This window comes from Globicephala melas, chromosome 9 (genome assembly GCF_963455315.2).
Source record: "Globicephala melas chromosome 9, mGloMel1.2, whole genome shotgun sequence".
In the NCBI taxonomy this organism is placed as follows: domain Eukaryota; kingdom Metazoa; phylum Chordata; class Mammalia; order Artiodactyla; family Delphinidae; genus Globicephala; species Globicephala melas.
The window spans coordinates 53,209,998-53,282,086 of NC_083322.1; the positions used below are offsets into that span (position 1 = coordinate 53,209,998).

General features: G+C 39.1%; 1 long non-coding RNA gene across 1 annotated transcript in view; it reads right to left on the reverse strand.

Annotated features, from left to right (window-relative positions):
• Positions 1–71,547: 71,547 nt before the first annotated feature.
• LOC115853930 (uncharacterized) overlaps positions 71,548–72,089 on the reverse strand; it is a 293,304-nt gene continuing 292,762 nt past the window's right edge. Inside the window, exon 4 of the long non-coding RNA XR_009565066.1 lies at positions 71,548–72,089. This exon is cut by the window's right edge and continues 29 nt beyond it. This is a non-coding gene — a long non-coding RNA (uncharacterized lncRNA).

Sequence of the window (72,089 nt, forward strand, 5' to 3'; positions counted from 1 at the left end):
AATCTTAAAACAAGTTTGAGCAAAATGGTGGTGGGGATGGCGTTACATTTTGTTCAATCTCCCCAATCCTGTTTAAAAAGCTGACAGAAATGGGGTGCTACTGCTAATTGGTTCAGGATTTATTTGGGGGGTGACAAATGTTCTGAAATTGATTGCACAAAAGTCACATAACTCTGTTCATATACTAAAAGTCATTAAATTGTACACTTTAAATGGATGAATTGTATGATATGTGGATTGTATCAATAAAACTCTTACTCTTAAAAAACTGAGTAGCATATTATGGTGAGTTAAAAGAGGCCACAGTTCTTAGACATTTCTGCCATCAAAAGGCAGGATCTATTTCTCTTGCCCTTGAATCTGGGCTGGCCTGTGACAGCTTTGAATAATAGAGTAGGTGAAAGTGATTCTACACCACTTCCAGGCCTAGCCTTTAACAGAACTGGATGCTTCCATCTCCGTCTCTGGGAGATTTCAGCTGCTTTGTAAGAACTTCAAATACCTTGGAGTCACTCTAGTCCGAGGAAGCCTATGTTAGCCAGGTGGAGAGAGAAAGAAAAAAGATGTTTGGCAAGCCCCCAGATGTTCCAACTCTCAACCACTCAAGTTATCTCACCTGAGGTTGCAGCACTGTGAAACAGAGACAAGACACCCATACTGTGTCATGCCTGAATCCATGACCCCAAGATATCATGAAATATAATAAATTGTTGTTCAAAGGCAATAAGCTCTGGCCACATTTGTTATGCGGCAATAAACAGAATAGACTGCAAAACAAGGTGAGAAATTATTCTATGAATCCTAGTATAAGAGCAAGGGTACTTACATCACTGACAGCAGCAAGATCCTAGAACAGCAGCAGCTATGCAGGAATAAGCAAAGGGAATACAAAGGGAATTCCAGCGGGCTCTATAAGCCAAGAAACTCGGGAATTCATTTCAAAAAGAGGTCTCCATTCAGAGTGGAGACTCAAATGGCCAAACTTAGGATAGTCATAATGACTGGGAGACTTCTGGGGGTGTTGGGGCAACCTAGCCCCCTGGGATGTCAAAAACAGTCAAAACCCTACAATGAAGAGAAACTGGTCAGAACAAAACACCACTTGTTGAGGGTAACAACTCTTGGGTGTAAAAGAGAGAAAAGATATAGATTCTAATGAAAGAAGAGCAGAAGAGGTAAGTCTCAAAATATTAGCAATCCAAGTATGCAGATAAATCTGTAACACATCACAGTGAAACAAAACAAGAAACCTAGTTATGAAGCCAGAAAAGCAATCTTGACTTTCACTTCTGCTAAACAGGCACTTCCTCCTAAAAATACAGGAAAGAGGGGCAGAGTCAAGATGGCGGTACGGGGAGACACCGAGTTAGTGTCTCCCAACAACTAGGGCACCTGCTGGCTGCTGTTGGGGGACCCTGATGCCCAAGAAGACAGGAGGAACCCCCAAGTGAACGGGTAGGACATGTTGGGACTGAGGGGGGAGTAGAAGTGGAGGCCAGATAGGATCATTGCCCCTGGGGCCAGGGAGATGAAGAGAGACAGGCAGGAGGGACCCTCTGGGAAAAGCGGGAGGAGTGGTGAGTGATCGCCTGGCCCACTAGGGCTGGGAAGCCTGCTGAGCTCCAAGGCCAGTACCCCCCTCCAAAGCCCGTACTGGTCCTTGGGTCATAGGAAAGAGGCTGAGGGGAGAACAGGAGAGGCAGGTGAGACGGGCCCTCCGAGAGGAGCAGGAGAAGACTGGAGGGTGTTTGGCCCACCCACTTGAGCCCAGGAAGCCTGCTGGGCTCCCAAGTGAGGTCCCCTGCCCTCTGAGACCAGGGGTGCGGGGCACACCTGGACAGCTTCTGTTCCTTGAGCCTAAGCCCCACCCCCCCACAGCCCCCAGGGCCTTTTCCAGCCTGTGTGTCCTAAGCATAGCACCCTCCCCCTGCCCACCGCCGCCCAAACCTCACCCTGGCTTAGGCCCCACCCTCCACACCCAAGGTCTTTCCCCTCCCTTTTTTTTTCTTTTCCCTTCTCTTTTTTTTTTTTACTATTGTGGTACTGATGTAACTTCCAGTTGTTGACTCATTTTTATTTTTATATTCTTCCTAATATATCTGTTAGTTTCCTAGTCTAATTTTATTTCTTATTTTGTTATTGTTCTTTTTTTTTTGCCACCCCAGGCAGCTTGTGGGATCTTGGTTCACAAGCTTGCGGGTGGGCCGAAGCTCTTGCAGTGGGAGCTCCGAGTCGGAACCACTGGACTAACAGAGAACCTCAGACTCCAAGGAATATTCACCAGAGTAAGGTCTCACAGAGCACCTCATCTCAGCACCAAGACCCAGCTCTGCCCAACACCCTACAAACTCCAGCGTTGGAAGCCTCAGGCCAAACAACCAGTAAAACAAGAACACAATGCCACTCAAGAAAAAAAAAATGAGATAGCAAAACAAATATGTCACAGATGAAGGAGCAAGGTAAAAATCTATAAGACCAAATAAAATAAGAGGAAATAGGCAATCTACCTGGAAAAGAATTCAGAGTGATAGTAAAGACGATCCCGAAATTCGGAAATAGAACGGAGGCATGGACTAAGAAAATACAACCAATGTTTAACAAAGATCTAGAAGAACTAAAGAAAAAACAGAGATGAACAATACAATAACTGAAATGAAAAATACACTAAAAGGAATCAGTAACAGAATAACTGAGGCAGAAGAACGAATAAGTGAGTTGGAAGACAAAATGGTAGAAATAACTGCCATGGAGCAGAATAAAGAAAAATGAAAAGAATTTAACACAATCCCAGAGACCTCTGGGAAAACACTAAACAGACCAACATTCAAATTATAGGAGTCCCAGAAAAAGAAGAGAAAAAGAAACGGTCTGAGAAAATATTTGAAGAGATTATAGTCGAAAACTTCCCTAACATGGGAAAGGAAATAGTCACCCAAGTCCAGGAAGCACAGAGAGTCCCATACAGGATAAACCCTAGGAAAAACACACCAAGACACATATTAATCAAACAAAAATTAAATTCAAAGAAAAAGTATTAAAAGCAGCAAGAGAAAAACAACAAATAACATACAAAGGAATCCCATAAGGTTATCAACTGATTTTTCAGTAGAAACTCTGCAAGCCAGAAGGGAGTGGCAGGATATCCTTAAAGGGATGAAAGAGAAAAACCTACAACCAAGATTATTCTGCCCAGCAAGGATCTCATTCAGATTCAATGGAGAAGTCAAAAGCTTTTCAGACAAGCAAAAGCTAAGAGAATTCAGCACCACCAAACCAGCTTCACAACATATGCTAAAGGAACTTCTCTAGGCAAGAAATACAAGAGAAGGAAAAGATTTACAATAAGAAACCCAAAACAATTAAGAAAATGGTAATAGGAACATACATATTGATGATAACGTTGAATGTAAATGGATTAAGTGCCCCAACCAAAAGACACAGGCTCACTGAACGTATACAAAAACAAGACCCATATATATCCTGTCTACAAGAGACCCCTTCAGACCTAGGGAAACATACAGACTGAAAGTGAAGGGATGGAAAAAGATATTCCCTGCAAATGGAAATCAAAAGAAAGGTGGAGAAGCAATAATCGTATCTGACAAAATAGACTTTAAAACAAAGACCGTTACAAGAGATAAGGAAGGACACTACATAATGATCAAAGGATCAATCCAATAAGAAGATACAACAATTATAAATGGTCATGCACCCAACATAGGAGCATCTCAATACAAATGCTAACAACCATGAAAGGAGAAATCGACAGTAACACAATAATAGTAGGGTACCCCACTTACACCAATGGACAGATCATCATAACAGAAAATAAAAAAACACAAGCTTTAAATGACACAAATGACCAGACGGATTTAACTGATATTTATAGAATATTCCACCCAAAAGTGGCAGAATACACTTTCTTCTCAAGTGCACATGGAACATTCTCCAGGATAGATCACATCTTGGGTCCCAAATCAAGCCTCAGAAAATTTAAGAAAATTGAAATCATATCAAGCATCTTTTCTGACCACAACGATATGAGATTGGAAATCAGTTAGAGGAAAAAAACTGTAAAACACACAAATACATGGAGGCTAAACAGTGTGCTACTAAATAACCAAGAGACCACTGAAGAAATCAAAGAAGAAATTAAAAAATACATAGAAACAAATAACAATGAAAACCTGATGACCCAAAACCTATGGGATGCAGCAAAAGCAGTTCTAAGTGGGAAGTTTATAGCAATTCAATCTCACCTCAAGAAATAAGAAAAATCTCAAAAAAACAATCTAACCCTACACTTAAAACAACTAGAGAAAGAAGAACAAAGAAAATCCAAAGTCAGTAGAAGGAAAGAAATCATAAAGATCAGAGTAAAATAAATGAAATAAAAACAAAGAAAACAATAGCAAAGATCAATAAAACTAAAAGCTGGTTCTTTGAGAAGATAAACAAAATTGATAAACCATTAGCCAGACTCATCAAGAAACAAAGGGAGAGGACGCAAATCAATTAAATTAGAAATGAAAAAGGAGAAATCACAACTGACACGGCAGAAATACAAAGGTTTATAAGAGATTACTACAAACAGCTATATGCCAATAAAAGGGACAACCACGAAGAAATGGACAAATTCTTGGACAGGTACAAATTTCCAAGACTGAACCAGGAAGAATTAGAAAATATAAACAGATCTATCACAAGTAATGAAATTAAAACTGTAATTAAAAATCTTCCAACAAACAAAAATCCAGGACCAGATGGCTTTACAGGCAAATTCTATCAAACATTAAGAGAAGAGCTAATACCTATCCTTCTCAAACTCTTCCAAAAAACTGCAGAGGGAGAAACACTCCCAAATTCATTCTATGAAGTCACCATCACCCTGATACCAAAACCAGAAAAAGATATCACAAAAAAAAGAAAATTATAGACCACTATCACTGATGAACACAGATGCAAAAATCCTGAACAAAATACCAGCAAACAGCACATTAAAAGGATCACACACCATGATCAAGTGGGATTTATCCCAGGGATGCAAGGATTCTTCAATATATGCAAATCAATTAATGTGATACACATTAACAAATTAAGGAATAAAAACCATATGATCATCGCAATAGATGCAGTAAATCTTTGACAAAATTCAACACCCATTTATGATAAAAACTCTCCAGAAAATGGGCATAGAGAGAACCTACCTCAACATAATACAGGCCATATATGACAAACCCACAGCAAGCATCATACTCAGTGGTGAAAAACTGAAACCATTTCCAGGAAGATCAGGAACAAGACAAGGATGTCCACTCTCGCCACTCTTACTCAATATAGTTCTGCAAGTCTTAGCCATGGCAGTCAGAGAAAAAATAAAATAAAAGGAATACAAACTGGAAAAGAAGTAAAACTGTCACTGTGTGCAAATGACATGATACTATACATAGAAAACATAAATACGCCACCAGAAAACTCCTAGAACTAATCAATTAATTTGGTAAGGTTGCAGGAAACAAAATTAATGCAGAGAAATCTCTGGCATTCCTATACACCAACAACAAAGAATCAGAAAGGGAAATTACGGAAACACTCCCATTTACCATTGCAACAAAAAGAATAAAATACCTAGGAATAAACCTGCCTAAGGAGGCGGAAGGCTGTACTCAGAAAACCATAAAACACTGATGAAAGAAATCAAAGATAACATAAAACAGGTGGAGAAATATACCATGTTCTTGGATTGGAAGAATCAACATTGTGAAAATGACTATACTACCCAAAGCAATCTACAGATTCAGTGTAATCCCTATCAAACTACCAATGGCATTTTTCACAGAATTAGAACAAAAAAATTTGCAATTCATATGGAAACACAAAAGACACCTAATAGCCAAAGCAACCTTGAGAAAGAAAAATGGAGTTGGAGGGATCAGGCTCCCCGACTTCAAACTATACCATAAAGCTACACTAATCAAGACAGTACTGTACTGGCAGAAAAACAGAAATACAGATCAATGGTACAGGACTGAATGCCCAGAGATAAACCCATGCACATATGGATACCTTATTTATGACAAAGGAGGCAAGAATATACAATGGAGAAAAGACAGCCTCTTCAATAAGTGGTGCTGGGAAAACTGGACAGCTACATGTAAAAGAAGGAAATTAGAACACTGCCTAATACCATACACAAAAATAAACTCCAAATGGATTAAAGACTTAAATGTAAGACCAGACAGTATAAAAAAAAACTCTTTGATGAAAAAGTAGGAAAAACACCCTTTGACATAAACCACAGCAAGATCTTTTTTGACCCACCTCCTAGAGTAACAGAAATAAAAACAAAAATAAACAAATGGGTCTTAATTAAACTTAAGAGCTTTTGCACAGCAAAGGAAACCATAAACAAGACAAAAAGACAACCCTCAGAATGGGAGTGAATATTTGCAAATGAAACAACAAAGGATTCATCTCCAAATTATACAAACTGCTCATGGAGCTCAATATCAAGAAAACCAAACAATCCAGTTAAAAAATGGGCAGAAGACCTATACAGACATTTCGTTAAGGAAGACAAACCTATGGTCAAGAGGCCCATGAAAAGATGCTCAACATCACTAATTATTAGAGAAATGCAAATCAAAACTACAATGAGGTATCACCTCACACTGGTCAGCATGGTCATTATCAAAAAATCTAGAGACAATAAATGCTGGAAAGTGTGTGGTGAAAAGGGAACCCTCCTGCGCTGTTGGTGGGAATGTAAATTTATACACCACTACGGAAAACAGTATGGAGGTTCCTTAAAAAACTAAAAATAGAACTACCATATGACCCAGCAATCCCACTACTGGGCATATACCCTGAGAACACCATAATACATAAAGAGACACGTACCACAATGTTCACTGCAGCACTATTTACAATAGCCAGGACATGGAAGCAACCTAAGTGTCCTTCGACAGATGAATGGATAAAGAAGATGTGGCACATATATACAATGGAATATTACTCAGCCATAAAAAGAAATGAAACTGAGTTATATGTAGTGAGGTGGATGGACCTAGAGTCTGTCATACAGAGTGAAGTCAGAAAGATAAAAACAAATACCGTACGCTAACGCATATATATGGAATCTTCAAAAAAAATGGTACTCATGAACCTAGTTGCAGGGCAGGAATAAAGATGCAGACGTAGAGAATGTACTGGAGGACATGGGGTTGGAGGGGGAAGCTGGGGTGAAATGAGAGTAGCATCGACATATACATACTACTGAATGTCAAATAGTTATCTAGTGGGAAGCAGCAGCATAGCACAGGGAGATCAGATCTGTTCTTTGTGACCACCTAGAGGGCTGGGATAGGGAGGATGGAAGGGAGGCTCATGAGGGAGGGGATATGGAGACTTATGTATGCATATGGCTGATTCACTTTGGTGTACGATAGAAACTAACACAGTATTGTGAAGCAAGTATACTCCAATAAAGATCTATTAAAAAAATTAAAAATAAAAAGACAGGAAAGTGCTTCTCACTTAAAATGAACAATTAAAAGAATTGCTGTTAAACACAATTTAAGATATTATAAGATAAACAGGATAAAAAGCTAAGTTATATTCTTGTAAAATGAAGTCACAATGGGAAAACGTGGCTACGGAACAAAAGGCAGAACCTAAAATTATCCAAAAAATCTAAGGAAAATTTTAGAAGCTGCCAAATGAAACAAATCTGAACTTTAAAACATCATAAATGTTGAGTCATTTATGGACAGTTAGCAACAGATGTAGATAAAAGGATAGAAAAAAGATTAAGCCAGATTGAATTAAAAAAAGACACCACAGAACAAACTATTGTAGAAATAGAGAGGAAAAATGAGTAAAATATAAACAGAAAATTTTTTAATTGAAGAAAGTAATAAATATAGATGACAGGCAAAAATAAACCAACACAGACGTATAAACAGCTCTGAAAAGAAAACAAAATCAGTGGAATAGAATACCAAAAACTATAATACAAGGAAACCTTCCTGAAATACAAGAAGGAATTTCCATATTTAAACAGGATGTAATTTGAATCAAAAATAAATTTTAGAACTTAAAGGTACAATAGCCAAAACTAAAAAACTTGATGGCTGGGTTCAACAGCCAAACGAAGGGGACAGAGGAAGAATCAGTGGACCGTAAGATAAAGCAAGAGAAATTATCCAATCTGAACAGAGAGAAAAAAGAAAAAAGACTTTTTAAAAGTGCTGTTTCAGTCTTTAACCCATTCCAAGTTAATTTGTTAGTGGCATAAAATAGGAGTCCAATTTCATTATTCTGCATGTAATTATCCAGCTTTCCCAACACCACTTATTGAAGAGACTATCCTTCCTCCATTGGGTATTGCTGGACCCCCAGTCAAATACTGGTTGACCATGTGTGAGGGTTTATTGCTGGGCTCTCAGTTTTCTGCCACTACTCAAAGTGTCTATTTTTATGCTAGTATCATACTGATTTGATTACTACACCTCTGTAGTATGGTGTGAAATCAAGAAGTGTGGTCCCCTTACCTTTGTTGTTCTTTTTCTGGATGGCTATTCAGGGTCTTTTGTGGTTCCACATAAATTAAGTTTTTTTTTTTCTATTTCTGTGAAAAATGCCTTTAAAATTTTGCAAAGGATTGCATTAAATCTATAGACGGCTTTGAGTAATATGGACATTTTTATAATAATTTTCCAGTCTATGAACATGATATATCTTTCCATTACTTATATCTTCAATTTCTTTCATAAAGGTCTTAATAGTTTTCCACTACAGGTCGTTCCCTTCCTTGGTTACATTTATTCCTAAATATTTTATTGTTTTGATGCTATTTGAGTGGGATTTTCTTTGTTTCTTTTTCAGATATTTCTTATTTAGTACAAAGAAACACAACTTACAATGGCTATCATCAAAAAGAAAAAGATAACAAGTGTTGGCAAGGATATGGAAAAATCACCTGTGCACTGTTCGTGGGAATCTAAGTTGGTGCAGTCTCTATGGAAATGGTGTGGAAGTTCCTCAAAAATTAAAAGTAAAACTACCATATGATCCAGCAATCCCACTTCTAGGTACATATCCAAAGGAAATCAGGACCTCAAGGAGATACCTGTACTCCCAAGTCTGTTACAGCATTATTCACAATAGCCAAGATATGGAAACAACCTAAATGCCCATCTACAGAAGACTGGACAAAAAAAAGATGTGATACAATATGGTACAATGAAGTATTAGTCAGCCATGAGAAAAAAAGGAATTCTGCCATTTACAGCAACATAAATGGAACTCAAGGGCATTATGCTAAACAAAATAAATCAGATAGAGAAAGACAAATACCATGTGACATCACTTATATATGGAATCTAAAAAAGCAAACTCACAGAAACAGGAAGTAGAATGGTGGTTGCCAGGGGAGAGAGCAGGGTGGGAGAAATCAAGGAGATGTTGATCAAAGAGTACAAATTTCTAGTTATAAGTAAGTTCTGATGATGTAGTATACAGCATAGTAACTATAGTTAATGATACTGTATTATATACTTGAAAGTTGCTAAGAGAATAGATCTTAAGTGTTCTCACCACAGAAAAGAAATGGTAATTATGTGAGGTTATGAAGGTGTTAACTGACCATAAGGTGGTAATCATTTTGCAACATTTAAGCCTATCAAATCAACACGTTGTACACCTTAAACTTACACAATGTTATATGTCAATTATATCTCAATAAATCTGAAAAAAACCCAAAGCTTACATTTCTCACACTCCCTTGCTGCATGGGGGCAGATATATGTCTGGGTCTATTAATCAAAGGCACTAGTATGAGACTGACTCAGAAGTAAGCTATGTGGGAACACATGTTGGACATGGGGCATCCATTTTGCTGGTACAGAAGCATCAAAGGCTGTGTGGTTTCTCAGGTCAGAGATAACAACTTCATGAACGGGACAAAACTGCAGTGTGCATCTGGAAGCTTAAATTTAGAGCTCATATCTCTAGTCCTCACAATAATTCTGTGAAAACATTTCTCTCAGAAACTGGGAAAGACTCTGCTGTCTGCAACTACTGACTTTGAACAATAAAGAAATAAAGGAAGGGAAAACAAGATATTCAGGGACTTGTGGGACTATAACAAAACAGTCTCAGAAGCAGAGGTAAAAGGGACTAAGGCTACAAATGTACTCAAAGAAATAATGGCCTAAAACTCCCCCAAACTGGCAAAAAACATAAACCTACATATTCAAGAAGTCAAGTTTAGGTCTAAAATTAAGATGGACTCAAAAGAAATCCACACCAAGAAACATCATAGTGAAACTTCTGAAATAAAACCAAATTAGAAATCTTGAAAGCTTGAGAGAAATGACACCTTACTTTTAGGAGAAAAGCATTTCAATGACAGTGTCTTTCTTATCAGAAAACATGGAGCCCAGAAAGAAATGTCACAGCATTTTTCAAATGCTGAAAGAAAGGAACTGTCAATACAGAATCCTATATACAATGAAAATAGCTTTCAGCAATTAAGGGGAAATCGAAACATTCTCAAATGAAGGAAAACTGAAAGAACTTGTTACCAGTATACCTAACCTAAAAGAATGCTAAAGGAAGTTAAGTTTGTAATTTAAAAGCTTCTAAAAGGGGGAGAGGAGGAGTGGCCAAGACAGCAGTGTAAGAAGACTCTGAGCTCACCTCCTCCCACGGGCACACGAAAATTACAACTATTTACAGAGCAACTATTGATGAGAAAAACTGGAAGACTAACAAAAAAGACTTTCTACAACTAACGATATAAAGAAGAAACCACGAGAAGGGCAAGAGGGGTGTAGTATGGTCAAGATCAATACCCCTGGATGGGTGACCCTCAAACCGGCGAATAATTACTAATGCAGAGGCTCTCCCCAAGGAGCTAGGGGTCTGAGCTCCAAATCAGGCTCCCCAGCTCAGGGGTCTGCACTAGGAAGACAAGCCCCCAGAATGTTTAGCTTTGAAAACCAGTGGGGCTTAAGCTCAGGAGACCCAGAGAGCTGTGGGCAACAGAGACTTCACTCGTGACGGGTGCACACAAAATCTCACACACTCCAGGACCCAGGGCAGAAGCAGTCATTTCAAAGGAGCCTGTGGTAGACCCACCTGCTGATCTTGAAGCAACTCTAGGAGGCATCTGGGAGCTTGTTTTACCACGTGGACACTGGTGCCAGCAGGCACCATTCAGGACTCCTCCTTCTAGTTTATTAGCTCCAAGACCCCGTACTCCCCACCAGCCTGTAGGTACCAGGACGGGGATGGCTCAGGCCAAGCAACTAGCTGGGCAGACAAACAGCAACACCCACCAGCAGACCTGTTGCCTTAAGACCCCCTGAGCCACTGCCACTCCAGGACTCGGCCCTGTCAACCAGAGGGCCCAGAACATGGCCCCCCCCACACCAGTATGCTGGCACTAACCCCGTGACCCTTAGGGCCCTGCAGCCAGAGACCTGGGAACTCAGTTCCATCCACCAGTGGACCAGCACCGGCCTCACACAGCAGCAAACACCAGCCCCAGCACTAACACAGCCCCGCAACCTGCCATACCAGGAGCCAACCCACCCACCAGCCGGCTGGCAACAACTCCGGGAGACTTTGGGTCCCTCAGTCAGCCACCCTGGGATCCAGATCCACCCGCCAACAGGCCAACACCAGCATCAGGACACCCCAAACCCTACAGCCAACCATGTTGACAGGCCCTGTCTACAAGTACTGAAATTGAAACTGTGATTAAAAGTCTTCCAACAAACAAAAGTCCAGGACCAGATGGTTCACAGGCGAATTGTATCAAACTTTGGAGAAGAGCTACCACCTTTCCTTCTCAAACTCTTCCAAAATATAGCAGAGGGAGGAACACTCCCAAACTCATTCTTCGAGTCCACCATCACCCTGATATCAAAAGCAGACAAAGATTTCACAAAGAAAGAAATATCACTAATGAACACAGATGCAAAATCCACAAAAAAAAAAATACTAGCAAACAGAATCCAACAGCACATTAAAAGGATCATACACCATGATCAAGTGGGGTTTACCCCAGCAATGCAAGGATTCTTCAATATATGCAAATGAATCAATGGGATACACCATATTAACAAACTGAAGGAGAAAAACCATCTGATCATCTCAATAGATGCAGAAAAAGCTTGACAAAATTCAAAACACATTTAATATAAAAACCCTCCAAAAAGTAAGCACAGAGAGAACTTACCTCGACATAAAAAAGGCCACATATGACAAACCCACAGCCAACATCATTCTCAACGGTGAAAAACTGAAACCATTTCCTCTAAGATCAGGAACAAGACAAGGTTGTCTACTCTCACCACTATTACTCAACATAGTTTTGGAAGTTTTAGCCACAGCATTCAGAGAAGAAAAGGAAATAAAAGGAATCCAAATCAGAAAAGAAGTAGTAAAACTGTCACTGTTTGCAGATGACATGATGCTACATGTAGAGAATCCTAAAGATGCTACCAGAAAACTACCAGAGCTAATCAATGAATTTGGTAAAGTAGCAGGATACAAAATTAATGCACAGAAATCCCTTGCATTCCTATACACTAATGAAAAATCTGAAACAGAAATTCAGGAAACACTACCATTTACCATTGCAGCAAAAAGAATAAAATACCTAGGAATAAACCTACCTAAGGAGACAAAAGACCTGTATGCAGAAAACTATAAGACCTTGACGAAAGAAATTAAAGATGATACAAACAGATGGAAAGATATACCATGTTCTTGGATTGGAAGAATCAACATGTGAAAATGACTCTACTACCCAAAGCAATGTACAGATTCAACGCAATCCCTATCAATCTACCAATGGCATTCTTCACAGAACTAGAACAAAAAATTTCACAATTTGTATGGAAACACAGAAGACCCCGAATAGCCAAAGCAATCTTGAGAAACAAAAATGGAGCTGGAGGAATCAGGCTCCCAGACTTCAAGACCGTACTGAAAACCTACAGTAATCAAGACAGTATGCTAATGGCACAAATACAGAAATACAGATCAATGCAACAGCACAGAAAGCCCAGAGATAAACCCACACACATATGGTCACCTTATTTTTGATAAAGGAGGCAAGAATACACAATGGAGAAAAGACAGCCTCTTCAATAAGTGGTGCTGGGAAAACTGCACAGCTACATGTAAAAGAATGAAATTAGAACACTCCATAACACCATACACAAAAATAAACTCAAAATCAATTATAGACCTAAAGGTAAGGCCAGACACTATAAAACTCTTAAGAGGAAAACACAGGCAGAACACTCTGACATAAATCACAGCAAGACCCTTTTTGACCCACCTCCTAGAGAAAGGGAAATAAAAACAAAAATAAACAAATGGGACCTAATGAAACTTAAAAGCTTTTGTGCACAGCAAAGGAAACCATAAACAAGATGAAAAGACAACCCTCAGAATGGGAGAGAATATTTGCAAATGAAGCAACTAAGGATTCATCTCCAAAATTTACAAGCAGCTCATATAGCTCAATCAAGAAAACAAACCGCCCAATCCAAAAGTGGGCAGAAGACCTAAATAGACATTTCTCCAAAGAAGATATACAGATTGCCAACAAACACATGAAAGGATGCTCAACATCACTAATCATTACAGAAATGCAAATCAAAACTACAATGAGGTATCACCTCACACCAGTTACAATGGCCATCATCAAAAAATCTACAAACAATAAATGCTGGAGAGGGTGTGGAGAAAAGGGAACCCTCTTGCACTGTTGGTGGGAAAGTAAATTGATACAGCCACTATGGAGAACAGTATGGAGGTTCCTTTAAAAACTAAAAATAGAACTACCATATGACCCAGTAATCCCACTACTGAGCATATACCCTGAGAAAACCATAATTCAAAGAGTCATGTACCACAATGTTCACTGCAGCTCTGTTTACAATAGCCAGGTCATGGAAGCAACCTAAGTGTCCCTCGACAGATGAATGGATAAAGAAGATGTGGCACATACATACAATGGAATATTAGTCATAAAAAGAAACAAAAGTGAGTTACTTGTAATGAGGTGGATGGACCTAGAGTCTGTCACACAGAGTGAAGTAAGTCAGAAAGAGAAAAACAAATACCATATGCTAACACATATATATGGAGTCAAAAAAAAAAATAGTTCTGAAGAACCTAGGGCCATGACAGGAATAAAGATGCAGATGTAGAGAATGGACTTGAGTACACGGGGAAGGGGAAGGGGAAGGGTAAGCTTGGACGAAGTGAGAGAGTGGCATGGACATATATACACTACCAAATGTAAAACCAATAGCTAGTGGGAAGCAGCCTCATAGCACAGGGAGATCAGTTCGGTGCTTTGTGACCACCTTAGAGGGGTGGGATAGGGAGGGTGGGAGGGAGAAGCAAGAGGGAGGAGATATGGGGATATATGTATAGCTGATTCACTTTGTTATACAGCAGAAACTAACACCATTGTAAAGCAATTATACTCTAATAAAGGTGTTAAAAAAGGATACATAGTACTAGAAATTCTAGCCAGTGCAAGTAAATCAAATATAAAAAACATATAGATCAGAAAGAAAAAAATACTGTCCTGATTTGCAAGTGCCATGATTGTCTATGTAGAAAATCCCAAGAGATCAACACACAGAAACCTTCTAGAGCTAGTAAGTGAATTCAACATGGTCAAAGGATACAAGATAATCATACAAAAATCAATTGTATTTCTATAAACAGTGAACATGTGAACATGGAAATAAATACTATTTATAATCGCTCCTCCAAAAAATGAAAAAGATTTAAATATAACAAAACATATGTGGGACTTGTATGCTGAAAACTACAACACAGTGAGGAAAGAAATCAAAGAGTCAAATAAATGGAGAAGCATATGTGTTCATGGATTACAAGACTCAAATAGCATAGATGTGAATTCTCCTTTAAATTTATATACGGGTTTAATGCAATTTGCATCAAAATCTCTGCAAGATTTTGTAAATATAGACAAGATTAGTTTAAATGTTATGTAGAAAGGTGACAGAACTAGAATGGCTAAAACAGTTTTGAAAAGAAATAAAGTGACAGGAGTCTGTCTACCCGATTTCAAGACTTACTATATAGCCACAGGAACCAAGGTGATGTGGCATTGACCAAAGAATAAACACACAGACCAGTGGGACAGAATAAAGAACCCAGAAATAGATGCATGCAAATATGCACAACTGGTGTTTGACAGAAATGTAAAAGTTGTTCAGTAGGGGAAAGACAGCCTTTCAACAAATGGCTCTGGAGCAACTGGACATCTATAGCAAAAAACAAGCATAAAATGAAAACCAAAAAACTCTTTGCTTATGTCTCACACTTCATACAAAAAAATTAACCCAAAATGGATCACTTAAATCTAAAATTTAAAGCTATAAAAATATGTAGAAAAATATAGGATAAAATTTAGGTATCTAGAGCTAGACAAGGTGTTCTTAAGTGTGATACCAAACGTACAACCCATAAAAGAAAAAACTGATAAATTTGACTTCATCAAAATTAACTTTTACTCAGCAAAATACCCTTAAGAAGATGAAAAGAGAAGCTACAGAGTAGGATAAAATATTTACAAAATACGTATCTCATACAGGACTAATATCTATAATATACAGAGAACACTCAAAATTTAACAGTAATAACAAAGAAAGCTGACCCTAGAACAATGTGGGCACTTGCTATGGCAAGTAGAGCTCAATCAATCATTTTAGGTCTGTGGCAAGAAATGAACAAGATGTTACCTTGCTGTACCTGAAAGCAAGGATGCTAGGTAAGACTTCTGAAGACATGTCAAAAGCACTTAGGAATACCTTCAACAGTTCCCATAGACCAAAGCTGGAAAAATTTATTACCATACGTAATACTGATTGCTATTGAAAGAACCACATCAAATATAAAAAATTCCTTGAGATCAAAATCATGGTCCAAAACTGTACTGATCACCTTTAGACACTGCGTCATTGGCATCATCAGAGCACCATGCCATCATTATGAAAATTTACAAAAGGAAAGTTGATGCCTTTATTCTTCCTCTCCTTTAAGAACTGTATTCTAAGGTAATGGAAAATAATAATAAGGGAAAGGTAATCTTTATATAAGAATCGCAGCTAATAAGTGCAAAAGACATGTTGGAATTAGACAATCACCATTTTGCAACTCCTAATAAAATAATGGCTCAAGGCAATGGTCATTCATGGACTACTAGAACATTGAGCTAAAGGATGAGGAGGGTCTTTTAAAAGGGATGAATGAGGTTGACACCACTTAAGCTCCACTGATAAATTTTAACATCACTAAAATTGAACAATCAGATATTATGCTACTACTGATACGATGTGATAGAAAATGCACATTAGAATCTATGAAGTACTCTTCATATTTAAAAACTTGAACCTGAATTTAAATCAATCCTCTAGATATAACTTTACAAGATATAGAAACAGAGCAACATGTTAAATGACAGCATAAAAATATAATCAGCCAAACCTAAAATGTGGTAAATGCTAAAGAACAAATGATCTAGTTTCTTTCAAAATTTAATGGTATAAGAGGAGATGCTCTTTAAACTCAAGAGTTTAGAGACACATTAACTAAATGCAGTATATATACTTTGGTGGGCAGAATCTTAATGCAACCCAACAAATACTTCAAAGACATTTTGGAAACAATGGAGGAAATTAAATATGGAATGGGTATTAGATGATATCAAGGAATTAATGAGAATTTGTTCATCATGGTTAAATTTAAACTAATTCCTTATCTATTAATGATACCTACTGATTTATTTATGAATAAAAAATATATTTGGAATTTGCTTTAAAATACCCTACCAATAAAGAAGAGAGAATAGACAAAACAAAAATGGCAGTATGTTGATGGCTGAAACTAGGCTTGGGATATACGATGGCTCATTATATGAGCATCTCTACTTTTGAGTGTGTTTGAAATTTTTCATGGTAAAATATTTTTAAACAGTCATGTAACTATTCATTTGACAAGTTGAACACATACCCTTTGCAGAACAAAGTAAGTAAAATACAACCTTTCCTCCCAAGAAGCTCACAATCTAGTAGTGGGAGAAATAGAAAAAAAAAATTGCAATGAAGTATGATACTTGCTCAAATAAGCACATTACAGTTACAGTGGGGGCACAGTGTAAGGGAAAAGACATACCCCAGGAGACATGAATCAGGACTTCAGAGGAGGTGATACTAGATCTGTCGTTAAGAATTTACAGGAGTTCATTCAGGTGACATGAGGAAAAGGCATTCAGAGTGACAGTAGTAAGTCCTATTTATATGTATCACTTCCTGTTTCAAGCACTGTTCTAGGCACTTCAGGTTTTTAAATCATTATATCCTCCAAACAAACCTGTGAGATGTGTTATTCTTAGCACATATCCTTATTTTACAGATAAAGCAACTGAGGCCTAGAAAGGTTAAATAATCTGACCAAGATTGCATAATTTTAAATGACAGTGATAGGCAACAAAACCAAATAGTTTGCTCTCAAACACTACTAGACTTCTTCAGTACATGGAGTAATGTGTAACAGAGGCAAAGAGGCGTAACCCGTAACAGTACACTAGAAAACCATAACTGTTGCTATAATATATGGTGTGAGGTGGAAAATCAGAAGGGTTATGTCAGGAAATGAGAGAAGATGGATGGTTAGTCAAAAGGCAGACCATGAGGGTTCACGTATCAAGGAACGGAGTTTATACCATTTTCAAGTAAGACGGTGCAAACCAACAAAGGCTTTTCAACAATGGAGTGACATGTATTGATTTATGCAGTACAAAAATAACTTAGGCAGCGGTGAGCACAGTGGACGGGAGGGGAATCAATAAAAGGAGGCAGAGAATTCAGTTAAGAAGTGTTTTGGTCCAAGAGACAGACTGTAGGGGCCAGAGCTACGGCACTGCTGATAGACACGGATGAAAGAGAACAGATTCAAAAGAGATTTAAGAGGAAGAAGACATAGAATTTGGCAAAAAATTCCATATCGGAAGCACAGGGATGGGAAAGGGGGAGTTAAGGAAGTCTCTTAGGTTGCTGACTTGGGGGGTGGGAGGGAGGAGGTATGCCAACAATGAGTGGGAACATCAGAGGAGAAAGTTTTATAATGAAGAAAGTGTGTTCACATTTGACCAGGTGAGCCTGTGGACACTGTCATATAATAATGACCCTGGATCTCAGAAGACAGACGTGTATCTGAGAGACTTCAACATACTGGCAGTATTTAAAGCCATGGAGACTAATGGGATTCACTCAAGAATCCTTCGCAGAGAAACAAAACAAAAAATCAGTGTTTTTCAAACTTCAGTTATTCAAGGACTTCAGGACTTTTGCCATGTTACTGTACCACCTGTCCCATTGTTTATTGAATAGTTTTTGAACTGGCATGTTTTTTACTTTATTTTCAAACAAAACATTTATCACTACTGTAAAAAACAAAACTATATTACTCAGCATAATAAATGGAAAATGACCATAAAGTTAAACTGTAATGCTGTGTCAACACAGGTTCATCATTTATCAACAAATGCACCACTCATGTGGATGGCGGGGGATGTGGATGGCGGGGGAGGCTGTGCCTGCAGTGGAGGGACTGGGGGTGAGGGTAGGAGGTACGTGGAAAGTCTCTGTACATTCCTCTCAATTTTGCTGTGAACCCACAACTACTCTAAAAAATAAAGCCTTTAGGTAAGTAAATTCAATTTTAAACATTTGTATTTAATCCAATTAAATATTTCACTATTATCTGTGAAACTTCAGCACGTGCTTCAGCTCCTGAGAGCTGTTCTTTCTTTGTGAAAATATTTTTTTTTCAGCAAGATTGTAATAAAAACTTGCCTCAATCTAGAATAATACAAATTAAAAATAATTTAAAAGGAGATACGGTTGAATTTTCACCATGTGATGGGATATTACCTAATGTTCTGTGAGTCATCTCCTGTGCTCCCTTTGGAACATGGCCCACAATCAAGAAAAATTCTGCTTTACAGGAAAGACAAAGGAATCGGGTCCAGACCTATGTTTCTAGGTCAGCTGAGTAAAGGAGAACTGAATCAGTGGACACAGAATAGACAGTGTCCAATTATACAGAATATCATCCAATAGCACAGAAAGGTTGGTCTGGGTTTTCTAGAGGCATGTTCAGGATGGTCTAGATGACAACCAAAGGAAGAAGTAGAGTCACTTGTTCCTAAGCTGTGGCTAAAGGAACTGAGGGAAGCTAAAAGATCTTTTAGTTGCTGCTGCCTATCAGGTGACTAATTTGAACCTGGACCTAGCATTCTCTCTCCTCCAACATTTTGCTCTCTCTACCCTGCCCCCGACCCCAAACCCACCATCCTCTTGCTGTGCTCTAGTAAAGGAACGTGAAACGAGTGTGGTGTCAAGACCCCTTACCTGCGGGAATTGTTCGCAACTGACCACACTCTCCCGATCCGCAGGCTAAAGGGCTACGTGCCCTGACCAGCTCCCAGATGTAAAAAGCCAGAAGCAAGGCAGGCAGCGTAAAATGTGACAGCATGATGAAAAATCATGGGGGAGATAATACAAAAAAACAGAAGCCTAAACTTACTATGAATCCACACCGCTCTATGACTTCACAGTGCTCTCTGCTTACTTTGAAATAAAAACTGAGTGCCCTGGGCTTCCCTGGTGGCACAGTGGTTGAGAGTCTGCCTGCCAATGCAGGGGACACAGGTTCGTGCCCCAGTCCAGGAAGATCCCACATGCCACGGAGCAGCTGGGCCCGTGAGCCATGGCCGCTGAGCTTGCACATCCGTTGCCTGTGCTCCGCAACGGGAGAGGCCACACAGTGAGAGGCCCACGTACCGCAAAAAAAAAAAACAAAAACTGAGTGCCTTAGACCATTATGAAGACTCTGCTATGAGTATGCACTTGCATAAAAAATGTTCTCTTCCTTTACTATTCCAAAAGGTGATTGATCATCTTCTACCCCATCAGTTCTGCACATCTTACCCCTTTTAATGTGGAGTCAAAAATGAAATCAAAGATGATTTTTGTAATGTGTGGTCAACAAATTACACTGGCCAAAAAAAAGAAGAAAGTTTAGCAAATCTAAAGGACTTCATTTGCATTTTTCTTTGTTTCTCACTAATCTCTGACAAAATTATATTTCCTGCTTTTCTTTATTGCCAAATTCCTTAGACCCTATGTGTCACCTACATTAAATATCCTAAATATACACAATTTGCTTTCAAATGTACTCATGTAACTAGTTTAGGAATAGAACTGCAGTAGAATTTGAGGGGAGTTATAACTTCCTCAATTCAAAAGTTTTCATCCTACATGGGCTTTAGTATTTTTTAAGTCTCACTCCCACTGAAAACATCCTGAAGTTAATGATACAAAATAGATGATAAACAGATGTGAATAGAGCAAGTAGAACTCTGCAGAACGTTTCTCCCAAATGTCCAAACTTCAATTTAAAACTTAAACACAAATTTAGACAAGTGTTTTCATAAAGGCTTGAGCATTGTGCATAATCAACAAGGAATAAGAATTTTTGTTCTACCCAACTGTAATAAAGGACCAGAGTAGAGGGAACATTTACATTGAAATGAGATGCTATGCTCATTCCAGTATAGAGCAGAAACTCTAAAAAAAAACTGTAGAACACATAATGGCATTTTTGTAATCTAGAGTAAGTTAAGACCTGCCAGCACAAAATTAGTTTATTTCCAAGTAATAAAAGCAGAATTATAAGAATGTGGGAAGCACCACTATCCCGAACAGCTCAGAGAGCACACTGGGGATGGTGGGAGGGATGGGGGAGGCATGGGGGGAGGCATGGGGGGAGGCATGGGGGGAGGCTATGATTATGTCATTTGGCTCTGTGTATTCCTCCACTGTCTTCCCCTCCCCACCACTGCCTCTTGTCACAGTCCATTACAGGTCTGGCGGGAACAGTTTTTACTGTCTTCTCCCTGAACTGTGAGCTCCTCAGGAGCAGAGACCCTGTCATCTTTATGTCCAGCCCAATACCTAGCATGAATAAGATGCTCAATTAATGTTTGCTGCATGGTTATCATAACCTTTCACTTGGTGGGGAAAAATCATCACCTCCAGAATTAAAAGAAAAATACCATCATGTTGTGATAAATCATTCCTAGGCTGAACGGAGAAATGTCCCTGAAATGAACAGAGGACACAGCATTTACCGCTGTTTTTCTCTAAACGGCTGCCTTAGTTTGGGTTCCAGAAGCGGTTTCTGAGACGGAGATGTCTGCGCAGGAAGTCAGTTGGCGAGCGTCCTAAGAGTAAAACTGCTCTGGAGTAAGGCCAGCAGGATCGGACACAGGGAGAAGCCAAACTGCTGGACAGTTGCCACAGAGGCCTCAGCTGGGGGTGAGACTCTGGAGCGGGGGGGGGGGGGGGTCCTTTAGAGCTACCAGGATTAAGGCAAAGGACCTACACACTCTGCCTAGAGATGGGTGCCTCGCAGAGACGAGGCGGGTGAAGCGATCTTGGGAGAGGCAGCCCCCTTCTGCTGAGGGAGCTGAGGGCGACCCCCTTCTGGAGAGGACCAGCTGCAAGCCATGGGCCACCAACAACCCTGCAGATGAGCAGGCTGACTGTGAAGAGGACTCTGGGTGATGTCCCACAGTGCCCACAACCATGTAGCTTACTCCCTCACTCAGAAGCTCAAACCTCAGACAGTATGGGAGTAACATACAGACCTGAGACCCTCGCAGTGATCTTTCTGATACGGGCGAGACGTATATAAAGGCACCCAGAGTGCCTCGGTGTACGTTATCAGGTCTTCAGACGGCAGCTGTCGATCTGTCACAATCTGTCACTTCGGCCACTTAAAATAAAATTACTGAGGACAGGGAAAACTGCCCTCCCATTGAACTATGGGAAATCACAATTAGTAGCAGTCCTTTCATCCAAATCATGAGGTATCTTGTAATGTGCACCAGCCTAAAGCAGATTGGTCTGCTTAGAATGAGGAAGCCTACCAGGAATGATTAAAAAGCATCCATTCAGAAAGCATTCCCGGACTCATCACCATCTGGTCAGATCTGATTATTACACAGACAGGGAAAGTCCTGCTGGAGACACCATGGGGAGAGTTCTCCTGAGGCTGCCATTAAGCATTTGTAACAGTGGTGGGGAATGAGTGTGATGGACGACAGGCACCTTGTACCAGGTACCCTTGCATCTGATCCACTCTAGTGACTCCCCTTCCATCAAGTCCAGAGAGGCAGGAAGACGCATGATGCTATTTTAAAGCCCCTCAGTGACAGAAGCAGCAGAAGATACATAATTTTTCTTCAAAAGGAAGAGAATGAAAAAAATAATAATAATGCCTGAAGTCAGAGCGGCATGCACACTTTATCCCACACTGGTCAACAACCTCCTCTCTCCAGCTAGGAACACCAAGGCCATTTTTCAAACATTCCAGATGCTTCACTGCATGCAAGACTTCCTCACCAATTTTTCAAATTAAGCACAGCCCTGAAATTTGGCTGCTCTCTCAATCCGCTTTGAAAGAGTGTCAGCAGTTTTGATATCTGCCACATTTTATTCGCAGTAGGTTCAGGGTCCCCCACAGAACAAAGCTACAAATAAAAGCTAGAAGAGAATTAGGAAGGAGAAAGCATGCTTTGCTGGGGTGCTAGCTCCACTGAACTCACAATGTGGGGAGAGAAAACCTGCTGTGATAAGACTCTTACGTGAGAGGAAAAGAAGCATCAACAAATCTCACCAAGAAATCCCAACTGCAACTCAGAAAAGCTTTCAAAAGCCCAGCATTCAATACTGGTAACAAGTAGAAGATGTCAATTACAGAATTTATGTTAATGAGACTAAGCATTAGGAGAGCTGGGTAAATCAAAAAGCCTTCCTGAGCTCTTCCAACCTTCAAAGATTTCAGCTAAGACATTTAGTAAACTACAAACAAGATGACACATGAAATAGGCTAATTTGACATCTCTTAGGCATTCATTTAGCTAAAGTCCAGGAGATGAGAAAGGATTGGCCATTTGTTGTTGTGCTCTTCTAGCAAAACTTGCTGGTGATCAAAAGACTTCTCAAATAGAACTACTGCACCCTGGCTGCCATACAGCTGTCCTCAGCAAAGCTGGCAGTATTCAGAGCTTTTAAATCAAATGCTCTTTACCTGCTATGTCATTTGTTTAGCCCATTTCCTTCATTATATGAACATGTTAAGAGCTTACACTGCAGACCAAGGATCTCTTGAGTGTGACAGCCACGATTTAAACCCGAGGTTCTCAACCAGGCATGATTTTGTCCCCATGGGACATGTGACAATGTCTAGAGATGATACTGGCTGTTACAACTTGGGGGAGGGGGTGTGTTAAAGGCATCTACTGGGTAGGGGCACGGCTGCTGCTAAGCATAGGACAGTCCCCACACACAGCAAAATATCAATAGTGCCAAGGTGGAGAAACTGATTTAGACCTTGCTCTGGTTGAGAATATAGAAGTACTGTGGAAGAAAATGCTGCAGAACAGCTCAGCTTTCTGCAAAATACACATATGAAGGCCAACAGAGCTTTGCTTCACTTGAAATCTACTGAACAGACCTATGTTAGGATTTCACTCTGTACATCAGAGTTTGCATTATCCTAGTGCAGAAACATAAGGAATTAAAGAGCCTCTGATCCCTGCCCAGGATCCTTTGCTCTTCAAGAACAGGAACACCATTTCACTGTTTCATAAGAACCCTGAACTTTTATCCCCAGTTTAGTGACTGGTTCACGTTTGCTGCTTTGCCTTGTTTCATAGATATGCTATAAACAGAAGGGCAAAGATGACTTTTCGCCATTCAAAAATGTGCCTATTTGTCTAGGGAATAGGGATATTAACTATTCTCTAATCCAAGACCGGTAAGATTAATAATGCATGGTAGCCCCCAACCCTTCCTTTCTTGGGGAGCTCCTTCCTTATGATTTCAGCATCTTTAATCTTAACCCATGTTACTCATCTGTTCTTAGTTATTTCCCCCTAGGTATCTTTCTACCTCCACAAATTCAAAATGCCCCAAATTTAACTTATCTGTTTGCTGAGAACTCATCTGTTTGCTGTCTTACTCCACATCCTTTCCTCTACCACTACTGTGTGTCAATCAGATCAAGCATTTACACCTTTCCCTCACTTCCTCTATTTAGTCAGCTATCAGGTTCTATATACTTTCACTTTAAACCATCTCTTCCATGCCATTTAGAACTTCATACTCTATCTCGAGGACTCCCAGAGCCCCTTTACTGGTGCCGCCGCTGACTTGAGGCATTCCCTTTCCTTCCTACCTCACCCCAACTGCATCTTTATATAATACTCATCTTCATTAAAACTCACTCATTTTCATCTATTTGTGCTCTATTTACTTAAGACTTAAAGAGGTGGGTCAATATAATAGATTGTTTCCCCATAAATTCACGTCCATCCCAAACCTCAGAACGTGACCTATTTGGAAATAGGGTTTTTGTAGATTCCTTAGTTAAGATGAGGTCATACTGGACCAGGGTGGGCCCTAAATCCAATAACTTCTGTCCTTATTAAGAAGATGAGGACACACAGAGACATGAAAACAGGGAGAGAAACAGTATGAAGATGGGGCCAAACATTAGAATCATACACCTACAAGCCAAGGAATGCAAAGGCTTGCCAGCAACAACCAGAAGCTGGGAGAGAGGCATGGAAGGGTTTCCCCCTCAGAGCCTCAAGAGGGAACCAACCTTTACCAACACCTTTTTTTTTATTTTTTTTATTTTTTTGTGGTACACGGGCCTCTCACTGTTGTGGCCTCTCACGTTGCGGAGCACAGGCTCCAGACGCGCAGGCTCAGCGGCCATGGCTCACAGGCGCAGCCGCTCCGCGGCATGTGGGATCTTCCCGGACCGGGGCACGAACCCGTGTCCCCTGCATCGGCAAGCGGACTCTCAACCACTGTGCCACCAGGGAAGCCCCCCTCCCAACATCTTGATCTTGGATTTCTAACCTCCAGAACGGTGAGAGAATAAATTTCTGTTGTTTTAAGCCTGTTTGTGGTCATTTGTTACAGCAGCCCTAGGAAACTAATACAGGTGCCCATGAGAATGTGCCTCACAGTTCTCCAACTATAGGTGACATCACTGTCCAAAGACCCCAGCTATGATGTTCTGATGTCCACAGCAGCATATACCCCAAGGCCACACTTCCCACAGGCTACTTCAAGCCAGTGACTGAGTGCAGCAGACATACAAAGCAGATCAATTCTTGAGAGACACAGACTCTTGACAGGCAATTTTTTTTTTTTTTTTTTTTTGCTGTACGCGGGCCTCTCACCATTCTGGCCTCTCCCGTTGCGGAGCACAGGCTCCGGACATGCAGGCTCAGCAGCCATGGCTCACGGGCCCAGCCGCTCCGCGGCATGTGGGATCCTCCTGGACCAGGGCACGAACCCATGTCCCCTGCATCGGCAGGCGGACTCTCAACCACTGCGCCACCAGGGAAGCCCTTGACAGGCAATTTTGACTCAAAGACACTTCCACAGCCTTGACACATTAGACTGACTACAGTCTTTAGATGCTAACACCCAACCTTCTTTCCTTCTCTCCTTCTCTTGGAATCAGACTGTATCATAGTCTGATGACTCTTTAAGCCTCCCCAAACTCCATTCCCATTTTTTCTCTTACAAATTTCCCTAATAAAATCCACACACATTTAGTTTTACCTTAGTGCCTACCCTTTGGAGAACCGAGAGTAACCCAGCAAGGGATTACAAAATTTGATTTCTATTTTAAATAGATTTCTTTGCCTAGGTCTGTGGAGAATGGATTCCAATTTGGCAAGATTAGAGGTGGAAAGACCAAATAAGAAGCTAATGTAGTGGCTAAAAGGAACATGCTTCTAGCTTTCAGTACCCTAGTGGTGGCAGTAGTCAGTCAGGTTCCAGATATACTTTGGCAGAAAACCTATGGAATTTGGTCATGGATCTATATGTGAGTGTGGGGGAAACGGGCATTGAGGTTGATTTCTTCATTTCTAACTAGAGAAAATGAAAAGATATTAGTGGAATTTGCTGAGATACAGAAAACTGAAATAAGTAAATCCAAAACTAAAAAATTAACAGTTCAGTTTCAGTTATATTAAGATCAAAGTTATTTGGAGTCACCTAAACAGAGAGGGAGTCACACAGGGAGTTAGGTAAAAAATGTGAAGCTCAGAAGACTTCTATATGAATTTGGGAGGTATGAGAATATAGAGTTGAAAGCTGAGGAAGTAATTAGAATCACCTAGGGAAAAAATGTAGAGTGAGCAACAAAAGGATAGTCATGAAACCTTCCAAAACGTAAAGGTCGAGAACAGAAGGAGCAAGTGACGACGAATACTAAGGAAGAAAAGTGTGATTATGGTGTTTAACGCTAAGAGAAGAGAGCATGTTGAGGATGAGTGGAAGGTCAACTGGTCAGATGCTGCCGGGAGTACAAGGAAGATGACTTAAAATTGTCTGTTGGCTTTGGAGACAGGAGACTTTGGTCATCTGCCATTTTGGTGGAGTAGTGAGAAGGGAAGCAAAACAGGGTGGTCTGAGGAGAGAATGAGACTTCAGGTTAACTTGACTCTGAGTTGGGAAATGATTTTTTCCCCAAACACATAGCACCAACAACAAAGACAGTATTTTATTTAAAAAAAAAAAAAAAAAGATATAGTCAAGAGATTTCCATTGAGCTTGGCATTTTTGAATTTATACTTTAAGCACTTACCCAGCTCTGCCTTAATAGTTTTAAATAATTATAACCATGGCCAAAAAAAAAGATAAACTTTTGTGTAGACCAGGGGCCAACAGAAATAATAATGGAGGCTAAAGCAATGCATTTATTGGCTCAGGAACCAAAAGAGACAAAAGTAGAGCAGAGGCCCAGCATCCTGTATTCTGTTGTACCCCAAGTTCTGAGCTCTCAGCATTGAGAGATACTTACAACAAGAAGGCTGTGCAACTATTTAGCTGGAATTCATTGGAATGATCATATCTACTTTTGAAATACTGATACTTCCATACTACTTAGTAAATAGCCTCTATCTCAAGCCCCCCACAAGGGATTGTGTTAAGCATCGAATTATATATTAAAATAACGTTAAAAGTAAAAACTCTTAAATCATCATATCCTCTGTTTGAACTTTTCTCATTTTACTACATTCTTTAGTTGTTACTGGTAAAATCCAGCTCTCCATTTTCCTTCCAAAACCACTGGCACAGCCTCTACAACTTCATTAGAAACAACATTATTCATCATGTTTAGGTTACTGGGAATTCTTGCCCATGATCTCAACCTTGACCACCACTTTATTTGGAAACTCATGGCCCCTTTTTAAGAGAAAAGATATCATTAGAGATGCTTAGACATCAGAAATAGACTACCTTTTTATTTTAGCCTAAAGCAGTAATAGGTATAATGTCAATGAAAGCTTTAAAAACTGAATATGATACTCAAATTGCAAACACTCAATATAATAGTTACTTACTCTTTAGAGATAAGGTACTAAAATAAAAATCTCAAGTTTATCTGGGATATTACTTTGCATTTTTTTACTGAGTAATAAAAAATTCTCTCTTAAAAATATTGTGTTAAGTTTAAACTGTGATCTATAAGCACATGCCTCCAAGTCATAATTAATATGGAAGTCCATGCGGTCAGAGACTAAGACTAAAGTATATGTTAAATAATTCTGAGGGTTTTCCCCAAATGAAACCTGAGCTAAGAAGCAAACCAACATCACTGTGAACTCTACTTCAACTCCCTAATTAACCAACTATCCTTAGGCGATTTGGGGAACCAAACAAAGTCACTGGTTACGCTGACCCACAGAAAGGACACTGGATATTTTTGTTTGCAGTAATGAAGTATTTGTAGACACACAGCACATTGCAGAAATACTACAGCTACCGAAGAAAGGGCATGCATACCAAAAAGGGGAAAAATAAAACAGAATGCATTTCAACGTAAATAATTCTGCCTTAATAGCAATACCAAGAGCCATGCAGCTTTCTGGCCAGGGTTTAAGATATCAACGGGGGAGGGGGGGGGGCGGGGGGGGGCTTCCCTGGTGGCGCAGTGGTTGAGAGTCCGCCTGCCGATGCAGGGGACACGGGTTCGTGCCCGGGTCCAGGAAGATCCCACATGCCGCGGAGCTGCTGGGCCCGTGAGCCATGGCCGCTGAGCCTGCGCGTCCGGAGCCTGTGCTCCGCAGCGGGAGAGGCCACAGCAGTGAAAGGCTCGCGTACCACAAAAAAATTAATTAATTAAAATAAAAAAAGATATCAATGGAGGCCATTTATACCTGGCAGAAAAATAAATCTTCCAAATACTCAAAAGGTACTTGTCCTGTTTTAAGCATATGTAATGGGGGAGAAGGATGTTTTCCCCTCTACCTCCAGGTGCAGTTGAGCTGCCAGCAATTGAGAGTAATGAGTGGCCCAACCTCACACAGGCTCTGATCTCTGCACACCAGGCAGGCATTTGTCAAGGTGTAAATTATTTACAGCTGTCTCCAAAGGCTCTGGAAAGTGCATTTCCTTAAAATTAAACGAAAACGAAATCCTGGAACAAGTACTACATGAAATAGGGGCAAAGTAAAGGTATATTCTAAGTATTAAAGGTTGCTTTGATTGGAAAAACACACATGCAAACATTCTTGCTAACACCAGGTGAAACACCAGGTTCTCATTATTCAGCTATTTCTTCCTTGTCACTTTAGACTCTAAGAATATGAATAGCAATGCTTAAATGTAAGCATGGAAACTAAACAATGACTTAGGGGCTCATCCTTTGAGCAAATCTTCACTGAGTGATAACAGACACCCAAGAAACGCATAATTAGATAATTACTTCGTACTGACTCCATCTTCTAAAGGCTCAAGAATATTCAAAACTTCAAAGGAGCAAAGATGCAGCAACTCTAACTTTTCAGTTAAACTCAATTGTAAGCAGAACAGTGAGGCTGACATTCTGTTTAAGAGAAGGAGGGAAGGAGAGAAGGAAACCAATCATCTGTATTAAACAATGAATCAGCGGTCAGAATGCTTTCCACCGCAAGTAACCAAATACTTGATCATATGAAGCTTAAGTGATAAAGTTATCCCACTTTCTCATGTAACAACAAGCTTGCAGTAGCAAGCCTAGGATTGGTTCATTAACGCAAAGACGCCAAACCACTGGGTCCAAGAGACTGATTTGCTTACCCTTCTCCTTACAGCCTCAAGGTGCTGGCTGACTCCTCCAAGCAGCATATCCCACTGAGAGATGAGGTGTGAGTACATGGTCTCCCTAACGGAGCACAGGAGCAGGAAACGCATCTCAGGCACTGGCACCCAAAGCAAGAAGAAAGGGGGGAAGAAAAACATCACCCCCCTCACCCTGCGCTCTCTCTTATCAAGGAGAAAACATGCATTTTTTTTCCCCTAAACACCGCCCCCCCAGCAGAGTCCCTATTTCTCATTGGTTAGAAGTAAGTCACATGCTCACACTTCAACCAATCAGTGGTGAAGCCCGTGGGATTGCCACGTTGGGTCGGACAAACCAGCTTCACCTGGGGCTGGTTAATTAAGGCCTGAATAGAATCAAGGGATTGTTAATAAAGAAGAAGAGAGAATGTTGTTAGACGACAAAAAGTGCCACAACTAATGCTTTTTATACCGGAGGTCAAAACATTTGGCTCAAATGGACGTTTCAAGGAAAGTAATTTCTCTTTTTTCCCAGAGTAATGCATAGTTTCAACTTTACAATTAAAAGCAGCAGCTCCCTGGATGACCTCCCTGCACTAGGAAATAGGTGCTCCCGTGCTTTCCAAGGTGGTTAGAACACCCAAACTCCACAGATTCAAGTGAGCACTCTGAACTTCCCCAGAAGGGCATAAGCAATCACTGCAGAGTCTAGAACAGAGTTACAGGGGAAAATACAGATAAAGAGAAAAAATGCATATTAGTAGCTTCTACTTCTGAGTTTTCCAGCTTAAGTGCAACCATTGCTATAATCTGATCAAGAGGTATCAAAGGTGAGGCTAACTATGGCAAAGAATTTCTGTGCTGGCAAGTTAAACACTGATTGTTCCCCAAAATGGAATGGCCAGCTTAGATTGTATCAAAGGACTAATAAATATCATCCCTTAGAACTTCAAACTGAACCAGAAATAACTCAGCTTGAGATTTAAACAATTTACTCTACCCTTTGTTACTGTGATTCTTTCTTATTTCAACTTGATCTTAATGTTCTGCTAGAGACCCCATTATGAGAACACAGTGGGGTGACAGCCAGTAGTTCCTGCAGTTGTTAACCTGAAATTCTAAGTGCAGCTCTGATCTTTCTGGACTGTGAGCTAATTCATTCACAGACGTTGAACTAGGGCCAACCACTTCAGGTGCCTACAATAAGAGATAAATGAAAGAGTTCTTCACAGCCTATTAGGGACACAGATGTAAACAATTACAAGGTGGTGTGCAGGAAGAAACAATCTGGAAAAGGGGGAGCATAACATGCAGTGCTGTGTACTCAGGATGGGCTTTGGCGGTAGAAGGGGTTCCGGCATCACCCAAATTGGAGTCCTATGTACCTCCAGCCACACTCCTCTACTAAGGAGTTAAAAGTGCCTCTTTCCCCACTTTCTCAAGTCCCACTCTCTTGAGTGAAGAGCATGCAATCTGGCATTCATTCTCAACACTGGGTTGAAATTATTCTCAGGTTGTTTGGATTGTTTTTAATAAACCACATTTTCCTATAATTTACATAAAATACAATGCACCCATGTGAAGTGCATGGAACAATGAGATTTTAATACACATATATATTTATTTACTATATCCATCAAACATGGAACATTTACATCACCCCAAAAAACTCCCTCATGCCACTAGCCAACCATTGATATGATCACCCCGGGCAACCACTGATGTGATTTCTATCCCTATAGATTATTCTTTTCTCTTCTAGACTATCATATAAATGAAATCACACGGTAGGCATTGTATGTCTGACTTCTTTAATTTAGCCCAATGTTTCTGTGGATCATTTGTTTTGCTACCTATTCTCAATATTTTATTTCTTTTCATTGCTGAGTAGTTGTTCATTTTACAGTTGTACCACAGTTTATCAAAGCACCTGATGAGGGACATTTGGGTTGTTTTCAGTTTTGGAGTTTATGAATAAAACTACTCTGGACATTCTTATATCTATTAGATAGATATACATTTTCATTTCTCTTTCTTGCATACCTAAGAGTGAAATTTCTGGTCATATGATGTGTATGTTACTCGTTAAGAAACTGCTTTAAATGGCTTCCCAAAGTTGTACCATTTACATTGCCACTGACAAAGTATGAGAGTTCCTATTGCTTTACATCATGACCAACACTTGCTATTGTAACCTAGCAGGACCTTTTGGGGCTTTCATGGGACAGACTCTGCTCCCCACATCCTCTGCCTCCCTCATATTTGTAGAAAAGCTATAGTCTCCCAGGATTCCCCTGAGTCACAAAAGCCTAGCTCAAGAATTATTGATTGAAAGGATGTGAACAGGTAGCGACAAAAGTAGCAGTTGGGCCAGGAGAAGTGGTAACAATTTAAACAGTAAGCAGCCACGTGTCAGTCACAGAATCTTTAAGTTTCTCCCTGAAGTACCTAGATAACACTATCTGATGCACATTTCCTGAGTTGTTTTATAGATGCTAAAATCCCCACCAAATGGAAGATGTTAACTACTGGATGAACACAAGCACATATAGCCCCCAGACCTACTGGAACCTAAGGACTGATAATATCAGCCCTGTGACACAGCCCTGTTACCTCACCATCAACCAATCAGAGAATCATACATGAGCTGATCACACCCCTGAGACTCCTCTCCCTCACCTTCCCTTAAAAACTCTTCCCTGAAACCCATTAGGGAGTTTGGGGCTTTTGAGTATGAGCTGCCATGTTCTCCTTGCTCTACCCTTGCCATAAACCTGTCTCTGCTCCAAACTCTGACGTTTTAGTTTGTTTGCTTCACTGTGCATTGGGCACACAAACTTGGGTTCGACAAATTATCGTATATGTTTATTCATTTATTTACTTGTTTATTTATTTTATCCATTTTACTGGATGTCTGTCAGTATCTCATGATTTAATTTGCATTTCCATGACAATTAAAGATGTTAAGCATCCTGTCGTGTACATATTGATTCTTATTTTATTAAGTATCTGTTCCAAGCCTTTGCTCATTTTATATAAGTTGATGAATCAAATTGTCGATTTCTGCCAGAAAGCCTGCCAGAATTTTGACTGAAATTGCAACGAATCTATAGATCAACGTGTGGAGAGTTGATATCTTAACAATACTGAGGTTTTCAATTTAAGAACATGGTGTATTTCTCCATTTATTTAGGTCTTCTTTAACTTCTCCCAACAATGTTTGGTAGATTTTTGCATAAGGGACTTGCACATTCATTATTGAATTTATTCTTGTGATTATAAATGAGTTTCTAAACTGTATTTTCTAATTGTTCATTGTTAGTATGTACAAATGCAGTTGAATTTTGTATAATGATTATGGTGGGTTGAATAGTGGCCCCCCAAAATCTGTGTCCACTCAGCACTTGTGACATTATTTGGAAATTGGATATTTGCGTTAGTTAAGGCTCTGAAGATGAAATCATCCTGGATTTAGGGTGGGCTTCCTTATAAGGAGATGAGAGGACACAGAAAGACACACAGAGAAGAAAGCCATGTGAAGATGGACAGAGACTGGAGTTAGACCTGGGGCCACCAGGTATGAGCTGAAAGAGGTGAAGAAAGATTCTCCACTGAAGTCTTCAGGGAAGATTGTTCTATATCCAGTTTTCTAGCTGTTATGTAGATAAGCCTCATGTGATACCTAGTTGTACATTTTGCAACTAGTTTATTTTGGCATGTGTGTTGGTTGTCAGTTTACTGCTTCATAACTCCAAACCCACAATTCTTTGTTCTGCATTTTTAGAGTAAAGCAAAACCCCTATGAACATCTCTCCTTTGTTAGCTGGCACAATGTTAGGCTTGCTCAACAGAGAGGGTTGGAGGGACACTGGAAGAAATAGTACAGAAAAGGGCTTCTTTTCCCAGTTCTAGGGTGATTTTTTCCCCTTCCTCTGTATGGCAGCTGGCCGCAGGGGTGCTCACTCTCCAGCCAATTTCTCTGACACTCCAGAGGGCAGCTTTCTGCAGTCCAGCTTCATGCCTCGTTGCCAGAGAGAACTTCTCCACCATCTAGCAATCCCCAGCCATACCCTTTCCCATGATGTCTGAATCTCTTGTGGTAGGAAGGGACGGCTTCCAAATTCCTTGTTCCTTTTTTGGCTGTGCTCCCTGAGCCCTATGGTGGTAGCAAGTCCTATATTCCTCAGAGTCCCTTTTCTACTCATTTTAGTTATTAAACACTTCCACAAGTCAATGTTTCTTTAATATATCAAATATAACTGCTAATGGAGTGACATCTTTAAAGTACTGAAGGTGAAAAAAAAAACTGTCAGCACAGAATCATGTATGCAATGAATATATCTTACAAAATGAAGGAGAAATAAAGACTTTTCAAATAAACAGAAACAAAGTCTTTCAAACCTACACTAGTCTAGCAAACCTACACTATAGGAAAGATTAAAGTTCTTCAGATAAAAGTAATAATGCCAGAAAGAAACTTTTAATCACACAGGCAATAAAAAGCACTAAAATTGGCATAAACAAAGTTAATCTAAAACTCAAGTTTAACACCAGCAATAAAAATCGGAGGAGGCTTGGCCCTCAGCCCTTGTATTTCTCTCTTTTCACTCTCTCCTTCCCACCCACAGACTGGGTTCGTGGGGCAGGGTGGAGGGAGCTGGCAAATACTGTGAGCAATCCCCCGACCCCTCACCAGCTTCCTCCCATGACTGGTGACTGTTTAACAAGCTGTGCATCCCCCACAAAAACAGGAGCGCCCCTGTGGCCTCTGTCCTTCTCCACAGCCCTTTCCAGTGCCGCTCACCAGATCTCTGAGCTGGGTGGGGGGCTGTCCTGGCAATCACAGCCCATTCCACTCACCCTTCACTGCACCTGCCCCAGAAACTGGGCCTGGGCCAGAGGGGCAGGGGGAAGAGGAGGCATTAGTAGGAAACACAAAAATAGAAAAAAATATGAACAGACTCAGCTTTGGGATTTCCAACCACAAAAGAAATTATATATAAATATATATATATCTACCACATGTGATGGAAAGACTTTGTTTTCTTTTCCCAAAGAAATAAAATGGAGAAAGCCTCTTGAGTGGCAAAAAAAATAAATAAATAAAAATAAAACTCAAGTTTAAAATGTTTCCAAAGTCCAACGATTGTCTAAAGCATAAACGGTAGCCATGCCTTATGGGATCTCAGCACAGGTAAAAGTATAATGTGTGGCAAAACTAGCACGAAAGATGGAAGGGAAGATTGGGGATACACTGTTGGAAGATCTTTACATTACATGTAAAGTGGTATAGTAGTATTTGAAAGTAGAATGTAATTAATTGAAAGATCACAAGAAATACCTATGACAATCTCTACAGCAAGAGAAATGAAAACTTGTGTTCACACCAAAGCCTGCACAAATACTTTTTGTGGCTTTATTCATAATCACTAAAATATAGAAGCAACCCAAATATCTCTCACCTGTAGAATGAATAAACAAACTGGCACATCCATACCACAGGACACTATTCAACAATAAAAAAGAACAAATTCCCTACTACTCTGCCATTAAAAAAAAAGAAATAATGCCATTTGCAGCAACATGGATGGACCTGGAGATTATCATACTAAGTGAGGTAAGTCAGACAGAGAAAGGCATATATCATAGGATATGACTTATACGCGGAATATAAAATACGATACAAATGAACTTATTTACAAAACAGAAACAGACTCACAGACACAGAAAACAAACTTCTGGTTACCAAAGGAGAAATGGAGGGAAGGGATAAATTAGGAGTTTGGAATTAGCAGATACAAACTACTATATGTAAAATAGATAAACAACAAGGTCCTAACTATGAAGCGATCCATATCTTAAAGAGGATGCAATAAACACTAGGACTATCTTTCAGCCCATGTATACTTGATCTTATATTCAAGAAGATAGTACACATGAAGATTTCCCCGTGCTTGCTTTTGAGAAAAAAGAAAAGGATGTGTGTGCGTAAAACAGAGAGAATCCAGGTATAACATGGTCGTTATAAAAATAGGTTGACCTGGGCTTCCCTGGTGGCGCAGTGGTTGAGAGTCCACCTGCCGATGCAGGCGACACGGGTTCGTGCCCCGGTCCGGGAAGATCCCACATACCGCGGAGCGGCTGGGCCCGTGAGCCATGGCCGCTGAGCCTGCGCGTCCGGAGCCTGTGCTCTGCAACGGGAGAGGCTACAACAGTGAGGGGCCCGCGTACCGCAAAAAAATAAGTTGATCTATCATAAAGGAAACTGATTCATATATACTGTTAGTGTTGAAATGGGAAGAAAATGGAACAAGATTTTCATTTTCCTCTCATCATCTTGGAGCTTGAAAAGATGAACAGGAAGCAAGAATCTGTCCAGAAGCACAACCATGTTTTCACAATCTTTGTAAGGCCAGACAGGATAAAGTCCAACATCTGCAATTTGAGATGATTTTTATCATTTTAGTAAAATATATTTTAGCACATGAGCAGATACCCTTTCTTCATGCTTTCTGAAATGCATAGCCTTATCCTCTAAAGACTTCATTTTCCCAGAATGACCTCACAGCCTGCTGAAAGGACAAGATGGGTTGCCTGACTGATTATACCCTGGGAATAATTATGTAACTTCTTGATGGCAGCAAAATACTGAAAAGAGGATACAGGAGATAAAGTAATGGAAGCTGGCCTGACTTAAGCCTCATGTAATCCCTAGCATCTCCTAAATCACAAGGTAAGATTAGTCAGTGATAAAAATTATTTAACAGTTGGCAGCTGTCTGAAAGCCTGCATTTTTCTTTTGAGTGGACTGTCAAATTTAGAGAATTTATGACCTGACCTATCAAAGATATTACTTTCAAGTCCTTGACCAATTTAATAAACATTACAGACAACTATTACTATGGTTTTTTTAAAATTTTATCATTTTCAGTTGAATTCCATCCAGTCTGGTTCACCTAGTAAATGGTTGAATGCTACATCAAATGTTAGTTGCATCTAATCAGGCCAAAGCTCAAGAAATGCTTTTCCGCTCTACTTCTGACTTTTGAAGGACTTCCATTCCAAATGTGCAAAGGAGACATTTCTCTTTCCTATATGTATAGCAAAAATAATACATTCCCTGACCTCTTAAAAACAGTCTCGGGCTTCCCTGGTGGCGCCGTGTTTGAGAGTCCACCTGCCGATGCAGGGGACACGGGTTCGTGGCCCGGTCCGGGAAGATCGCACATGCTGCGGAGCGGCTGGGCCCGTGAGCCATGGCTGCTGAGCCTGCGCGTCCGGAGTCTGTGCTCCGCAACGGGAGAGGCCACAACAGTGAGAGGCCCGCGTACCGCAAAAAAAAAAAAAAGTCTCAAATTTTACCTTATAGGAAAATAAGAAATCTTTTATCTTTTTTTTTGTAGTCCAAGATATAATGTTACATGAAGCTCCGTGCAATACAATGTAATTTTTAAAAATTTCACATGAACAAGGATGACTCACAATGATATCCAGAGAACATACGAGGTTTTATGCAAATGTATCATTATAATAAGCTTATTTGATATAATTCTGATCACCATTAGGATCCCTGCATTATAACATTTAACAGCTTCCACGTAGCTCAATTCTTCTATTGCAACGTAATGCGGATATACTAGTTTTGAGTCAAAAGCGGGTTCTGCTGTGATGAAACTCCCTGAGATTTTCTCTCCAGGACCCAAATAAGTTTATTTATTAGATTTCTTTATCGATGAAAGATACAGTGAAGGGGAGCATTATACTCTGTTAAATTTTAAAGCATGTAATGTAACATATCAAATCTACAGTGGATAAAAGCATAAAGAAATTCTCTTCATTTCTTTTTCTAATGCGTGATCCATGGCCCAGCAAAAATACTGTGCTCCAGGCACAATGAAATATGCATGTACTTAGGAGAACTACTAACATTTAAATATGTTCTAACAATTCAGGCACAAAAAGCCACCACAGCAAAGCTGACACTTTCTCCCCATGATCCTGTAATACTGGACTCAATGTCAACCTCAAAAAATACATGCATGGGAGTTACAGGTGCGCCCGAAAGTCAACAGTGTAACTAAAAGAGAAAATCACAATCCACAGTTGGCTCCAGGGAGTGAGAATTAAAGAAAAAAATCCTGTTTCTATTTTGTTCAGGATGGTCTGTTTGGTTTAGCAGGTGAGGGGTGAACAATCAGTAAAAACCTAATTTGAGCCTCACAGTTATAAATGTTGAGCATTTTCTTAAAGCCAACAATATTTTCTTTAATTAAACCAAAATCCTAATGTAGTACTCAAAACATCCATTTTTTATAGTTTAAATTTCAGATTTAGAAAGAGTTAAAGTGTAGCAACACTGGTAAGGTAAATATTAGATCAGAATGACTGTTAGGGTTCCAGCAATCTGAGTGTTATTAATTAAGGGATTTATTACAGACATGAGACTTGACCCAACTGTGGGAGAAGACAGAGAAGTATAAGTCCAGAAGGCAAAGGTTGGGCCCAGCTCCACTGAACAGAAAGGGGACCTAATGAAGAAATCTACAGATGACTGTTGACTCTGCATTTGTTGGTGAACCCCAAGTCGCTGTAGGTCAGCAGGGCCCACAGTGGGGAAGAAAAGCTGGATGCGAAAAAGGAAGAGAACAAGACAATGAAATCTGCAAAGACGAATTTAGAACAGTGAAGCCAGTGGAATGCGTCTCTCAACGCTTCTAACCTCAGTCGCACTGGTGACCTACGGATGAAGCTGGTACACTTCATCACAGAGCTACACGCATGCCTGGCCTGGGACTCAGAGACAGTAAAAGGGAGATCTGGAGAATCTGCAAGCACAGGTGATGTCTTACCTCAACAAAATGAGCCAACAAATCAGCAACAAATCAGCAAATACTCCCTATTTGATGTTCTGTAGAATAGGTTAACCACTTGTGAATATATCTTATGTTAGACAGTAAAGGAATTGAAGAGGAAGCAATAGAAAAGAATGGATTAATATGTATATTACAATTGATAAGATAATATGCAAATAAATTCATATCAAGATAAGCAAGAAATTATCATAACTATTACGGTTCTCATTCCTCATTGGTCATATACTTGTAGCTGGTATTATACCTTCCTTCTTTCACTACCTATTACATATTCCCTTTGCCTCTGAAGCAATTTGACTGCTCAAGTTTCCTCACCTGGTGAGATGACCCAAACCTTCATTTTTGAAGTATTTGGTCCACTTGTATTAGATTATTATAGTTTTCCTATTAAGTCTTATTACAGGTGATGGAGGTACTAAGAGGCACCCCAAGGACGTCTGTATTCCAGACATACTCCTCCCAAGCCCCCACAGCATGGTAGCAATACATTTGTTCTCTTCATAATCGTGATAAACAACCCAAGCCAGGACAGCACCCCCTTCTTTGCCGGTTGATTCACTAGCATGAAAAACCCCAAGTGGCCAGTACCAACTTCCAGATTAAGAGAAACTGTACATGTCTCCCGGGTGAAAGAATTACTCCCTTGGGAACTCAGACCTCTAAACAAGCAGAGCCTAAAATCACTGGGACAGGGAACCAACATTTTGCTAACGGATCACCAGGAGGACTGTGAGAGAACCCACTCTCATTTTTACCCTTTGATTCCAAGACCCACAAATCCTGACTTTGGGAGAACAGGACCATGTATTGGACAGTGATGTAGAGCATATAGCACATCCTGGAGGATGCTGCCCCAACCCTGCCATGTGCTGTCATCTAGCTGGTGCTGTAAGAAAGTCTCCAAAAGACCATTTCACCACTCCATCTGGCCTATTCTAGCTACTACAGACGGTTAAAAAAAAAGCATTTTCCAGGTAAATAGTGATATACCAAGTTATGAAGGTATGCCAGTTTGCTCCAAAAACAAACCACATCTGGAACAGCAGCTAGAATTGGAGTTAATACCCAAATAAGGGGATGCTAATCCACTGATATTCTCCAAGATCCATCTGTCTGCTGAGCCAATACGCAAGTTGTGAGGACATGAGTCACCATTTTTCAAGCACACCGTGGGGGCCATACTCTCTACAATCACTTCAGATGTGTGCTGCTGTCTTTGATTTATGATTCTGGTAGACAGAAGAAGATCTAGGCGCTACCACCTGACCTTTCTTATCAAAATAGCCACCTTACCACCTTGGTCAGGAAACCAGTGTGGCGATTCTGCCAGTGCTGAGCATGCCTATTTCAAATATGGATTTGCAAACCAGGGAAATAACCACAGGATGGATTTAAGGACCCATTGTCCCACTAATACCCAAATCAAAACTTCTTTGATTACCTTGTATCCATAAGCCTCTTCTCTGACTAGTGGACCACAATGGCATTTGGGGTTTCTTGGAATGTCTGTCATGAGACCACTATCCAGTAATTCCCTAAAACACTGGTTATTTACCCTTTTTCAACTTACCACACTGGTAAATAGCAGTAGGTCCCTTTGAGGAATGTTGAAAAATTTTCCAGTATAAAATGTTGGCTATGTCAAAGGATCTTTCCTCAAGGAGACCTGGCCTTCCCTTCATTCAAGGTACTCTGGGTCTGGAAACTGGCTTGTGTTTCAGAATTGATTGAGAAGAATGACTCTATTGCTGTTATTCAAGACAGATCTTTGTTTCTAGACCTAGAGTTTGCCACTTAAACAATTCAAGTAAGACTACAGGCGACTGTAAAAATATTTCAATTTTATAGACACCATGATCATCAAAGATCTCCCTCTCTCTTTACAGGTCGAATTCTGATTACTGCTTTAGTTCTGCTGTCCAGTATGGTAACCACACCCACCTTGCTTCTGGAAATTAAGTGCCACTTTTTGGTCCCTGCCCCCCAGGGACCTCAACATCCCCTTTGAATTCGAGGAGTCCAGTTTGATGACAGCATCCCACTGTCAGTCCTAACCTATAGAGAATTGCCACTATAGAGCTCTCCAGGGATGCTGAGCTCCTTTACATATATATTTCTTAGAGCTCAGATGAAGGGAGTGTCCTCTGGACCCTCCTGTGGGACATGGTTCCGGGTTGGGTGCATAGGTCTTACATAACAGATCCACTCTTGCATCACAATCTTTCTAAGCCTTTGAATACCTTTCTCTACAGTACATCAAGAAACTCCTGAAATTTCAACTTCAATTAGTATAGGTCATCTTTGGGCCCCTGTTTCAGTAAACAAACCAAGGAAACTCTTAGAGTCATCCTAGCTACTTAAGCTAAAATACTAAATATAGAATCTCTCCTTAGTTCATCCAGATCAACAAATTCAGCCCAAAACAAGATTATATTTCTCCCACGCTGTTCCAACTACCTTAGAATTCATTCCCATACATGTATCCCAGGATTCTGTCAATATAATTAGTAAAATTGCAGTTATCTTGGTGTGTATGGCAGTGTTTCATGTATCGTATTTTGTATCTAACCCTCTAAGCTGGCACCAGGATTTTTAGTCTGATTACAGATCTAAAAGGTATTGGATGGAAGTAGGCCCTAAGAAGAATCAGCAGGGCTTTGCAAGGCTTTTACCTCAAAGGAGGCTTCATGTTCTTCAGGCAAGTAGAGCTACCCTCCACAGACAATGGATAAAGAGCCTCTTATTCTAGCAGACTCAGCAGAATTTGAGTCCAATGTCCTCCACTCTATCAGGGTCTGTCCATATGCCCTCACTTCAATGTTTTGGTTTCCACTTCTTGCACATCAATATAATCAACATAAGAAATTCTGTAAGACTGTACATGGATGGACCTAGAGATTGTCATACTGAGTGAAGTCTGACAGAAAAAGACAAATATCATATGATATTGCTTATATGTGGTATCTAAAAAAATTGTACAAAAGAACTTATTTACAAAACAGAAATAGAGTCACAGACATAGAAAACAAACTTATGGTTACCAGGGGGGAAAGGGGTGGAGGGATAAATTGGGAGTTTGGAATTGACATAAACACACTACTATATATAAAATAGGTAACTAATAAGGACCTACTGTATAGCACAGGGAGCACTGCTCAATATTCTGTAATGGCCTATATGGGAAAAGAGTCTAAAAAAGAGTGGATATATATGTACAATTGATGCACTTTGCTGTACAGTAGAAACTAACACATTTTAAATCAACTATACTCAATAAAATTTTTTTTAAAAAAGGTAAGAAATTCTTCAAGGTTTTTTTGCATTGAAATTTAGAAATTCTTCAAGGTTTTTTTGCATTGAAATTTAGGCACCTTCAGGACTAGACTTCAGGTTTGGTTTTCAGAAATCTCAGCCCTATGTTTACAGAAAATAAAAGTTTATTTTAGGGCAGTCATAAACGCATTTTAGTCCGTTCTCTGAATCTTGAGACTTGAGACCACCATTTTCTTTCTTCAAGTTCTCCCCTACACTTAGAAATAGCCCAGTGTCTAGCAGAACACCATTTACCAGTTACCAGTCCCAGGGGAGGATTCCAAACACTTCTGCCCATTGCATCTTGGTATCAAAGTGACCAGGGAGAATACAACAGAGTCAGGCACTGGATGGAACAATATTTTACTCATAAAGAGAAGAGACAGAGCAAGAGCCACTTCAATAGTGGACATCAGTCACCCAGGGCCAAAGGGTCTCTCCTGCCAGCTGACACAGGACATTTGGCTCACATGCACCCCTCTCATGCCTCAACATGTTCTCCTCTCAGAGAACAGACATAGCATTGGGGTCAGCCAAGTTCTATATGATGCTCGCACACAGCAGAACAAAAGAACATACCTTGGGCTAACAACAGAGAAAGATCTTCCCATGCAAAATGATAAGCTTGGCACTGGCTGTGTGAGCTCTTTCTCCCAAGCTCAAGGTCCACCTTGAAGAAGTTGAATGGGAATTGAAAGACTCATGCACCAAACTGCCTTTCTCAACGTGGAGCATGAGTATCTTGCCATAGCATGTCATGGACCACCAATGTCTCCTTTATCACGGGCAACAGTGTCATTAATGCTGTTCAATTTCATCAGATCAGAAAAATACTTTCAGATAATCCAGAACCAGTACAGATACCCTATCTTCAAGTTTCTGTTGTTATGGAAGCTCCAAAGTCACAGACCTGTGACAACTGAAGGGAAAAATCCTGCTTCTATTTTGAATTTTGTTCAGAGTGATCTAAAGTTTACTCAGTAGGCAAAGGGCTAAAAAAAACTAGAAAATTAATTTAAACTTCAAAGTTACGATCACATTCTTAAAGCCCACAAAATTCCATTCAATGAAGCAAAAATATAAACAATGTTCAAAACCTCCAATATGGGACTTCCCTGGTGGCGCAGTGGTTAAGAATCTGCCTATCAATGCAGGGGACATGGGTTCGAGCCCTGGTCCAGGAAAATCTCACATGCCGCAGAGCAACTGAGCCTGTGAGCCACAACCTATGAGCTCGCGAGCCACAACTATTGAGCCTGTGTGCCACAACTGCTGAAGCCCACGTGCCTAGAGTCCGTGCGCTGGAACAAGAGAAGCCACCGCAATGAGAAGCCTGTGCACCACAACGAAGAGTAGCCCCTGCTCGCCACAGCTAGAGAAAGCCCTCACACGGCAACGAAGACCCAACTCAGCCAAAAATAAATAAATAGATAAATAAGTCTATAAAAATGAAAAAAAAATCCTCCAATGTTTTCTTTATTATATGTTTCAAGTTTAGAAAGAACTAGAAAATGGCAATGTTTTCAATATATTAAATGTTAGTATTACTGATTAGCTTGAGTGCTCAGACTAAATCCTAAAAAGGAAATAAATGAGAGATGGCTACACTAGGTTTACCAGGGAAAGCAATTTTCACAAGGCAATGCATTTGCTTAGGCAGAGCATATGGCCCGGATGGCAATTAATACAAGCCCTGTGGTGTAATATTTGCCTGCCTGTGTGTAGCAAAACATCTTTTTTCACATCATCCTATTACAATAAAATGCATTTGCAGCAGAAGTTAAGTGCACTGTCAGCTCAGCAAAAGCCAATGATTGGTACCTTTGTATCTCTTTTGGTATAGAAAAGACTTCCTCTCTGCTTCCTCTTAAGCTTTAAAAGGCAGGGTTTAAAAAACAGCAGAAAAATCCTCTTTGAGATTGCTTTTAAGCTGACTAGCTGACATGTAATGATTATCAGATATTACACTGGAAGGTAGTTAGGCATATATAAGCATCCATTTCAGGCCCTGAAAAACTCTACCTTCAAAACCAACTCTTAAGGTACTTGAATAGAGAACAGAACAAAACTGAGTGTCATTATCCAAATGATGCTCTCCCTAACATCAGACAAGGCACTAACATCCAACTTGTCCCTTCAAGGGCCCTACTTAAAGTGCCAAGCAAATGCTGGCAGGTCCCTCCAAGCTTACTCTTTCTAGATATAAAGCCATGAAACAATGCCAAAGTATTCGCTGTGACTTGGCTCCTTGAAAACGCTCTCTTTTAATGCACTGTATTCACCAACAAATGAAGGTCCGGGTGAATTACGTCTGGCATGTCAATTTCTTTCTACAAGAGAGGAATCTTTCACTCTATTCATTTTTGTTTACAAATGCAAACTTTGCTGAAGTCTATTCAAAAAAGCACATTAACGCATTCCAGAAGGTGTTGCAATCGCATTAGTTGAGTCTTTGGAGTCCATTGCTTCTTTTTAAACATCAGCTTTCACTGAACTCCCCAAAGTACAGAGTCACTTTTTATGACTGCAGTATTAGTAAAGCACAAGGTCATGTGACAAAGTCAGTACTCAAGAGAGTAAGATTCTCAAATAAACTGATTTCTCTGATCTTTTGGTGACTTTAGACATGCCCCTGTTTCCCTCCCACCAAGTCAAACATTCATCTTACTTCCACAAGGATCTCAATCCCACCAGGTCGAATACTAACGAGGGAAAGACCTTCATCTGAGTAACCTCATCAGAACAGAACAGACGTCTTACACGTTCGTTATTATGGCAAAGGTCTTTGTAGAAAACTGGCACACAGAAAGGTCGGTCATCAGGGGGTTGGAAAGCAAGGATGCCCAAATGTTCATAATCACCTGCACCATCCTGCAGCTACTGAACAAGAGAGAGGCATCACCAATGCATTTTTAAGCCTCTTTAGTCTCTTATATTCTAAGATAGGCTCCTCCACCTTGTTACATGTAGAATTATAAAACATATACAGAAAAGTGCTGGTCATGAATGTATGATTTCATGGAGTCTTACAAGCAGATCATTATCCAACTCAAGAACCAGAACGTTGCCAGAACCTCTGATGGCAGTTCCCCCTTACTTTGAACCACCATACCTATGCTGGATACCAAGGAGTCAGTGCCAGCCTATTTCACAACCGTGAATTATATAAGCTACTTATTGCAGACCAGCATATAAAACTTTCAGGGGACGCAATTTATATATCACTGAGCTCAAAATATACCACGTCTTGCCACCCCACACTGCTACCATTTCTTGCCTGGAAGCTTACAATAACCTCCCAAGTGATAATCCCTGCTCTTTTCTTTTCCATTCAGAATACTCTTAAACTAGACGCTAACGTGAATATTTTTAAATGGATATCCCATCATGCCATTCAGATCATATAATTTCATCCCCCTATTAGTGATGTTTCTTAGTCTTGGTTCCACACTGAGTGACTTCAAAACGGCCAGTGCCTGGGTTCATCCCCCACGGATTCTAATTTAATTGGTCCAGGATGTGGCCTGAGCTCCCCCGGTGATTCTAATATACAGACCTTAAGGCCCAATGTGAGGTACACATTCCCTCTGATTTCATCTCATAACTGTGCTTCCTCACTTACACCATCCCAGACACACTGGCGGCCTCTCTCTCTGTTCCTTGAAGCCGAGGGACGAGCTCCCATCTCAGCCAGCGCACTGGCTCTCCCATCTTCCTGGGCTGCTCTCCCCGAGAAAGCTAGCTCTATCACTTGCTTGACATAAAAGTCTGCTTCTCAGTGATCCCTTCACTGGCCACCCCTGCCATTTTAGAGCTCCCTTCCCTGATTTAGACCCTCAGCAACAGTCACTAAACTATAGTATACTTTCTTGATTTGGCTGCACAAGGGCAGGGCTTTCTGCCCGTTCGTTCAGCGTGGTGCCCCTACTCATGGAACAGTGAGCACCTGTCACCGAGCCAGAGCTCAAGAAATGTTTACTAAATACACAAATGATCTTTTCAAGTAATGAAAACCCTGCTAAAGAGATTTGAGTCAGCACCCAAGAGCCAATAATGGGACATCAGTTGTGATCATCGGCATTAAGCACATTCTAAACCAAAACTGGTCAAATGAAAACAGCCCAGGTGTGATTTCCAGCAAAGGAGTGATAGGCTCTCTGCACCTCACACTTTAGACAAAAGAAACCTCTAGAGAAAAGGTCATACCTTCTTTCATGGGGCACTCAGAGCTTTCAGGACTGCCAGACATCTAAAAGCCTCCAGAAATTATATATATATAATTCCCCAGAAATGGGAAATAGACTGACTTTAACCTCTCTCTTGCATATATACTTTTTTATATTTTCTTTGCAAATTACTCACCTTGGGTATTAGAAACTGTGTAACATATGATTATGGAAGTGCTCTCATTTGCAATGATTGCTTTAAAGCACACGGAATGGCATCCACCCCACCCCCAAACTCTCAACTGCCTCAAGAGGACTTTCCTAGAGAAATTTAACACACTAATTCCATTTATTTTCCCCAGGAAATAAATCTTGAAATTAAGAGCTCCTGAACTTTCTACCCTGACTAAAATATTAGGCTAAAATATTTTCTGAAGTACCAAGCTGATTAGAAAGATTAGGGGGTGGAGGGGTTGGAGAGAGAGAGAAACTCATCAGTACAGCAGAAAAAGAACAGGTCAGCAAATACAGGGCAAATATTTCCAGCTATACCCGTAAGCACAGCTGATAAGTCACAGTTCCACTGGGCCCAAGCTTTCCTCTTCCTCAAAGGGGTTAACCCATTGTTCATCCCCACCTGCCTCAGAAACAGTGAAATTCCTGAGGCTTATAGTTCAGAAAATGGTTATAGTCTCTTCATACTTTGTTGTTTATATTATTATCACCGTTTATAATGAAAAACAAACTGTGATCCTTTGTAGTTCTGATACTCACCCTGATATCCAATCTATTTGAACACACTGTAAAATTCTTTGTAGTCTCAACAAATATTTCATGAAATAATCAAACTCTCACCGTTCTGAATTCTTTTCTACTTCCTGCACATTCAGCTTCATATAGGAATTTCTTACTATAGAAATTGCATAAAGAGTCTTCCAAAATTTGGGTTTCTATTTAAATTCTATTCTAGTGACAAAATTCCATTCTACTAAACTGCAAATCAGACAATTTGTTTTGCTTCATTTTTTTTTTCTCGCATCCCCATGAAAATCCTGTTTCCTAGTATTCTATCAGTTAGAAAGTTAAATAAATATTTTAAAGAATAAAAAATAACCAAAAGTTCACCATTTAAAGTTCATCATTAGAGGGCTTCCCTGGTGGCGCAGTGGTTGGGAGTCTGCCTGCCGATTGCCGCGGAGCGGCTGGGCCCGTGAGCCATGGCCGCTGAGCCTGCGCGTCTGGAACCTATGCTCCGCAACGGGAGAGGCCACAACAGTGAGAGGCCCGAGAGAGAGAGACAAAGAAAGAAAGAAAGGAAAGAAAGAAAGGAAGAAAGGAAGAAAGGAAGAAAGAAAGAAAGAAAGAAAGAAAGGAAGAAAGGAAGGAAGGAAGGAAGGAAGGAAGGAAGAAAGAAAGAAAGAAAGGAAGGAAGGAAGAAAGAAAGGAAGAAAGAAAGAAAGGAAGGAAGAAAGGAAGGAAGAAAGGAAGAAAGAAAGAAAGAAAGAAAGGAAGGAAGGAAGAAAGGAAGGAAGGAAGAAAGGAAGGAAGGAAGGAAGAAAGAAAGAAAGAAAGAAAGAAAAAAAGAAAGAAAGTTCATCATTAGAGAAAACAAATGCTGGTGAAGATATGGAGAAAACCTCATACACTGAAGACATGGAGAAAACCTCATACACTGCTGGTGGGAACATATCCTGGTTCGGCCACTGTGGAAAACAATAAAGAGGTTCCTCAAAAATTATAAATAGAACTATCATAGGATCCAGCAATTCCACTTCCGGGTGTTTATCCAAAGGAAATGAAACCATTATCTTTTTTTTTAATTTTTTATTTATCTTTGGCTGAGTTCTTCGTTGCTGCACACAGGCTTTCCCTAGTTGCAGCAACTGGGGTCTACTCATTGTTGTGGTATGCGGGCTTCTCATTGCAGTGGCTTCTCTTGTTGCAGAGCACTGGCTCTAGGCGCATGGGCTTCAGTAGTTGTGGCACATGGGCTCTAGAGCGCAGGCTCAGTAGTTGTGGTGCACGGGGCTTAGTTGCTCCGCAGCATGTGGGATCTTCCCGGACCAGGGCTTGAACTCGTGTCCCCTGCATTGGCAGGCAGATTTTTAACCACTGCGCCACCAGAGAAATCCCGAAACCAGTATCTTAGAGATATCTGTACTCCCATATTCATAGCAGTATTATTCACAATAGCCAACCTAAATGTCCATCAACGAATGAATGGCTAAAGAAAATTACACACAATGGAATATTATTCAGCCTTAAAAAAAGAAAGTCTGTCATTTGCAACACCATGGATGAACCTGGAGTGCATTATGCTAAGTGATGTAAGCCAGACAGAAAAAGACAAATACCTCATAGTATCACTAAAATGAGGAATCTTTTTTTTTTTCTTTTTTTTTTTTTTTTTTTTGTGGTACGTGGGCCTCTCACTGTTGTGGCCTCTCCCGTTGTGGAGCACAGGCTCCAGACGTGCAGGCTCAGCAGCCATGGCTCAAGGGCCCAGCCGCTCCGCAGCATGTGGGATCTTCCCAGACCGGGGCACGAACCCGTGTCCCCTGCATCGGCAGGCGGACTCTCAACCACTGCGCCACCAGGGAAGCCCCCTAAAATGAGGAATCTTAAAAAACTTTTTTTTAAGTTGAAATCAGACTAGAAAAGTTGTTGCCAGGGGGTAGGGGATGGAGGAAATAGGGAGAGAGGTTGATAAAAGGGTACAAACTTTCTGTTATAAGATGAATAAGCTCCAAGGATATAACATGGTAACTATAGTTGATAACAGTCTATTGTATAACTGAAATTTGCTAAGGCTAGAACTTAACTGTCCTCACCAAAAATAAAAAGGTAAATATGTGAGGTTATGAATCTGTTAATTACCTTGATGGGGGAACCATCTCACAATGTATACATATATCAGATCATGTTGCACACTTTAAATATCTTACATTTTTGTCAATTATACCCCAATAAAACTAGGGGGAAAAGTTCATCATTCAGCTTAGTTTATGCAAACTGGTGGAATAAACAACTAGCTTATTCAACAAGTATTTATCGAATACTACTTACTGCACTCATATTTTTGGCACTACAACAGTAAACAAACACACACAGTCCCTAACGTCCTTCACATTATCACCTAAAGAGGGAGAGAAATATTTATCATTAAGAAAATAAATAAATATATTTATCCTCATTCAAAAAGTATTTATTAAGCTCATGTTACAGACTAGGAGCTGAGTGAAAATGGTGAACAAAATATATATCACCAATATTGTTAGAAAGCCTAATGAGGAAGACAAACATTAAACAAAGTACCAACTGTGATAAATTCTATAAAGGAAAGTAACAGGGTTCTATAAGACAGAATAATGAATATTTTCAGGAAGTGAAATTTTAATAGAGAAATGAAAAATGAGTGGTTATTAGACATATGATGTGTTTAGCAAAGAACAGTCTGAGAAGATTGGGAAGGTTTGTGCAAAGGCCCTGAGCAGAAATTACCTGCTGGTTTTAGAAGCCTTGTGAAACTACAGTAATAATGCCCAGAGAGAATATTTTGATATGAGGTAGGCAGAGATCATATGATAGCTGATGTGGTTAATTACTTAAGAATATGGAATTCCTTCAGAATTACTAAAGAACATATTTATCAGAGTTTTAAATTTAATTCATTAATGTACTGCTTCACAAAGCATCTTGCATGGATCATTGTTTCCATTTTAAATAATTTCATAGTCCAACGTGTGCAAAATTCCAGCTTACACAAAATTAAGTCATTTTTCTTCCTGCAGAACTTCTCAAAGAGTTAATTGTCAATATTCATAACAGAGAAAGCAAAGTCATATTTAACAAACTTGATATCATGGAACTCCTTTTGCAGAGTATCTCAGTGGACTATTATGTACACGGAACATACTTTGAGAAATAGTGCATTTATTAAATGAATTTATTCAAAAAGTATTTACTGAGGATCTACTACATTATGATCCCTGTTCTGAATTCCAGGGACAAAATGAATAATGAGTAGAGTAGCTGCCCTAGAGAAACAGAGGACCTAGTAGAAGAGAGCGATACCCATAAATCAGATTGCTATGCAAAATGACAGTTATTCTAGACATATGTGCAAGTTGATATGGTAACACACAAGTGGGAATATCAAGCACTTATTCTATTAGGTCTGAAGGAGATTGAATTTTGAGTTGGGACTAATTCTTTTAAAATCATAAGTGATGTAAAGTATATTCCAGGACAATTTCTTTTTTAAAATAGGGAATTATAAAATGTAAAAACTGAATGAGACCTTGGAGATAGTCTAGCTCAAGTTTCTCATTTACCCATAAGAGGAAACTGAGGCTCAGGTGAAGCAGTTTACTTACACAAGTTAGTGACAAAGTCAAGACAAAAATCTCTTGCCTTCTAGTCCAGTGTCAAGGGCATTTGATTAATTATATCACAGGATAGCACATTCATGACATCAGAGCATTTTCTCTAAATGGTTTCAAGATACTGAAAGACATTTTTCATTTCTTAGCTAAAAATTTTCACATTCTTTGGGCTACGTTTACAATCAACCAGACCCTGGAAACCCAGGTTTGAGGCACTTGAAGCCACCATTACTCTCTTTCCTATAATCCCTAATTCAAGTCAACAAGTCGTCTCAGGTGATGAACTTAAACAGTTCCTTGTCAAAGGCTGAAATTTTCCTTTTGGTTTGGGGGTTATTGTAACTTTAGGACTCTAATCTTTCTGTAAACATGACTAAACATTAAACAAATGTCAACAATGGCATCTTCTAGTTCACAGAATAAAAAGGAAATTGTCAAAAATGATTATTGATATTATATAATTTAAATTATATTGCAGGGTACTAAAAATGAAACTGAATAATCCATTTGTCATATATTCACATCTTTTAATAAAAAGAAGTAAGCAAAGAACATAAAGTTTTTTTTCACTTCTTTACCTGTGAGCGATCAAAGGCTTTAGGCATGATTTTTGATGTCATTAGAGGGGAAGAACTCTAAACAGTGTAAAGATTCTGCCACCCTAAAGAATATACAATGGAAAAAAGAGAGTGTCTTCAGCAAGTGGTATTCAGAAAACTGGACAGCCACATGTAAATCAATGAAGTTAGAATACACCCTCATACCATACACAAAAATAAAATCAAAATGGCTTAAAGACTTAAATATAAGACATGACATCATAAAACTCTTAAAAGAGAACATAGGCAAAACATTCTCTGACATAAATTGTACGAATGTTTTCTTAGGTCAGTCTCCCAAGGCAACAGAAATAAAAGCAAAAAATAAATGGGAACTAATCAAACTTTCTTACTGTGTCTTCATATGGCTTTTGTTCTGTGAGTATACCCCTGTTATCTCCTCCTTTTCTTAGAGGAACACTAGTCATGTTGAAATAAGATCCCACCCTTATGATTTCATTTAACTTTAATTACCTCTTTAAAAGTCCTATCTCCAAACATAGCCACATTGGTGATTAAGGTTCCAACATATGAATTTGGGAGAACACAATTCACATAAGACCCTATACACCTAGGGACAGCCTTGCTAAAAAAAACATTTCTTTTATGTCAAATCAAGATACCTCAGCACCATCCAATAATTATTATTTGGCAGCCATAAAAATATTTCCAGGGTGTTGTGGGTAATTTGAAAAAAAAAAAAAAGAACAAGTTTTCCAGGTTAAAATGGCATCTGAACAGCAAGCTACACCATGGTTTTCAAAGCGATCTCCACAGGCAATTCATCATCTAGCACCACAAAATGTGAGGAAACACTCAAACAAAATCATATGCTGGAGAAAAAATTTAGGATCAAATGCACAACTCAATGTTCATGATCGGAGGTAAAATTTTTTAAAAAAACACATTTACAGAAAAAAAGGAGCAGAACCAAAGATACATCTTTATTTGCGAATTTGCTTAAAATTATTGGAACGTGTGTTTTCTATATACTTGCACCTTCTTTTAACCAAGTAACAAATGGATACATCACTCCTCAGGACCAAAAACAAAAATAAAACAAAATTAAAGTTCTGAAAGCGCCATGACCCCTTTTAAATTTGTGTCAGAGATATCATTAGTTAACTTATATCCTAGTGAAGTAGTAAATCACCTTGGCCTGAAACCATTCATACAACTTGAAATTTTCAGAGTAGTTCAAAAACAAGAAGATTTTGACTGGATGAAAGGTTGAATAAAATTATTATCAGTCTGAGAAAGTCTTATATTTAGGACTGACAGATCTTGGATCTGTCAAACTACCTACTTACTAGATGAATACCTTTATTTCCCAGCAAATAAGTTATATTGCAAGGCCTTTCTTGAAAGTATTGAGAATAATATCAGATCACAAAAGATCGAAAAAAATTTTAAGGAAGACGTTGCAGCCTCATGGATATCTGATCCAAAAAGAAGTGAAGCACTTTAATCTCAGTATTGAATTCCATGTTTGTCATGATCCTTAGGAGAAACATAAATGTTTGATAGATTAGGAAAAAGAAAATATGGTTTTTATCAAAATAATTTTCTTATCATTTATCTGAAGCAACCATTTATAATGAAACACACTGAAGAGAGCAATAGGACAGTAAATCTTTAGAACATAAAAGATAGTTATCTCTACATTATAAAATGAATAAGTTCAAATATAAATGTGAGTGTCTATTACATAGTCTCATTTAATGTGGACCACTCAAGACATCTGCTGAGAACTGGTTCTGTAAAACATAAAATTGCATCTATGTTCAGGCTCTATTTCCACATATATCTGCCTTCCCCTGCCCTCCATCAAAATAAATAAATCAAATTTTGAAAGAGTGAGTGCCTTACGTTCATTTGACATCATATTAGTCAGGATTCTCCAGGGAAACAGAACCAGTATATCTATACAGAGAGGTATTTATTTATTTATTTAATTTATTTATTCACTTATTTAATTTTTGGCTGCACTGGGTCTTCGCTGCTGCATGCGGGTTTTCTATAGTTGCTGAGAGCGGGGGCTACTCTTTGTTGCGGTGCGCAGGCTTATCATTGTGGTGGCTTCTCTTGTTGCAGAGCACGGGCTCTAGGTGCATGGGCTTCAGTAGTTGTGGCACGTGGGCTCAGTAGTTGTGGCTCACGGGCTTAGTTGCTCAGCAGCATGTGGGATCTTACTGGACGAGGGCTCAAACCCGTGTCCCCTGCATTGGCAGGCGGATTCTTAACCACAGCACCACCAGGGAAGCCCAAGAGGCATTTATTATAAGGAATCAACTCACATGATATGGAAGCTGACAAGTCCCAAGATCTGGAGACCCAGGTGAACGCGGGGTGCAGTTCTAGCTCAAGTCCAAAGGCCTGAGACCCAGGAGAGCAAATGACGTAAGTTCCAGTCTAAAAGCCAGCAGGCTGCAGGCCCATGAAGAGCCAATTTTTCAGTTGAAGTTTGAAAGCAGGAAAAGACCAATATCCCAGCTCAAACAGTCAGGCAGGAGGAGTACCCCCTTATTCAAAGAACGGTCAGGCTTTTTGTTCAATTCATGCCTTCAACTGATTGGATGAGATCCACCCACATTAGGGAGGGCAACCTACCTTACTCAGTCTACTGACTTAAATATCCATCTCCTACAGAAAAACCTTCACAAATACATCCAGAATAATGTTTGACCAAATGTCTGAGCACCCCACGGCCGAGTCAAGCTGACACGTAAAATTAGCCATCACAGCATCTTTCCAAATAAATACAGGTAACTGTTAAATTTTTGTGAAATACTAATGCTTCTCTTACGGAAAGTAATGAACAAGATTTCTCCAGTGTTAGAAAAGCAGAGAAAATGGTTAACTTTGGAATACAGAAAGAGTACAGAAATATATTTCTAAGAAAAAGTCAGAAGAACAGAAGTAGAATCTTTAAATCTTGTACCAGACACAAAATTTCTTTTTATGATGCATTCATGATGGAAAGAGATTATCCTGAAGGGACAAAACAAACAACCCTCTTGAAATTCTCTGTCCCTAAGGAATCAAGTTCAGTCACAGCAAAGAAACCTGTGACCTTTCAAACATAGAAGAGTAAATATTCTACTAAAGAGCACAAAATTCCTTTGGAACAATATTATCAAAGGCATAGAAGGAGAAAATTCTTTAAGTCTGACAATGATCTGTTAAGAAATCATAAGATAATATTTTAATATATAGAACATACAGTTGACTCTTGAACAATGTGGCGGTTAGGAGCACTAACCCCCCATGCAGTTGAAAATCTAAATATAACTTTCGACTCCCCCAAAAGTTACCTACTAATGTCCTGCTGTTGACCAGAAGCCTTACCGATAACATAAACAGTTAACACATATTTTGTATGTTATAAGTATTATATACTATATTTTTATAATAAAGCTAAATAAAAGAAAAAGTTAAGAAAATCATAAGAGAAAATACACTTACAGTCTGTACTATAATTATCAATACCATGAGTTCATGTTTTCCATTTACAAGATGAGTCATATGTCAGCACCTACATCAATATTGCCTTAAATGATACAAAATGCTGTAGATGTTACACCCATTACTAACACTAGACATCAAAAATGAAAATAAAATGTGAAAAAATTCATATTTGTTTACAGGTATAATGATTCATACACTGATAGTGAAGAAGTAGCCACAGGATTGCTTTAGTTACCTAATGTAAAAAACGCTTCATGGTAGCCTAGCCTATACACTAATGAATAAATTGTCATAAAATTCTTTTGGCAAAGAAAACACTTCCCTGTGATGACAGGCTGATACACAGTTTCTTCAACTACAAGAGGGGGTGGGGAGAGAGAGAGAGTCATATTCTTCAGTAATGTAATTCTTTGAAGAAAAAGTTATAAAACAGTATAAAACTAACACTATTACTTTTATATTCAATATCACTCGCCTTAAGCCTATGTAAGGATAGACTACTATGTATATGTATTTCACACATTCTTGACATACTTAACTTTTTCTTAATTTTTTCAATATGTCTAGGCTATGTTTCATCTGCAAATTTTTTTTAATTGTCACAGATCTTCAAAAAAATTTTCCAATATATTTGTTGGAAAAAATCTGCATATAACTGGACCTGTGCACTTCAATCCCGTGTTGCTCGAGGGTCAACTGCATAGCATATAATAATATGAAAATAAAATAATATTATATCTCAAAAATTCTACCATATTTTAGCAGACCTCAGCTCTCCTATCTTGTGCAGATCTATGTAATTAGATCATTCCTGTAAATCTTAAGTTTAATGCATCTTCCTAACGATAAAGAAAGAGCAAAATGGAAAACATCCTTTAACTGCTAAATTGATCTTTAATTTGGTCAAAATTTATCAAGCATCTACCTCACACAGTTCCTGTTTAGGAAAATTAGCTCGTGTTTCCAGATTGTTCTAACTTGTAAGCAAATCTAGAAATTCATTGTGTGTGTACATGGTGACTATATGTGCATGTGCTTGTGTGTGTGTGTATGCATGTGCACATGTATGAAAACTAAATTTAAATTATAACAAACTGAATCAAATTTTTAAAATACAATTTGAGCCAAATAAAGCATATTTATGGTCCAAATTTGACCCAAGACTTCCACTTTCCCTACTTTGGATTATACCATCATTTCTCTCTATAATTCTATGCATCTTTTAACTGCCTGATAACTCTGTCTTATACAATAAAACTTTAGGGTTCATCACATTCTTCCTATACATCCAAAGCAGTGTCATCATTCTTGGTGGCTTCAAAAAGGAAAGAATTTATTACCCATCACTCTAATCCTATCATTTCTTAACATCCTCAGTTCCAGTGACATCCATTTCATCTTCACTCCAACAGTCACATCCAGGACCTCCTCCCTGGTCCAGGTTCAACAGTACCTAGTAAGATGCTGGTCTACCACAAACTCCAAAACTAAAACATTACTCTCTCTGACCTCAGCCTGCTTTCCTCTAGGATCTCTCACAAGTTACATCCACAGCATCTGTTCTTTTGACTTATTGAGACCACTAGTCCTTGATCTTTTCAATGGGGACCTATCTCTTATTTTCAGCCTTTACTGTCTTCTCTATATTCTCTAGACTTCATGTAACATCAACAACTCTCTTGCTATTATCTGTAGTAACTATCTCCTATTTTCCTTCCATCAACTGTTCCTAACTAAACGCCAAAATAGGATCAATCCAACTTCTCATCTTCCCTGCACCTGTACCCAGATACTGGTAGGCATTTCAAGCAAAACTGCACAAATAGATGAGGAAGAGTTCCCAAGATGGCAGAGTAGGAAGACCCTGAGCTCACCTTCTCTCACAGGCACACCAAAATTACAACTATTTACAGAACAACTATTACTTTTTAATTTTTATTGGAGTATACTTGATTTACAATGTTGTATTAGCCTCAGGTGTAGAGCAAAGTGAATCAGTTATACATATACATATAACCACTCTTTTTTTTTAGATTCTTTTCCCATATAGGTCATTACAGAGTACTGAGTAGAGTTCCCTGTGCTATACAGCAGGTTCTTATTAGTTATCTTTTTCATATATAGTAGTGTGTATATGTCAATTCCAGTCTTCCAATTTATCCCTCCCCCCCCCACTTATCCCCTGGTAACCATAAGGCTGTCTTCCACATCTGTGATTGTACTTCTGTTTTGTAAATAAGTTCATTTGTACCCTTGTACAATTTGTACTTATATGATTCCTCATATAAGTGATATCATATGATATTTGTCTTTCTGTTTGATTTACTTCACTCAGTACGACAATCTCTAGGTCCATCCGTGTTGCTACAAATAGCATTATTTTGTTCTTTTTTATGGCTGAGTAATATTCCATTGTATATATGTACCACATCTTCTTTATCCATTCCTCTGTTGTTGGAAATTTAGGTTGTTTCCATGTCCTAGCTATTGTAGATAGTGCTGCAAAGAACACTGGGGTGCATGTATCTTTTTGCATTAGGGTTTTCTCTGGATATATGCCCAGGAGTGGGATTGCTAGGTCATATACTAGAGACCCCACTCAATTTCTAGGGCAGGCTCTGATCACCATAACACCAATCAAACCTCCTATCAAGGGGATAACAGCACAAGCCTCTGGATCAACCTCCCCTACCAGGGGGCAGACACCAGAAGCAAGAGGAACTACAATCCTGCAGCCTGCAGAAAGCAGGCCACAACACAGTAAGTTTGACAAAATGAGACAACAAAAAAATATGTTGCAGATGAAAGAGCAAGATAAAAACCTACAAGAACAAACCTAAATGAAGAGGAGATAAGCAGTCTATCTGAAAAAGAATTCAGAGTAATGATAGTAAAGATGACCTAAGATCTTGGAAAAAGAATGGAGGCATGGATTGAGAAGATACAAGAAAAGTTTAACAAAGACCTAGAAGAACTAAAGAACAAACAAACAGAGATGAACAAGATAATAACTAAAATGAAAAATACACTAGAAGGAATCAATAACAGAAGAACGTATAAGTGACCTGGAAGACAGAATGGTGGAAATCTCTGCCTCAGAATAGAATAAAGAAAAAAGAATGAAAAGAAATGAGGACAGTCTCAGATACCTCTGGGACAACATTAAATGCAACAACATTCAAATTATAGGGGTCCCAGAAGAAGAAGAGAAAAAGAAAGGGCCTGAGAAAATATTTGAAGAGATTATAGTCAAAAACGTCCCTAACGTGGGAAAGGTAATAGTCACCCAAGTCCACGAAGCACAAGAGTGTCCCATACAGGATAAACCCAAGAAGGAACACACCAAAACACATATTAATCAAACTATCAAAAATTAAATACAATCAAAAAATATTAAAAGCAACAAAGGGAAAAGCAACAAATAACATACGAGGGAATCCCCATAAGATTACCAGATGATTTTTCAGCAGAAACTCTGCAGGCCAGAAGGGAGTGGCAAGATACATTTAAAGTGTGAAAGGGAAACACCTACAACCAAGAATACTCTACCCAGCAAGGATCTCATTCAGATTTGATGGAGAAATCAAAAGATTTACAGATAAGCAAAAACTAAGAGAATTCAATATCACCAAACCAGCTTTACAACAAATGCAGGAACTTCCCAGGCAAGAAATACAAGAGAAGAGAACAAAAGAGGAATGGAAGAAAAAAGACCTACAAAAACAAACCCCAACAATTAAGAAAATGGCAATAGGAATATACATACCAATAATTACCTTAAATGTAAATGGATTAAAAGCTCCAACCAAAAGACATAGACAATGGATACAAAAACAAGACCCATATATATGCTGTCTATGAGACTCACTTCAGACCTAGGGACACATACAGGCTGAAAGTGAGGGGATGGAAAAAGATATTCCATGCAAATGGAAATCAACAGAACAACTATTAATGAAAAAAACCAGAACCTACTGGAAAGGATCTTCTGCAACTAAAGATACAAAGAAGGAGCCACAAGAAGATGGGTAGGAGGGGTGGATTAGCGGTATAGTCCAGACTCATACCCTGGGTGGGCAACCCACAAATGAGAGAATAATTACAATTGCAGTGGTTCTCCCCAAGAAGCAAGGGGCTGAGCCCCACATCAGGTTGCCCTGTCCAGGAGTCCTGTGTTGGCAAGACAAGCACCCAGAACATTTGGCTTTGAAGGCCAGTGGAGCTTAATTTTGGTAGTCTCAGAGAGCTGTGGGAAATAGAGACTCGAGTCTTAAAGGGTGCACACAAAAATCTCACATGCTCTGGGACCCAGAGCAGAAGCAGTAATTTGAAAGGAGCCTGCGTCAGACCTATCTGCTGATCTTGGAGAGTGTTCCAGAGATGCAGGAAGCAACTGGAGCTCACCCTGGAGACAGAGACACTGGTTGCAGCCATCTTGGGAGCTTCATTCTACCGGACACTGGTGCTGGCAAGCACCATTGTGGAATCCTCCCTCTAGCTTATTAGCCGCAGGACCCAGCCCCACCTCCACGCACCAACCCATAGGTACCACTACTGGAAGTCTCAGGCCAAACAACTAACTGTGTGGGGAAACAGCCCCACCCACCAGCAGACAGGCTACCTTGAGACCACCTGAGCCCACTGCTACCTCTGGACACGGCCCTGCCCAACAGAGGGCCCAGGACTGGCCCCACACACTAGGTGCAGGCACTAGACCCAGGACCCTGACGGTCCTACAGCCAGAAACCCTGGAACCCAGCTCTGCCCACCAGTGGGCAGGCCCCACCAACAGCAACCCTGCTCTAGCCTCAGAACCAGAATCACCCACCCACAGAGAACAGCTCCAGGACAAATACAGCCCCACAGCCTGCCAGCCCAACCACCCGCCAGCCAGCACCAGCCATGGGACTGGCTGGGTCCTGGACGTGCCCACCAACAGGCCAAAACAAGCTTTAAGACACCTCAGACGCTGCAGCCACCTGCTTCAGGAACCGGCCCCACAAACCAGTGGTCAGACACAAGCTCTGGGATCCCTAGGCCCTGCAGCCAGACCCCAGGACTTGGCTCTGCCCTCTAGTGGGCTGGCATTAGCCCCACTAACTGGCCTCATCCACCAATGGGCGGACACCAGCCCCAGGATCTCCTGGACCCCAACTTCACCAATCACTAGCCCCAGGGTTCCACCTCATGAACCCACCCTGCCAACTAGCAGCCCACAGCCTACACACAAGGCAGGGCCTGGCAATCAACCAGACCAGGGGCCAACCATGCCGACAAGACCACCCATAATAGTCAGGCCACCACAACAGAAGGACCCACACAGCTTACATAAGGGGCATGCCTAAAGCATACAGCTTTGGTGACGAAGGGGGAGTGTGCTGCTGGGATGCACAGGATGTCTCATACAAAAGGCCACTTCTTCAATGTCAGGAAATGTAACCAACCTACCAGATGCATAGAAATAAAAACAGCAAATTAGGCAAAATGAGGCAACAGAAGAATGTGTTCGAAATGAATTAACAAGAAAAACAAAGTGAAGTGGAGATAGGCAATATACCTGAGAAAGAGTTTAATGTAATGATCATAAAAATGATCAAATAACTCAGGAGAAGAATGAAGGAACAGAGCTAGAAGTTAAAGGTTTTCAACAAGGATTTAGAAAATATAAAGGAGAACCAAACAGAGATGAAGAATACAATAACTGAAATGAAAAATACCCTAGAAGGAATCAACAGTAGACTAAATGACACAGAGGAATGGATCAGTGAGCTAGAAGAAAAAGTAGTGGAAATCACTGAAGATGAACAGAAAAAAAGAATAAAAAGAAATGAGGATGGTTTAAGAGACCTTTGAGACAACATCAAGTGCACTAATATTTGCATTATAGGGGTCCCAGAAGAAGAGAGAAAACCATATCATCTCATATCTGTTAGAATGACTATCATTGAAAAGATCACAAACAACGAATGTTAGCAAGGATGTGGAAGAAAGGAAAACCTTGCACACTGTTGGTGGGAATGTTAATTGGTACAGCCACTGTGGAAAACATTATGGAGTTTCCTCAAAACATTAAAAATACAACTACCATATGATCCAACAATTCCACTCTTGATTATGTATCCCCATGTTCATAGCAGCATTTTTTACAATCACCAAGATATGGAAGCAACCCATATCTCGTGTTGGGTTCTGTAAGAGAGAAATGGATAAAGAAGGTGTGGTATGCATATACAATGGAATACTACTCAGCTATAAAAAAGAATGAAATTTTGCCATTTGCAACAATGTGGATGGATCTGGAGAGTATTATCCTTAGTGAAATAAGTCAGAGAAAGACAAATACTGGATGTTATTTCTTATGTGTGGAATCTAAAAAATAAAACAAACTAGTGAATATAACAAAAAAGAAACAGACCCACAAATATAGAGAACAAACCAGTGGTTACCAGTGGGGAGAAGGAAGTGGGGAGGGGCAAGATATGGGCAGGGGATTAAGAGGTGCAACTACTTTGTATAAAATAAATAAGCTACAAGGATATATCGTACAGCCCAGGGAATATAGCCAACATTTTGTAATAACTATAAATGGAGTATAACCTTTAAAATTCTTGAATCATTATGTGTACATCTGAAACTAATATAAAATATTGTAAATCAACTATACTTCAGTTAAAAAAAACTGCACAAGTAGGTACACTGGTATCACAACACATTTTAGATCTCCAGTGTTAACAAAGGGATACTGTTGCTTGCCAAGCTTTCTGATGTTTCCTTCATCTAAAAGCTTTCTCATTCACTCTTCAAAGCATGTATTTCAAACCTCTTCATTACCCTCAAGTGCTACCAATGCCCTCATCATTCCTTCCTCCTCTACAGAGAAAAATAGAAGCCAGTGGAAGGAAACTCAGTTCTTTGCATCTCAGTTCTTTGGAACCATGCTTACTCTTTTTCTTTTCTTCCTCTCACAGTGAAGAGGAACTTCTTGGACTAATGCTTCCCTCCATGCTCTGGATCCATCCACAGCTTCCTCCTTGGGGGCCTCTTTCTGTTTATTCTCTCTCTCTTTTGCTTAATATTATTTTCTCTTGTTCTGTCATTCACCCAAAGAAAACTTAAACATGCTTATATTTCTGTTATATTAAAAAAAAATACTGTGGTACATGTCTTTTTTTGAATTATGGTTTTCTCAGGGTATATGCCCAGTAGTGAGATTGCTGAGTCATATGGTAGTTCTATTTTTAGTTTTTTAAAGAACCTCCATACTGTTTTCCATAATGGTTGTATCAATTTACATTCCCACCAACAGTGCAGGAGTGTTCCCTTTTCACCACACCCTTTCCAGCATTTACTGTTTCTAGATTTTTTGATAATGGCCATTCTGACCAGCATGAGGTAATACCTCACTGTAGTTTTGACTTGCATTTCTCTAATAATTAGTGATGTTAAGCATGGTATTTATGAAGCTAGTTTCAGAGCAGGAATGAAGATTGTAGACGTAGAGAATGTACTTGAGGACACGGGGTGGGAGGGGGAAGCTGGGGAGAAGTGAGAGTAGCAACGACATATATATACTAACGAATGTCAAATAGTTAGCTGGTGGGAAGCAGCCGCATAGCACAGGGAGATCAGCTCGGTGCTTTGTGATGACCTAGAGGGGTGGGATAGGAAGGATGGGAGGGAGGCTCAAGAGGGAGGTGATATGGGGATATATGTATACATATGGCTGATTCACTTTGGTGTACAACAGAAACTAACAGAGTATTGTGAAGTAATTATACTCCAATAAAGATCTATTAAAAAAAAAGACTATGTCTCCCTCCACAGCTGCCTTGTCTCTCATTTATCTTCATTTATTCAACAAATTAGTACATACTACACAGTTCTCTGCGTTGTCCACTTATTTTGTTTCCACTTCCTCACCTCCTATTTACTTCTCAACCCATGTCAGGTATCTACCATCAGTTCACTAAAATAGCTCTGACTATTATGACCAATGACCTCTATTTTGGTAAATCCAATAGTCACGTGCAGGTCTTATTTGACGTCTCCGCAGCACGTAACACTGTTGGGTGCTCCCTTTTATGTGAAACTCTATCTTTCCTTGAGGTAGGCGGTGCCACATTTTCCTCATGATCTTGGCTACTTTTTCTCAGATGGGATATGCAAAAAATGGACCTTTTCTATTCATTGCTTAAATGTTCATACTCTCTACCCTCTACTCTTTTAGTCTACAAATTCTCTCCCTAAATAACTGCATTCATGCTCATGACTGCAATTTCCACACTAGTTCAGTGTCCTCCTGAGTTCCAGCAAAGTTATGCAATTGCAAAGACATTTATCCATTTAAATATCTCGAGCTCCACTGGTACAAAAATGAACCAATAACCGATCCCACAAATGTGTTCCTCTTTCTGTATTTCCCATCCCCATGAAAAACAGCAAAATCCTGCCAACTAAATAAAACCCTCTTACATCTCCCATCCCAGGAAAACGCTGCAAAATTCCCTCTAGCTGATCATGCCAAAAACCTGTATGTTGTTTATAACCTTCTTCTTCCTCATCTGGTTGGTTCCACCTCCTCAAAATTTTGCAAAGTTGGCACTTCCATTGGTCTTCGCTGCTAAATTCAAAATGCCATTATCCCCTTGTGTGTTCACTCTAACAGCTTCCCACATGGTCTCTTCACTTCTGCTGCCACTCCCACTACCACCCATTCTATTCTCACACTGCAGCCTGAGTGATCTTTCAAAAGCATAGGTCTAAATACATTACTCTCTTGTTTAAAATCTCTCAACAGCTAATCATTTCTTCCTGAATAAAGTGTAAAACAATAGAAGAGCTTAAAAGAACTGAATAATTTACACAGGTAAATGCTTTTCCTATTGCAACCGTGCAAGCAATTTTTAGGAGATATTTAAAAACATAAAGCTGTAAATCCTATAATCTGCTCCAAAATAATAATAATAATTAACATTATATAGCACTCCTATTTATAAAACACTTTCACATATGTTATTTCATTTGGTACTTTTGAAAGCACTTGATAAGGTTCATTGTCCTCACTTTATGGATAAGGAAATGGAGAAGTTAAGTGGCTTACCCAAGGTCAATTAGCCGCTAAGTGACATGATCATTACTCAAATTCAAGTAAAACTAAATCACTTTATAGAAGAGACTTTAAAGCATCTCTAAAGCATCTTTTAAAGCATCTTTTTGGAGTTTCAGTAAATTGTTTGGAATGAGATTGAAGCCAGTGCCATGTTGAATTGTGACAGATGGTGAGTAAATAGTTACATAGATACATATACAAAGAGATCTCAGTTCAGAATTAAAAATAATATTTAAAGGGACTTCCCTGGCAGTCCAGTGGTTAAGATTCCACTCTTCCACTGCAGGGGGTGCAGGTTTGATCCCTGGTTGGGGAACTAAGATCCCATATGCTGCATGTGGGCACAGCCAAAAATATAATAAAAATTAAAAATTTAAAAATTTTAGAATACTCAAAAACAGAAATCTAATCAATAGCACTTTAAAAGGATTATGGAGGCTAACTGAGTCAGATTTAACCCTGGGGTGAAAGGACAGTTCAACATATCCAAATCAATTAATGTGATATACCACAGTGACAGAATAAAAGAGAAAAACCACATGATCATCTTCATAGATGCAGGAAAAGCATTTTACATCCATTCATGATAAAAAGAAAAACTCAACAAAATACATATAGAAGGAACATGATAAAGGCCATATATGAAATGTTCACAGCTAACATCATAATCAGTGAGGAAAACTGAAAGCTTTTCCTCTATGATCTGGTACAAGGCAAGGATGCCCACTCTCACCACTTCTATTCAATATAGTGTTGGAAATCCTAGTGAGAGCATTTAGATAAGAAAAAAATAAATAAAAGGCATGCAAATCAGAGAGTAAGAGGTAAAATTATCTCTGTTGGCAGATGACATGATTACGTATGTAGAAAACCCTTAAGACTCAACAACAACAATAAAAACTGTTATAACTAACAAAGTAATTCAGTAAAGTTGCAGGATATAATAATAATATTCAAAAATCAGTAGTATATCTATACACTAACAACAAACTATCAAAGAAAACATTGTTTTTATACCATATACAAGAGCAACAAAAAGAACAAAAAACTTGGGAAATAACTCATCCAAAGAGGTGAAAGACTTGCATGCTAAAAATTATAAGACATAGATGAAAGAAATTAAAGAGACACAGATATACAGAAAGGCATCCTTTGTTTATGGATTGAAAGAATTAGTATTGTTAAAAAATCTAAACTACTGAAAATGATCTACAGATTCAATGCAAAATTTATTAAAATCTCAATTACATCCTTTTTAGAAATAGAAAAAACAATCCTAAAATTCATATGAAAACACAAAAGACTCCCTACAGTCAAAGCAATCTTTAACAAGAGCGAAAAAGATGGAGTATTATATTTCCTGATTTTAAAATACATTACAAAGCTACAGAAATCAAAACAATATGGAACTGGCATAAAGACAGACATATAGATAAATAGAACAAAACAGAGAGCTCAGAAATAAATCTACATCATTAAGGTCAACTGGCCAAGAAAGCAAAATGGGGAAAAGATAGTCTCTTCAGTAAGTGGTTTCAGAAAAACTGGATATCCATACACAGAAGAATGAAATTGGACCCTTATCTCATACCATATTCAAAAAATCAACTAAAATGAATTAAACACTTAAGCATAAGGCATAAAATGGTAAAACTCCTAGAAGAAAATATAGAAAAAAAGCTTCTTGACATTTGTCTTGGCAACAGTTTTTTGGATATGACACCAAAAATACAACCAACAAAAGTAAAAAAATAGTTACATGAGATTACATCAAACTAAAAAGCTTCTGCACAGCAAATTCAATAGTAAAAACAAAACAAAACAAATAGCTTAATTTTAAAATGGGCAAAAGGGCTTCCTTGGTGGCGCAGTGCTTAAGAATCCACCTGCCAATGCAGGAGACACGGGTTCGAGCCCTGGTCCGGGTAGATCCCACAAGCTGCAGAGCAACTAAGCCCATGCACCACAACTACTGAAGCCCGTGCATCCTAGAGCCCGTGCTCTGCAACAAGAGAAGCCACCGCAATGAGAAGCCCGTGCACTGCAATGAAGAATAGCACGCACTCGCTGCAACTAGAGAAAGCCTGCGCACAGCAACAAAGACCCAACACAGACAAAAATAAATAAATAAATTTAAAAAAAAAAAAAATGGGCAAAAGACCTTAATAGACAACTCTCCCAAGAAGACATACAAATGGCCAACAGGTATATGAAAAAGTGCTCAACATCACTAATCATTAGGGAAATGCAACTCAAAACCACAATGCAATATTACCTCACATCTGTTAGAATGGCTATTATTAAAAAAAAGATAATAAATATTAGCAAGAATTTAGAGAAAAGGGAACCCTTGTGCACTATTGGTGGGAAGGTAAATTGGCACAGCCATTATGGAAAACAGTATGGAGATTCCTCAAATATTAAAAGTAAAACTATGACCTAGCAATCTCACTTCTGGGTATACATCCAAAGGAAACAAAATCAATATTTCAAAGAGATATCTGCACACCCATGTTCCTTGCAGCACTATCCACAAAAGCCAAGATATGGAAACAACCTAAATGTCCATCAACAGGTTAATGCATAAAAAATATGATATACATGCATACAATGGAATATTATGCAGCCATGGGAAAGAAGGAAATCCTGCCATTTGTGATTACATAGATGAACCTGGAATATGGTAAGTTAAGTGAAATAAGCAAGACACAAAAAGACAAATGATCTCACTTATATGTGGAATCAAAAACAGTCAAACTCATAAAAGCAGAGAGTAGAATGGAGGTTGCCAGGGGTGGGGGAAGGAGAAATAGGGAAATGTCGGTCAAAGGGCACAAAGTTTCAATAATGCAAAATGATTAAGTTCTGGAGATGGGCACTATAGATAACAATACTGTACTGGGTACTTGAAATCTGCTAAGAGGGTAGCTCTTTGTTGTCACCACCAAAAAAAAAAAAAAAAGAAAGAAAGAAAGAAAAAGAAAGGAAGAAAAGAACGAAGGCAAGAACGAGAGAAAATACCATGTTGAGATGATGGATATGTTAATAGCTTGATTGTGGTGATCATTTCACAACATATACCTATATCAAAACATCAAGTTGCAATCCTTTAATATATACAGTTTCTATTTGTCAATTACACCTCAGTAAAACTGGGAGGGAAAAAAGCAGATATCTGATATTCAGAAGAAATATTATCCCCAGAAGAAGAGTTATTTTCTAGCTTCATTTTATTTCATCAAAGACTAGGTCTAATACTAAATTTTATGCATGCCAAAGATATCAGAAAATATGGAAATTTAACTAGTTGAGTCTTTATCTTATTTTATTTCAACACTAGAGTTGACTTTCAGAGCTAAATTTTTTAAAAAGCAGTTCCTTCTATAAAATGACCCAGTTGCCACTGAATAAAAGTTTTGTTAGCCTGAGTGAAAGTTGGCTGAAGGTGAGCTGAATAGATTCAGGAGGAGATTCAGCATTGTCATTGGAAGATATGAGCACTGCACCACAACTGCACATGGGGAATTCTGCCAAGAACAAAATAAATACCCACCGTCAAGACCAACTGACAGAGGGAGTCATGGGAGCACGTGTGAAATAAAAGACAGACAACAGAGCCCATTCAGGTCAACCAGGCCTCATGAAAGACCAGATGAGGGAAGAGATAGAAGCCATCCAAGTGGATATGCCTGTCTAGATAACAGCAAATCAAAGAACCCACTAAAATTCGCTATGAACAAAAGGTGGTTCTCACAGGCCAACCCTCCAAGTGATTGAAATGCAAATGTTTTCCATGAAAGCAGTTTTTCCCAAGTAGAGAGAAAATCCAAAATGAAACTTTTCATAATATCACCATTTTTAGAGATAAAAGTGACCCTGAAACTCATTTTGGCTTAAGGAGAAATTGCTTAATACTCTGGATTAAATCCCTGGATTTAGTGGAAGCATTCGAAAAGAAAAAGTCACAATGATAGTTGCTGCCCTTTTTCCAATAATTAAATAAGAACAAATACAAGCACAAATATTAATAATAAAAATAAAAACAAAGAAAACCTTCCTGGGATGAAGAACCTCATTATAACTATACAATCATCCAGAACCAGATTCCCCACTGAAGTTAGGTGTGGATAATGGAACAATTCAAAGACCATCCATTTTTGGTTTTGGTTTTGTTTTTGTGGTACGCGGGCCTCTCACTGTTGTGGCCTCTCCTGTTGGGGAGCACAGGCTCCGGACACGCAGGCTCAGCGGCCATGGCTCACGGGCCCAGCCGCTCCGCAGCATGTGGGATCTTCCCGGACTGGGGCACGAACCCGTGTCCCCTGCATCGGCAGGCGGACTCTCAACCAGTGCGCCACCAGGGAAGCCCAACACCATCCATTTTTGAAGGAAAGTTTTTATGCCCACTTTGAAATAATAAAATAAATAAAACCATGGTATAAAATAAATTTTTGTAAAGCTCTTCTTTATTTCATAGCTGTTGGCATAAAGAGTTATTCTTATTTTGCTAGATACTTTATTAAGAAAAGACTAGAAAATATATATCAAGCACTAGTAGCTATAATAACCAATTTCCTTTGAAGCAAAAGGTTAAGAATAATAATAAATAAACAAAAATGAGTTGGCTAGACAACTGTCAAAAGTCATAGCAGATATCAAGAAAAATTTCTCCTGATTACCTCAAGACACATTTAAGTCTGTCTTGACGCTCCCTAGAACACACTACACGACGTAAATTTTCTGACCATGTGCGTTTACAAACATTTTCCAAAATGTCTATGGGATTTATCCTAGCAGCTGGGATATGAGACCACTTTGAATTTTGTTTTTGTTTTTTTCCTGATAAAAGTTAATTTTTTAATGCCACAAGAACTGTCAAGTATGAAAGAAAAAGATCAAGTTAGCCATGGCAGGGTTTTCTTTGCTTAAAATGAAGCATAAACACTCATACCTAACCCACAATATATCCACAGTACTGGCTCCTAGGAGCACATTCTCTTCCTACCTCCAGAGTAAGCATGCTCGATGAGGCACTAGTGTTTAATTAAGCACAATTTTTAAAAGCTGGATCAGGCCCCACTAGACTTATAAATGCAATATACTCAGCACCATAAAGTTTGCTAATAATACACATCCATAAGGTAAAAGCCCTTTTATAGCAGGGTATTAGGTTAGCTGGAATACAATTTATGGAAAAAACTCCTGTATATTCTCACTGATATGCAATAATGCATTTCAATTCCATCCTGACACAAAATCTCTCAGGTTCCTTTATGTTCTTTTAAATAAGTATTATAAAACATTAATAGAAGTGCCCCCCTAGGTCTCTATTCAAATGTTCCTTGATTTGTCGATTTCATTAACAAAATCAAGAAAAAATTTTTTGCCAGTGTTACCAAGCAGGACAAAGATGTTAATTCTTGCTTTGTGAAAACGTGCATAACAGCATTTAAAAACAACTTTGTTTGGGAGCCTTGTCAAAATCAGAAATGATCTCTTCTCAGGACTAGGACTATCTGATTGTCTTTTTAATAAGCAATAAGATGGATGTTTCAGCACACCTAGAGACAGAAACCAGTCAAAGGAATATTCTATCCTTCCCTTTATCACTTCCCCTAAGGCAATGCTTTTAAAAGATTCAATTACAATATATTTCACATTGCATTTCAGCCCTCTGCTGAAGAGGGAAAGTTCTGAGCTGGCATGGCCCCTTGGTCTTACAGGTACAGAGAGAACTGCCTACAACCTACAACTTCATTTGAGGGTCAAACAGGGGACTTGAAAGGCAGGAATATTCTGATCACTTTATTACATACTCTGGAGCAGAACTAGGAACAGTGATAATAACCAATCATAACCCACTTCCTCATTGAGGCAGTTTCAGGGGACAAGTCTCCCTTCTTTCCATTAGCAATATTTAACAGCAACCAAGCCTAGTTTCCCAAAGAACGTTTCTCATAGGAATTCAATAAGCATTACGTGTTCTATTTGCTACAATATATGTTGTTTTCTAGGAAAAGCACACACAGATAAAAGCTTGATTGTAAATTTTGTTTATGAACAATAAATATTTGATCCCATGATGCTACTTTTTCCAGCTTTGGTGAATCTGGGAAGACTTGAGGTCAGTAAAGGACAGTTGAGTACGGGCCCCTAAGAACAATGCTAAATAGACCACTGAAGAGAAACTTTAATGTCTAACAGAAAAAAATTCAAGTTTTCACCCATTTATTGACACTTAATTCACCCTCACCAGACAGGAACAGCAGCATGTCAAAGAAAAAATTGAATTATAGAAATATATGTTGAATGGAAAGCAATTTCTTTATTCTGAAGTCCCAAAAAACTGTGATGGCTGAGACAGACTGTTACACACCTCAGAGAACCTTGTATTTTAATAATATGGGATAATATTTCTAATTAAAATACATATCACTTATCAGCATTGTCTACCCACGAAGTATTTATACACACAAGATGTCTACCCAACACAAAAAATATTTTATATATGTTTAAAAACAGCTTTGTGGCCTTAACTCTTACACTGTAAAAACTCTAAACAGTTTATACTGTTTATTAACAAACTTTATATATCATGAAATTGCCACCAGAATGAGGTATATACTATAGTATTTCCATTGTGTAAATAGTGGAAATAGAGCCTGAGAAAGAATTTCTTAGGATCACACAATAGGTTCAAAGCTTGAATTGGGTATTTCTGTCTCCAAATCCTATGCCTTTCCATTATTACCTTATTTACATGCAATTAAATGAAATATTACGGTTTATATGAGATATATGCTTTATATACATTTAAGCTACAGGATTCAATTCCTATCTTCGAATAACTTACATTTGTATAGTAGTCAATCAGTTAAAATATTTATTGAGTGCATACTACATGACATGCAATATTTTAGACTATAACGATGAACATTTAGAATTCCTTCTCTCAGGTATCATGCTTCTTGATTTTAAACTACACCACAAAGCTACAATAATCAAAGCAGTATGATACTGGCATAAAAACAGACACATAGATCAATGGAACAGAATAGAGAGCCCAGAAATAAACCCACATGCATATGGTCAATTAATCTATGACAAAGGAGGCAAGAATATACAATAAGGAAACAGCAGCTTCTTCAATATATGGTGTTGGGAAAACTGGACAGCTAGATGCACAAGAATGCAACTGGACTACTTTCTAACACCGTATACAAAAATAAATTCAACATAGACTAAAGACTTAAATGTAAGACCTAAAATCAGAAAATTCCTAGAAGAAAACATAGGCAGTATGCTCTCTGACATTGGTCTTAATAATATTTTTTTGGATCTGTCTCCTAATGCAAATGAAACAAAAGCAAAAAATTTTTAATGGGACTACATCAAACCAAAAAGCTTTTGCACAGTGAGAGAAACCATCAACAAAACAAAAAAGCAGGCTACTAAATATGGGAGACTGTATTTGCAAACAATATACCCAATAAGGGATTAATATCCAAAATATACAAAGAACTCATAAAACTCAACATCAAAAAATGAACAATCCAATTTTAAAATAGGCAAAGAGCCTGAATAGACATTTTTCCGATAAAGACATACAGATGGCCAACAGAGACATGAAAAGATGCTCAACATCACTAAGCATTAGGGAAATGCACATCAAAACCACAGTAAGATATCACCTCACACCTGTCAGAATGGCTATAATCAAAAAGACAATAAGTACCTAGTGTTGGCAAATATGTGGAGTAAAGGGAACCCTTGTACACATTTACTGGGATTATAAATTGGTGCAGTCACTATGGAAAACAGTATGGAGGTTCCTCAAAAAGTTAAAAATAGAACTATCATCTGATCTAGCAATTCCACTTCTTGCAGTCACTATGGAAAACAGTATGGAGGTTCCTCAAAAAGTTAAAAATAGAACTATCATCTGATCTAGCAATTCCACTTCTGGGTATCTACCCAAAGAAACCAAAAACACTAATTTGAAAAGACATGCATGCCAATGTTCATAGCAGCATTATTTATAATTGCCAAGATATGGAAGCAACCTAAGTGTTGCTTATTGAATGGATAAGGAAGATGTATGTATATATACAAAGTATGTATATATATGTACACACAATGGAATATTATTCAGCCGTAAAAAATGAAACATGCCATTTGCAACAGCATGGATGGATCTAGAGGGTATTATGCGAAGTGAAATAAGTCAGACAGAGAATGAAATAAGTCAGAGAAAGACAAATACCATGTGAACTCAAATGGAGAATCTAAAAAACAAATCAAACAAGCAAAGCAAAATGAAAACAGACTCATAGATACAAAGAACAAATGGATGATTACGAAGAAGGGAGCAGCAAAATAGGTGAAGGTGATTAAAAGGTACAAAACCCAGTTACAAAATAAATAAGCCAGGGGGATGTAACATATAGCATAAGGGATGTTTATGGTCGATAATATCATCATAACTTTGTAAGGGGACTAATGGTTACTAGATTTCTCATGGTTATCATTTCATAATATATGCAAATGTCAAATCACTGTGTAGTACACCTAGAACTAACATAATATTGTACATTTCAACTTAAAAAAAAGAATCCTTCCTCTTATTGAGCTGACATTTTAGAAATTGAGGCGCAAAAAGTAAACACAATATGATAATTTCAGGTACTCATAATTGCCGAGAAGAAGATGCATTAGTGTAACGTTACAGAAAGTGACCAGTAAGGGAGGCTGTTTTGGATTGGATGGTCAGAGAAGACCTCTTTGAAGAAATGGCGCTTGGGTTGATAATCTGAAGAGAAGGGAGTAGTCATGTTTTGATCCGAAGGAAAGATCAATCCGAGCAGAAAGATAGCAAGTGCTAAGGTTCTCATCTGTGTGAATTCATAG